Raw genomic sequence first — 51,721 nt, 5'->3', positions numbered from 1 at the left:
TCTCAGTTTCAACCAAAATATCACAATATGCTTCAACATGAACCATATGGATACGAAAACCAAGCAAACTATATTTATACGCTTCAACAAACAGTTTCAAAACAACAACACTGTCATGTAATCATTGTCAGTAGCAGTGTATGTGTTCCTGAGTAAGGCAAGATGCTGCATGGCTATCTGGATTTCAGGGTACAGTGATCGCTCGCTATTGCGCTACCAATGGGGTCCAAATAATTGGTGGGCGTTATAGACGATGAGCCATTTAACCGAGGCCGAGGCGGGGGAGCGCGCTCGGCAAATCACAAATCATCAATAGGCCTATGTGTTTATCTCACGTCACGTCAAAATAGTATATATTTTTATGGACCTAGATCTACCTGTAATATCATTCATTTATTAAATCTGTCATATTTCACAATGTCTGAAATACGTATTCCATTCTAATTTATCATTTTTTATCAATAAATTAAAAAATTATTCACTATTTCCCGCGATGTTATTGAAAATAAAATTCTCGGACACACATTTCGACAACGGGTCCGCATCGAACATGTCAAAGAGCAAAATAAAGACTATTTTAAGCAAATCTTTAAATATGTTATACAAAGTGATAAATAAAATTAACAAAAATATATCTAAAAGTAATCAAACTTACATCTAAGTTATTATTTCCATCGTTTCGTGCGATCGCGTGTAATGTAAGTCAAATGACATCTCGGCTTTCGTCGCCTTGAATTCTCGGCTCGGACACAACGTTTAATGCAAAAATATATGCATGAAAAATCTTTGTCACAGCTCGTAACCTAGCACGATACATTCGCGAAGTTCCATATTTTTAATATATATCGTGATTTCCTGCTTAAAACGTTCAGAATAACACGATTTAACAAAAAATCTTTCGCTAACTTCTGAAATTTATCAAACACGAGCTTTGTATCACAGCTTGATTGGCTGCCTGAGGTCACGTGCTCAAAATTGACCAATCACGAAACTTGTAGCAGATTTCGGCAAGAAAGCGTCATTAGAAACAAATTTTAATCCAATGAAATCGCTTGTTATAACTACGGGGAAAAAACAGGCGATGTTACGAAAGCGCGATTACGAAATGAATGACCGCCGTGTTGTGACAGCAACTACATGTGTGTGACAGTTTAGCCTTAAATTGGATTGCCCACTAATTAAGAATATAAACTTCACTTGTGGTTCTCTTTTATTGCATGCATGCGCTTCTAAGATCAAAGGATGTATAGTGTGAAAAGTTAACTAGTAGAACAATCGTATTTCCGGGACCTGCCGCGGATGTTTTCAAACAGATTATTAGAACTCCATTCAGCGATAAACCGTTGATTATGCAATGAGAAGCGTTATGTGCAAATAAACAACGAACAACAATACAATCATGTCTGTGTAAAACTCTCAGTATTAAAAGTGTACATAAATTTTGGGGGCCATGCGTTACCGCGCGTAATAACCGAAGTAGCGCTTTATCGAAGAGCGCAATAGCGAGCGATCACTGTATACATATCTGTAAAGGATTACCACATTCTTGCCTTTGTACTTGACCACTTATCCCTGAAATCAAAACATGAATGAGGATTGAGTGTATCCTCACATGACAAGTGGAGCTCTAGTTTCCACTGCCACAAAGTCCACTTACACCGACAAGTCACTCATACCGGGGGCTGTATTATTTGAGCTTCTTGAGGCGACGCAACTGTACATATGACAGGAGTAGAAAAATGAGGGAGAAAGCTCCCAGTGCCACCTGGGGTACCCACAAGTCCCATGTTGTCTCGTAGGCGATACCTTGACTCTGGAGATAGTCGTCCCCTCTTGTGCTAAAAGTAGATACACATTCATTGGTTGACGAATATGATTCATGAATGTTTGGTAGGACTATGTATATGGTGTATTTCATCAAGTAAAGAAAGCCGTGAACACACTACATATAATAATATGACGTGAGACTGGGTGATTCATAGTGAGGTGACTTGGGTGAATGTAATAGTTATATATTACGCATGGCCTTATGCAAAACAACATAAGAGTTAATGTTCATATATCAACCATTGAAAGCGGGTGACAAATCAAGCCTCAATCACTTGGCTACTACACTTGTTACAGGAGCTGGTTTCAAGTGGGGAACCTACAGATGGGAGACTATAAGTACACAATCATGAACAGCATATACAGATTAACAGGAAGTCTGTACCAATAATTGCTGATCAAGAATCAGTACTGTTCATACTAACGGGGTCTTAGCTGTAGGAAAGAGTTGACATGTAAAGCAATACACTCACCAAGTACCATTTGACCCAGCGTCACAGTAAACCTCACCGGCGAGTTCATTGATGCTGAGAGCCTGGAACACACACGCGCACAAAGTGACAATCAACTAAACATCATTCAGCAGTCTCGCCACAGGTCGGGGGACACACACACACAAAGTGACAATCAGCTAAACATCATACAGCAGTCTCGCCACAGGTCGGGGGACACACACACACAAAGTGACAATCAACTAGACATCATTCAGCAGTCTTGCCACAGGTCGGGGGACACACACACACAAAGTGACAATCAACTAAACATCATTCAGCAGTCTTGCCACAGGTCGGGGGACACACACACACAAAGTGACAATCAACTAAACATCATTAAGCAGTCTCGCCACAGGTCGGGGAACACACACACACAAAGTGACAATCAACTAGACATCATTAAGCAGTCTCGCCACAGGTCGGGGGACACACACACACAAAGTGACAATCATCTAAACATCATTAAGCAGTCTCGCCACAGGTCGGGGGACACACACACACAAATTGACAATCAACTAAACATCATTAAGCAGTCTTGCCACAGGTCGGGGAACACACACACACAAAGTGACAATCAACTAGACATCATTAAGCAGTCTTGCCACAGGTCGGGGGACACACACACACAGTGACAATCAACTAAACATCATTCAGCAGTCTCGCCACAGGTCGGGGGACACACACACAAAGTGACAATCAACTAAACATCATTCAGCAGTCTCGCCACAGGTCGGGGGACACACACACACAACGTGACAATCAGCTAAACATCATTAAGCAGTCTCGCCACAGGTCGGGGGACACACACTCACAAAGTGACAATCAGCTGAACATCATTCAGCAGTCTCGCCACAGGTCGGGGGACACACACCCACAAAGTGACAATCAACTAGACATCATTAAGCAGTCTCGCCACAGGTCGGGGGACACACATACACAAAGTGACAATCAACTAAACATCATTCAGCAGTCTTGCCACAGGTCGGGGGACACACACACACACAAAGTGACAATCAACTAAACATCATTCAGCAGTCTTGCCACAGGTCGGGGGACACACACACACAAAGTGACAATCAACTAAACATCATTCAGCAGTCTTGCCACAGGTCGGGGGACACACACACACAAAGTGACAATCAACTAAACATCATTCAGCAGTCTCGCCACAGGTCGGGGGACACACACACACAAAGTGACAATCAACTAAACATCATTCAGCAGTCTCGCCACAGGTCGGGGGACACACACACACAAAGTGACAATCAACTTAACATCATTCAGCAGTCTCGCCACAGGTCAGGGGACACACACCAAAAAAAAGTGACAATCAACTTAACATCATTCAGCAGTCTCACCACAGGTCGGGGGACACACACACACAAAGTGACAATCAACTTAACATCATTCAGCAGTCTCGCCACAGGTCGGGGGACACACACACACAAAGTGACAATCAACTAAACATCATTCAGCAGTCTTGCCACAGGTCGGGGGACACACTCACACAAAGTGACAATCAACTAAACATCATTCAGCAGTCTTGCCACAGGTCGGGGGACACACACACACAAAGTGACAATCAACTAAACATCATTCAGCAGTCTTGCCACAGGTCGGGGGACACACACACATAAAGTGACAATCAACTAAACATCATTCAGCAGTCTTGCCACAGGTCGGGGGACACACACACACAAAGTGACAATCAACTAAACATCATTCAGCAGTCTTGCCACAGGTCGGGGGACACACACACACAAAGTGACAATCAACTAAACATCATTCAGCAGTCTTGCCACAGGTCGGGGGACACACACACACACAGTGACAATCAACTAAACATCATTCAGCAGTCTCGCCACAGGTCGGGGGACACACACACACAAAGTGACAATCAACTTAACATCATTCAGCAGTCTCGCCACAGGTCGGGGGACACACACCAAAAAAAAGTGACAATCAACTAAACATCATTCAGCAGTCTTGCCACAGGTCGGGGGACACACACACACAAAGTGACAATCAACTAAACATCATTCAGCAGTCTCGCCACAGGTCGGGGGACACACACACACAAAGTGACAATCAACTAAACATCATTAAGCAGTCTCGCCACAGGTCGGGGAACACACACACACAAAGTGACAATCAACTAGACATCATTCAGCAGTCTCGCCACAGGTCGGGGAACACACACACACAAAGTGACAATCAACTAAACATCATTCAGCAGTCTCGCCACAGGTCGGGGAACACACACACACAAAGTGACAATCAACTAGACATCATTTTTATCATTGCCTTTCAATACAACATATACTAGATAAGACTTACATCCAGACTGTATCTGAAGATACTGAACCACTTCAGCCATTGAAGCCACTCAACGATGGAGGTAATTTTCACCAACAGTCCGCTGAACAACTGAAACAAAACAGGCAGTTTCAAGAGTTGCTGGATAACTGAAACAAAACACAGGCAGTTTCAAGAGTTGCTGGACAACTGAAACAAAACACAGGCAGTTTCAAGAGTTGCTGGACAACTGAAACAAAACACAGGCAGTTTCAAGAGTTGCTGGACAATTGAAACACTGTCAGTTAGTTACTGGCATACTTAATTAGGAGATAAACATACTGTGTTTTCAATGTAGAGCTAGGTTACCTGTAGATTTAACCCCGCTAAATTGAATTTGGAACCGAACACGCAGCGTTAGGTTTCAAATGTTAAATTTAGCGCGGTTTAATCTACAGGTAACCTAGCTCTACATTGAAAACACAGTATGTTTATCTCCATTCTACCATGACTAAATAAAACGTGAACTCTTTGGTGTTAGCAAATATACTGAGTGAAGCGGCATGGGTTGAGTTCAGTGTTTTGAGTAGGTTATCGAATTAATCTGAATAACGGAATCACCGAACAAATTATGGTGCTGTATATAATCAAGCAGTTTGTTTACACCGTAATACTTCACTCTAACATATGACAGGCATTGAAAGCATATAAGCACGGCAACTTGGTAAGCTAACATGAGGTGGGCATCCGTAAAGAAAACAAAGCAAGCTTTGCAAGGCTTTCGCTCTACATCGCAAGTCACCATTTCGCTCATTGTGACGCAAAAGATATGACGTTGTATATAGAAAAGCGCCAAAATTCCAAGCTCTCTGTTGTCTCCAAAACATAAATACATTCCTTTTGTTGATTTCTGTCGTGTTTTTCTGCACGAAATGTATTGCCACACATCCTTTGAATATTGTAGTAACCGCATCTGTGCATTTTGTAACCTGTAATTGTAGATATAATTATCTAAATATGCCTACCGATAATGACTGAAAATGGTACTATTCTATGAATATTAGCTTCCGTGATGATGCGGCTGTCAAATCAGCTGTTTCAATCAGAGGGGGTTTATTATGATTTGTGATTGACCAATCAGAATCGAGTAAATTCCAAATTCATGGTAGAATAAGTCACAATTGGCTCCAACAGCAGAACTGCAGGAAGACATTCTAACCTGTGCAGTGTCCCAATACATTGTACATAGCAGTCAACAGTAGCCAGGGAGGGTTACATGTCCCCAGTTGTCGTCAAGTCTTGGAAACAATGGGAACTCACCATCATGAACACGTAGCACAGAGCAATGAGGAGGTTGGCGATGGCGAAGATGCGAACGCTGGCACTGATAGCAAATGCTAATCCTGAGGCTGCCAGTGATGTCAAAAATAGGTCCAGCAAAAAGTAGAAGAAATAGCCAGCTGCATTTCTTAGGCCTGCAAAGTATGGAGAGGACTTTCATTATACCTGTGTAGTGGGTGTCTGGTGAGTGACAAAGTATGAAGTGGACCTGTGACAACACCTGTGTGGTGGGTGTCCTGTCATAACACCTGTGTACTGGGTGTCCTGTCATACCACCTGTGTAGTGGGTGTCCTGTCACACCTGTGTACTGGGTGTCCTGTCATAACACCTGTGTACTTGGTGTTCTGTCACACCTGTGAGGTGGGTGTCCTTTCACAACACCTGTGTACTGGGTGTCCTGTCAAACCACCTGTGTACTGGGTGTCCTGTCACACCTGTGTACTGGGTGTCCTGTCATACCACCTGTGTACTGGGTGTCCTGTCACACCACCTGTGTACTGGGTGTCCTGTCATACCTGTGTACTGGGTGTCCTGTCACACCACCTGTGTACTGGGTGTCCTGTCATACCACCTGTGTACTGGGTGTCCTGTCACACCACCTGTGTAGTGGGTGTCCTGTCACACCTGTGTACTGGGTGTCCTGTCACACCTGTGTACTGGGTGTCCTGTCACACCACCTGTGTAGTGGGTGTCCTGTCATACCTGTGTACTGGGTGTCCTGTCACACCACCTGTGTACTGGGTGTCCTGTCACACCACCTGTGTACTGGGTGTCCTGTCATAACACCTGTGTACATGGGTGTCCTGTCATGACACCTGTTCAGTGGGTGTCCTGTCACAACACCCGTGTACTGGGTGTTCTGTCATAACACCTGTTCAGTGGGTGTCCTGTCATAACAGCTGTGTACTGGGTGTCCTGTCATAACAACTGTGTACTGGGTGTTCTGTCACACCTGTGTAGTAGGTGTCCTGTCACAATACCTGCGTACTGGGTGTCCTGTCACACCTGAGTGGTAGGTGTCCTGTCATAACACCTGTGTACTGGGTGTCCTGTCATAACAGCTGTGTAGTGGGTGTCCTGTCATACCACCTGTGCAGTGGGTGTCCTGTCACACCTGTGTACTGGGTGTCCTGTCACACCACCTGTGTAGTGGGTGTCCTGTCACACCTGTGTACTGGGTGTCCTGTCACACCACCTGTGTACTGGGTGTCCTGTCACACCACCTGTGTAGTGGGTGTCCTGTCACACCTGTGTACTGGGTGTCCTGTCATACCACCTGTGTACTGGGTGTCCTGTCATACCACCTGTGTACTGGGTGTCCTGTCACACCACCTGTGTACTGGGTGTCCTGTCACACCACCTGTGTACTGAGTGTCCTGTCACACCACCTGTGCAGTGGGTGTCCTGTCACACCTGTGTACTGGGTGTCCTTTCACACCACCTGTGTACTGGGTGTCCTGTCACACCTGTGTACTGGTTGTCCTGTCACACCACCTGTGTACTGGGTGTCCTGTCACACCACCTGTGAGGTGGGTGTCCTGTCATAACACCTGTGTACTGGGTGTCCTGTCATACCACCTGTGTACTGGGTGTCCTGTCATAACACCTGTGTACTGGGTGTCCTGTCACACCACCTGTGTACTGGGTGTCCTGTCACACCACCTGTGCAGTGGGTGTCCTGTCACACCTGTGTAGTGGGTGTCCTGTCACACCTGTGTATTGGGTGTCCTGTCACACCACCTGTGTACTGGGTGTCCTGTCACACCACCTGTGTACTGGGTGTCCTGTCACACCACCTGTGTACTGGGTGTCCTGTCACACCACCTGTGTACTGGGTGTCCTGTCATAATACCTGTGTACTGGGTGTCCTGTCACACCACCTGTGTACTGGGTGTCCTGTCATAATACCTGTGTAGTGGATGTTCTGTCATGACACCTGTGTACTGGGTGTCTTGTCATACCACCTGTGTAGTGGGTGTCCTGTCATAACACCTGTGTAGTGGTCGTCCTGTCATAACACCTGTGTAGTGGTCGTCCTGTCATAACACCTGTGTAGTGGTCGTCCTGTCATAACACCTGTGTAGTAGGTGTCCTGTCATAACACCTGTGTAGTGGTCGTCCTGTCATAACACCTGTGTAGTGGTCGTCCTGTCACACCTGTGTGGTGGGTGTTCTGTCACACCTGTGTAGTAGGTGTCCTGTCATAACACCTGTGTAGTGGTCGTCCTGTCATAACACCTGTGTAGTGGTCGTCCTGTCATAACAACTGGGTAGCGGTCGTCCTGTCACACCTGTGTGGTGGGTGTTCTGTCACACCTGTGTACTGGGTGTCCTGTCACACCACCTGTGTACTGGGTGTCCTGTCACACCACCTGTGTAGTGGGTGTCCTGTCACACCTGTGTACTGGGTGTCCTGTCATACCACCTGTGTACTGGGTGTCCTGTCATACCACCTGTGTACTGGGTGTCCTGTCACACCACCTGTGTACTGGGTGTCCTGTCACACCACCTGTGTACTGGGTGTCCTGTCACACCACCTGTGCAGTGGGTGTCCTGTCACACCTGTGTAGTGGGTGTCCTGTCACACCACCTGTGTACTGGGTGTCCTGTCACACCACCTGTGAGGTGGGTGTCCTGTCATAACACCTGTGTACTGGGTGTCCTGTCATACCACCTGTGTACTGGGTGTCCTGTCATAACACCTGTGTACTGGGTGTCCTGTCACACCACCTGTGTACTGGGTGTCCTGTCACACCACCTGTGCAGTGGGTGTCCTGTCACACCTGTGTAGTGGGTGTCCTGTCACACCTGTGTATTGGGTGTCCTGTCACACCACCTGTGTACTGGGTGTCCTGTCACACCACCTGTGTAGTGGGTGTCCTGTCACACCTGTGTACTGGGTGTCCTGTCATAATACCTGTGTACTGGGTGTCCTGTCACACCACCTGTGTACTGGGTGTCCTGTCACACCACCTGTGTACTGGGTGTCCTGTCACACCACCTGTGTACTGGGTGTCCTGTCATAATACCTGTGTACTGGGTGTCCTGTCACACCACCTGTGTACTGGGTGTCCTGTCATAATACCTGTGTAGTGGATGTTCTGTCATGACACCTGTGTAGTGGATGTTCTGTCATGACACCTGTGTACTGGGTGTCTTGTCATACCACCTGTGTAGTGGGTGTCCTGTCATAACACCTGTGTAGTGGTCGTCCTGTCATAACACCTGTGTAGTGGTCGTCCTGTCATAACACCTGTGTAGTAGGTGTCCTGTCATAACACCTGTGTAGTGGTCGTCCTGTCATAACACCTGTGTAGTGGTCGTCCTGTCACACCTGTGTGGTGGGTGTTCTGTCACACCTGTGTAGTAGGTGTCCTGTCATAACACCTGTGTAGTGGTCGTCCTGTCATAACACCTGTGTAGTGGTCGTCCTGTCATAACACCTGTGTAGTGGTCGTCCTGTCATAACAACTGTGTAGCGGTCGTCCTGTCACACCTGTGTGGTGGGTGTTCTGTCACACCTGTGTACTGGGTGTCCTGTCAAGTAGAGACCTTAAGGAATATTTTCACATGAAACATCAAAAGTAACTCGTTTACTTAATCCTGCAGCTCAATACTTTTTTGAGGTATTGTCTAAGGTCTAAAACAGTACCTGTGTTACCATGTTTTTGTCATTCAATTTCAATCACAACTCACCAATATCTTCTTTATTTGTTGTCAAATGTTTGTTCTATCCGATGACATTGATATCTCCCAGCTCCTGTGGTCAGTCATGCCATGATTTTTGCCATTTGTCATGGTTCAGAAAAAGGGGTGTGCTTAACTTTTTTCTTTGTGTATATATATAGTTTGTTTCCTACATTAGAATAAACAAAGCAGAAACAGACAGGGGTCCATGTGAGAAGATGTATGTACATACCTATCATCCAGTACACAATGGCGGAGAAAGCAGCCACTGGCACCAGCCTCATGGGAATGACATCACAGAAGACTTTAGCCAGGAAGTAGGAGGACACCCGGTAGAAGCCACTTACGTTCTCATGCCTGCAGGGGCAGTGTTAGACTCACATTTAGACCCAGAAGTAACTTATCTTATTTAAAAGTATATATATCTGTAACAACATTATAATCCAAATGAAGCCCAAAACAATCCTTAATTTCTGAGGCATCTAGACTTGAGTTGGACTACTTTTTGATTCTTCTCTCTAGGGTCTGGGAGACAGCATAAGTAGTGCCAAACTATCAAACCTTTGATCTCTCCTTTACAGGAAAATTAAGTAATAGGGGGTTTAGTCTTTGTTTTTGAAACAGAAATGAACATGTAACCATGAACTTACTTACTTAAGGTGGGTGTCATCGGAACTGTCCTCGATGAACAACTTGTATAGTACAACCAGTATAATTATCAAGATTACTATTATAATTAGCATCATGGCAACAAAATATCTTTCAAGCTTACATGAAAATTGCTCTCTCTTTGATAAAAAGTTCTACTGCAGACAAGTTGCCAAACACTTGATTCATGATGATGAAGAAGAAGGCACCAACTCTGGAAGCAAAACAAATTGACCTGGTACAGACTAGCTCAATACACAAAATAGAAAACATACCCATTATTAAAACAGATGTATGAACTGTTTCTGATACTTCCTATCTTTTGAATGTCTAAAATATTTACAACTAAATTATCTGTTTTCACTTGCAGCCCATGTCATTTACTAGCAACCCATGTTATTCACTAGCAACCCATGTCATTCACTAGCAACCGATGTCATTTACTAGCAACCCATGTTATTCACTAGCAACCCATGTCATTCACTAGCAACCCATGTCATTTACTAGTATCCTATGTTATTCACTAGTAACCCATGTCATTTACTTGTGACCTATGTTATTCAATAGCAATCCATGTTATTTACTAGCAACCCATGTTATTCACTAGCAACCCATGTCATTTACTTGCGACCTATGTTATTCACTAGCAACCAATGTCATTTACTATTAACCCATGTTATTCAATAGCAATCCATGTTATTTACTAGCAACCCATGTTATTCACTAGCAACCCATGTTATTCACTAGCAACCAATGTTAATTACTAGCAACCCATGTTATTCACTAGCAACCCATGTTATTCACTAGCAACCCATGTTAATTACTAGCAACCCATGTTATTCACTAGCAACCCATGTTATTCACTAGCAACCCATGTTATTTCTGTATGACAAAACACAACTTCATGTGTTTATTTATGAATGAAATGTAATATAATTGTGCATGGAATAAGAACTTTGTCCCAGCACACTTCTATAATTTGAAATAATAAAAAAGTTTTAAAAAAGACATTTGTAATATCTAAGATGCAATTAATGTCATGCAACCTTGAACTCAAATGCACCCTAAATTTGTATATTATCATCTACTATTGATGTTCATGCATGTTCTTAAAAATAAACAAATTTGTAGAATTTTCCTGTTCGGAATATTCTATAAGCAATACGTTACCACTGTTATACCGAGGCTGTTGTCTCTCACAACTGCTGCTATAGCGAAATCTACCACAGAGATCTCAATTACCTCATGCAGCACGTGCGTAGCCACCTAGCTGCCATGTGACACCCTTCACTCTTGTCTCCTGCAAGAGCAAGTGCTCGGGGGACGGACGGGCGGGCAGCAGCCCAGTGGTAACGTATTACTTATAGAATATTCCGAACAGGAAAATTCTACAAATTACATTAAGTAATACGTTACCACTGTTATACTGAGGCTGACTACCACAGTAGGCGGTGGGGAGCACCTACAACCCGAATCCTGACTGCTAGCGTTCCTTCCGACCAGCCGAAGTAAACACCAAGGCGGAAGCACTCGATGCGCATGCACCTAGCTAGGCGTTACCCTATAGGAATACCAAAGCACTGTCAAGCGCATACCGTAAGGCTCAATCGTCATTGCCAAAATGATTGGTGACTCCAAACGGCCCCACTGGATAGGTATTTCATCGCCGCAGCGGATGAGAACACTGTATCCGCGTGAGCTAAATCTTAGATCAGGTTAAACAGTCGAAAAGAGGGAAATTAATTTCCTTCAGACCGTATATCCCAGAGCAAGCCTACTTAAAGTATGCATTAGGCGCGTGACCTAATTCCAGTATTCGTAAGCATGTATCGCAAGGTTTGAATACACGACAGACAATTAAATGCATAATTGTCAAAATACAAATAAGGACAAAACACAAAAAGCCGCCTCACCTGTGGTGTGAGTGCGCTGGTTTGCAGGACCCCCACTCCTGTACCCACGGCGTGGGAACATTGGAGACGACCCAGATTGACCACCGTGCAAGGACTGACGACTGCGGAGTTTGGAATTGCGCTGGACACACCCCCTAGATGACCGCTTGTGCCGCGATCAGCGGCCCAAGACGGTGCACCCCCTCCACGTCTTCATCAGAAACCTTTCTGAGGTAATGATTGGCAAAAACCGAGTCAGAACGCCAGTAACAACCTCGTAATATTCTGTGAACAGAGATATTCGAGTGTAGGGCAAATGTTGCCGCTAGCGCCCTGATCTCGTGCGGGTTTGACCCCGCTACCGGTAACCCCCGAGACCGGTACACCAGATTGATGACAGAACCAAGCCACAACGCAATCGAGTTGCGAGTTTTGTCAACCGTGCGATTAGGGTTACACGATATTAACAGACGGTCACGCCCTTGTCTACGTTCATTCGAAGCCTTAAGATAATACTTAAGGGCCCTAACCGGACACAGCGCTCTGTCCTCAGTATCAGCAGGATGTAAGATTTCTTTGAGTGATCTTACAGTGAATTCTCTCTCCGTTTGCCCGACTCTCTGATTCTTGGCGACGAAGCCCATGAGCAGGCCCAGGCGGACCGCTCCTTCGTCACCCCTATCGAATCGTACCTTGGCGACATCGAGTGCATGAATTTCGGATACACGTGCCGCCGTGGCAAAGGAGAGGAGAAATGCTGTTTTCCAAGTCACATGCCGGAACGAAGCACTATGCAAGGGTTCATACGGAGCTTCCGTAAGTGATTGCAAAACTAGGGAAAGATCCCAGGCCGGTGCCCGAAGGCGGCCCTTCTTAAGATCGTGCTGTTTGAAACCCTTGATAATACCCCGTATCACCGGCTCTTTGGAGAGACTGGTACCCATAGCAACGTCCCGTACCGTAGCAAAGGACGAGACATAGTTGGCAATGGAACCCCGGAGAGTTTCCGGGTCTCTCGCATTTGAGACATGAAACGAGCAATATCCTGCACAGATACCTTATCTGGCGAATGAATGTGATGTTTACAACACCACTTCGTGAAAATAACCCAACGTGCATTATACACCTTCTGAGTAGAATCACGATGCATACTAACGTATGCCCCAGACGCCCGGCGAGAAAAACCTTTACTCCTCAGACGCTCGGTGACAACAGCCATGCATGCAGATTGAACTGCCCTGTGTTTGGATGAAGCTGATGGGTGTGAGGGTGGATCAAGAGATCCGGTCTCACAGGCAGTGGAAGTGGGTACCACGATCTGTTCGGCCACATGGGCGCGATCAGTAACATTCGACAGCGAACTCCTCGGAGCCGGCTTAGAATGTGTGGTATCAACGCTGTCAGCGGGTAAACATAAGCGTCCAAGCCCGTCCAGTCTAACGCGAGAGCATCGTGATCGATGGCCCTCGGGTCCGGGACTGGTGATACAAACAACGGGAGTTGATTGTTGAACCGCGTTGCGAACAGGTCGACCATCGGACGACCCAAACGTTCGCACAGCCACTGAAACACTACAGGGTTCAGCATCCACTCTGTGGGGCTCGGATCCTGAGGCCTCGATAGAGCATCGGCCAGTACGTTCCGCACACCTGGGATGTGACGGGCGCGTATCTTGCACGGGACACTGTCCACCAGAGCGTAAAACTCGAACGTGAGATCGAGTAGCGAGTGACTGTGGGTTCCCCCCAGTTTGTTCACATAGGACACTACCGTCGTGTTGTCGGTCGCCAGCATGAGCCGGGCGTCGACGAGATGATGCTTCCAGTGATTGACTGCGTTGATCATTGCCTTGAACTCGAGACAATTGATGTGAAGACCTAGTTCGTCTACGCACCACAGCCCCGAGCTCACCTCCCCCTCTAGATGGGCGTCCCAGCCCACTAGAGAGGCGTCTGTATACAGGTTCAACGTGGCCCGGTAGGGCCGCATAGAGACTCCTGATAAGACATTGTAAGGGACCGTCCACCACTCCAGATGCGGTCGGAGCCGAACCGGGAGGGCGACGGTTGCACTGTTCACCTCCGTTGCTAACAACTGGATTAAAAACCGTTGCAGTGGGCGGAGTTGGAGAAGACCCCGTTCGGTGCAGTCCTGGGCTGATACAAGTAGCCCTAACAGCTGTTCCCAAAAGTGAACAGTCTGTTGCACCGCTAAGACTTTGGCAATCATCGCCTGAATCTTGTGCCACCGGTCTGGGGGGACAAATAGGCGATGAGACACCGTGTTGAACCGACCTCCGATGAACTGCAAGTTCCGAGAAGGGGTTAACTCGCTCTTAGGGAGATTGACAATCCACCCCAATTGCTCCAAGAGCCGACGTGCGAAAACGAGATGGCGTGACAGGGTGTCCGTCATTCGATTTGCTACTAGCGAGTCGCGAAGTACCGGACACCCCTCCGGTGGAGGAACCCCACTATGGGGGTGGTTAACTGGGTGAACAGCCAGGGAGCGGATGAAAGACCGAATGGGAGTACAACCCACTCGTAGTGCCTGCCTTGAAAGACAAACCTGAGATACTTGTGATGATCCGGGTGAATCGGAACATGCAGATAAGTTTCCTTCAGGTCGATCGAAGCTAGCCAGTCGGCCGGCATGATCAGTGCTTTCAGGTCCGTCAAGCTCAACATTCTGAACTTGGGCGGCTTGCGCAGGTAGAACTCGTTGAACGATTTCAAGTTGTGAATCATTCTGAGTTCGGCACTGTCCTTCTTGGGAACGAGAAATATCCTGGAGTAAAACCCCAGTGTTATTTCTGGTAGAGCTAACTCCCGAACTTCCCCTTCTCCACCAACCTGTCGATGGCATCGGCGAGGAAGGGAAGATCGGTTTCCAAATAGAAACCTGCCGACGGGGCAACGGTGAGCGGCGGAGCGGCACCCAGGCGCCTATGCAAGGACCCCACAAGATCCAGTGTGTGCCGAGAGGCCTCGGCAGACACAGCGGCCTGTTGTTCCTTCAGAACCCCAGGGATCTTGCTATTAAACAGGGTCCGAGCAGACCAAGGCTGCGAAAGGAGCACCTCCTGATTGGCAGCGTCCAACCCTGAAGCAACCAGATACGACTGGCGCCGAAGAAAATGGCACGTGCGGGAAACAAAGGCCGAAGCCCCGGCAACGTACTCCAGGGAAGCATTTAAACCGAGCAAGCAGTTGTAAATGCGCTGGTCTCGGTCCGTAGGAGAACCTTCGACCAGACTGGCCGCTGCAGCCAGGTATGTGTCTCCGTGAGACATTGCCAGCATGGAGTGTCGAGCGAGGGTGTCCAGCTGTTGCAAGGTACCTTGTGGTACCGTGGCAACCGGTGGGGCACGGACCCCCCAAACGCTCCACATGGGCTTCCGTGGAAGGACCAGCCTCGGGAAAGGCAAGGTCATGTACCGGGAAAAACCCTTTTCTCCACGACGGGGGAGGTAACGGGAGACCCCGACCGGAGGCAGCCGTGAAGGCCTTCTCCAAAGAAGGCTTAATCCCGCGCAGCAAGGTTGATGCCGGGAAAGCCTTGTCGGACGTCTCGTCGTACACCTCGGAGGAACCCACGGAACCGTGGATTCCCCGCGGTATCGGCAGGGGCTTTGGCATGTCCTCGAAGAGGTCATAAACCATGGCCACGCGGTCCTTAACCGATAGCTAAAGGAACGGTTCGGGGGAAGGACCGGTAACCACGGCAGCCGCCGCCGTACCGGCGGACCCCGCGGCCACCAAAGAGGCCGGGGACGAAACAGCCAGCAGCCGTATTGACAACAATGCGGCGACGGAATCCCCAGGGGTGGAGACGGACTGTACGTACAGCCGGTACCGCTCAAACTCCGCAGGCCCCAGACCTTCGCACAGGGTGCACCGGGTGTCCCCTCAAGGAACCCTGCACCGCGGGCAATGATCGTGGGGATCCCAGGACGACAAAAACTTTCTGCACACCCTGCAACTCCGAGGAGCAGGGTCAGAGGGGGTGGAGACTGGGGACATATCCATGTCAGACATTGTTTGTTTGCTATAAACAAAGAACAAAACATGGTTACAACGCACGCACCACAATGATTCACAAACGAGCATTTTCACAAGAAAATAAACGAGCAATGTGAACATATAACATACACATATAACTTTTATTAAAGAAATAAGTTATGTTAACCCCCAAAACATACAAGAACAGGGGAAACGTAAAACACAACGTGCATACGCGAACCCCGCAAGTATATAGAAAAAAGGCGGGAAAATTATAACCAAGCGTAGCTACCGCAACGCCCCATAATGGCACAGTTTATTAGAGAATAAACTATAATAAATATCACCAAATCTTCAAGGAACGCTTCAGCAGGAGGAATACACGTCTTGCTACGCAGGCGAAGGAGACAAGAGTGAAGGGTGTCACATGGCAGCTAGGTGGCTACGCACGTGCTGCATGAGGTAATTGAGATCTCTGTGGTAGATTTCGCTATAGCAGCAGTTGTGGGAGACAACAGCCTCGGTATAACAGTGGTAAGGTATTACTTAATGTAATATAGCATATCACATTTTGTTCATATTCGTACACTGCTTTATACTTAAATCAGCAATATTTCAGTCATATCACATCAGTGTGTGTGTGTGTGTGTGTTTGTGCGTGCGTGCGCTAATGCCAACTGCTCGTGCCCGCCCACTGACATACCATGCTACAGTTTATCACGAATACACAACTCTGACACAGTATACTGACTCAGAACCGACCAGTTCTTGTCTTAGCCCCTTTATGCTGAGCGCCAGGTAATGTAACAATAAGTACCATCTTTTCACGCCTTTTCGTATGACATGGCCGGGAATCAAACACCCGAACGTTTTGTTCTCTGGGAAGACGCTCTACCACTAGACCATGGAGGTGGTCTGTATGAAGAAGGCACTACGTAATACGACGTCAAGTCAATATGGGACACTTCACAAATAATAGCAAAATATTGTTATCAACCAGGCAATCAGCATGAAGCAATAACCATAATGATGAGTGAGAATTACTTAAAAATTCACCATTATTCGTGCCTCTATGGGCAATATTTAATATTTGTTTCCGACTATCAAAAAATCATTCTGCACCAGTCCTTTTTCTTTTTAAGAAAAATTCTGCTTCCTGGTGTGAAAACAAATCAACTTATTTTAATTAATCATTTATTAATTATGATATGTAAAGAATATAATTACATAGCCAATGTTTTTAACATTGATCTTCAGGGTCCACTGATGATCTTGTTGATTGAGCATGCAGTGAAGAAGCTAGATATGATTGGATGATACTGTGTAAGATTTCGATGTTATATAAATCTATGTCAGTAGTAAAAACTGAAATATATTTCACAATTTAGTTGTGTTTTTTTTAACATCATTACTTATGCTGACTGTGTCCACAGATATTTTCAAGCATGTGCGATTTGGAAGCTACTGCAGCTTAAATCCCAATGATTGTTTCGGCCCACTGAACTCAAGACTAGTTTAGCGTCTAGCTTTACACAAACAAAGGGGACATAGTTCTGTTATTCACAATCAAATCAATCCAATGCTTGAATCAAAGTCCACCTGTATTTACCATTAAACTGACAGGAAAGATTGATGGACAGCACACATTCCTATATCACCACTACTGTCTACTATCTCACCTGTTCTGAATCCCTCCTGTTGCGGTGTCTTCCACGTCATAGTAAATAGCACCAACAATGACAGCAAAGATTATCATTACGAACACCTGAAAACACAACAAGAATCATCAAGAGATGCCAAATAATTACCAAGAACTGCTGAGAAAAAACCCAAGCAGTTCCAAACTCTGCTTGACATCATGGGGATTGAAACATTTCAACATTCCTTAAGCTGGCACACTCCACCACTTAATTGACATTATGATAATATGCTTTCTTTACATGCAGGGGAATTATAAACATATATATATATCATTTAAACATAGGTGCCAGCTTGACGCGGAAGGAAAGCCGGAAGTGATACAGGGTCCTATTCCACAAAGGGATCTTAGTGCCAAGATGTCCGCAACTCCCATACTTTGACATAGGCTTATTGTGGTCATAGAGATAAGAACGCTTTGAGGACCGGCGCTGTTCTTGGATGGTTAACCTTTTGGGGAATTATGCTGACAACTTCAGGAACAGAATTAGGGTGAATCAGGATTTGAACCCATCACAGAATTGTGGCATGCCTACGGGACATAACTTGGGCAACTGGGCCACCTGTAGACACTATTTCATTTATGAAACAAGTTCAAGTTCTTAATGCACAAAAAATAAACTAAACTAACTAATATTGCTACCACTCATTCACCTGCAATATGGAGGTCTGGGGATTTCGAAGGATGTTTCTTATTGTCCTCCCTGAGACAACCCTCAGCTGAAATAGAAGGATGAATTTCTATTACTATTTCTTACTTCATCAGTTATTTGCAACGTCATATTCAGAAAATAAATTCCACAGGAATCCAAGCATTAGTGAAGTTAACCTGTACAGGGTTAATAGGCTTTGTACTATCTACCTGAGTGAGGAAGGAAGTGGTGTAGGGCACTCGTGGCATCCGAACAACTGTACCATTCTCCTCATCCTTCCTGTACTTGTCATAGATCACCATCACTTCATTCATCAGTCTGCAATGAAGGATGTTCCAAGTAGTTCCTTTGAACCTTACTTGTACATGCAAGTCGCTGAACCATGTTTGTGTACATAAGATGGAGAAAGTGTGTCCCCCTGGAGTGTCTGCTCTACAATCACTATCAGTGAGCAAGTGACTTGTGCAGGGTCGATTAACTGGTCAGCACTATTTGTGCAACACGAAGACTGCAGGGTGGCACGACACACCAACAGCTTACTACTGAGTGGCCATTGTGTCCAGCTGATCTCCAGCTGTGTTACGGCATACTTGAGACCAACATCCATCGCCACTGCATGATGACAACCAAACCTGGGTACTTCATCCAGTTTTCTTGCCTCATACTATCTCAATAGTTAACTCGGGACAGGTTCTATTTCTGAATCCTGATTGAGTCTTGCATGCTGCTGACACAGACTGACACCTGTGTGGACAATGATCAATGGGTTACACTCAGTGACTTTCAGTGGGGTGATATTTCATGCTTTCTGATACTTTGTGCAACCCATGCTTGCCGTAAAAGGCGACTGTGCTTGTCGTAACAGGCGACTAACAGGATCGGGTGGTTATGCTCCTGACTTGGATGATGCATGTCATCGTATCCCAACTGCATGGATCTATGCTCATGATATCAATCACAGGACACTCAGAAAGCAGCTTTCTTAAGCTTTGCGGACCCAGTTTCAAACTTGTGATTTCCATTCCACACTTTGCTCTTTAAAAATATTTTGTATAAGTCATACAGTCCATAAACAGTTGTTTTGTGTTAAACTTTAGAGTTTACATGATTAGAAAACATATTCCCCCAACCATGTAACATCACAATATGAATATTTATTTGCTTATTTTTTTTATTACGTGTTTGAATCGTTATTTATTGTGTAGTTGTCCGATTTTCGATCACGAATGTTGATACTACTTAATTTCGTTTATCCGACATACTCGTTAATCTGACATAATCATATGTAACCATCAATTTGGGATTAACGGGACTTGACTGTACTTACTTTTGATGCCACCGTGACTCTTTGAATCTCTGTACAAGATTTTCTTGGAGATTCTTGCTTACATCTGAAAACATAACATTCAAGAATACAAAAAGTCTTCCTAGAAAAGTGATTTAAATCATTGTAAGCAATACTGAATGATATGCAACAAAGTGACAGTGACTTGAATGTGCAATTGTACAGGAACTGTCAAATGAAACAGAAAGGGGAGATAACTCTGTATTGACAGATTCACAATTGTGTATGAAAAAAAGTTCCTTTTCAGCTTCGAAAAACTGCTACAGAACAAAATCACTTTTTATTACAATGAAACATGTATTTCACAAGGGTCAATACTTGTTTGATATGAGTCTAAATATGTCTAGCCTACTAAAATACTAAACATATTGAATATATTTTCCATGTACATGTATATCTAGGCTGCCATCCTGTTCTTTTTCACAAACTGCACATACTGAACTCTTTATCAGATAAGTAAACTTTAACAAAGATGTTTTAATACTCTGGCTTTAAGTTAGCTTCAACTATCATTATCAAGTACCATGATCAGTTTCTTGGGATCTAGACAAGCTCAGGCTCTTGGTATTAGAAAGGATTTCGATCATATACCGGGGTATTTTATTACTACGACCTGTGTCAATATTTGGTGTCAGCACACAACACCACTGCATATGATTGTGTAATGGTGGACACTTGGGTATGTATTGGCTGACTGGCAGTAACTGATCTCAGTGGTAGATAAATGGTTACCCTTGCCATATTTGTCCACAGAGCCAATGCTTGGCATTTCTATTGGGATTTACAGAATCTTACTGAAAATGGACACAAAATAAAGTACAGAGTGCATTCACTGGGTCGTAGAAAACTACAATAATAACAAGAGTCATCAGAAGATGACAAATCCCCCTGGCCCCGACAAATTTGAAAGAACAAATCATCTGATTCTTACTTCAAGTCCAACTTGATGAGTGTACATTTTTCAAGATTTGCTGTGGAATTGAGCAGTGCCAACATTTCCAACCATAGTTAAAGTTATTGACAATGGAAACTCAAACAAAACCGTTCTTCTAAACTCAAAAACTATCAAAAGGCAGTTCACCATTGGACCTATCTATGTGTCAAGTTTGGTGATGAAATATTGTATGGTTTTCAAGATCTGCTCCGAAAACGACATCTTGCATGGATGGCTGGGCGCACGCACAGACTGAGTGTGTCAATCTTAATAGCCCCAGCAAAACGTGTTGCGCTGGATGATAAAACCACCAAGGCAGTCAGCTGTTTTTTTTTAATTAACATAGTTATATTCAATTGTTGTTACATTTCTTTGGGACCCCGATTTCAAACCCTTTGACCCAGACAGTTTAAGGCTTTCTTCCCCTGGATCCCTTCGCAGTCATGTTTCAACCTTAACATGTCTGATGCTTAAAGAAAACATCTGGTATAAACCTGATTTATTATCCAAAACTGGCTTTCACAGGAGATATCGCTTTGGTGAGATCAAGCGATATCTACACTGTAGATATCACTGCAATGAAATTGCATCACAATGCTTTGCAGACCATTGTGGCCTCATTGGTTACCATGACATCACAATCAAATGACATCACTAATGGCTCTGCTACTGAAGCTGTTAGCAGAACTTTTTACACTTAAGACACTGCTTATTACTGTCTACAGACTGAAAAAGTTGGAAGAATGATGTTGGATGATAAATAGCCTCAGAGTTTTCCCACTTTTATCAACTCGTGTTGATATATTTGATATCAAAAGACACTCGGGTGAGATTCTCTATATGTATGTAACCTGGCAACACAAGATACAGACTCAACTCTACCATCTGCCATGTAAGGTATGCAGCATGGTTGGCCAAGTAGCTTTGCAGAGTTGCATCCATTAACCATGCCAGGATCCGATAGTTTTGGGTTCCAAGCCAAGATTCTAAGCTTGCTAGTACCATGCTTGAACTAATGGGTTTCACTAGCGTTAAATATCTACAACCTGGGCTTTGTGAAATTTCCCCCTCTTTAAGTTGTCAAGGTATGAGTATAATGACATAACTCAAAAACAAAACATAGCAGATTCAAGTCTACACTTATATTCACTCTTATAAGGTACATGATTTACGTATTTCAATGATGATCAAACTCTATGGTTATAAATGACTCAACAAACCATTTCCATTAGCTGTCTTGTCTTGTTGGGCCTCAAAATTGGTGACAGTGTTGTAGTCGCCATTGATGACATCCAGGAAGAAGTCGGGAGGGTTGTTGTGTTCCTCACAGATGTAACCTGGAAGACAAAAGTCTCATTTATATTTGCATTCTGCTTTATAACATTTCTGAAACGGAAAAAGACTTTCTCCATGATCTGTGGGACTGAAGTATCTCAGGCATAAGCTTGTTTCAAAAAGCCAACCATGTCAAAATCTACTCATAAAAAACAACAACAACTGTAAGTATAATGCTTGATCTGAATCACAGTCACTCCACAGGTGGTGTGAAGCTGGGACATACCGGCAGACTTGAAGTAGTCAAGAGCATCAGGTGCTGCACCATGGTAGACGACCTCACCCCCGGACAGCAACATGAGGTTGTCAAACACTTTGTATATAGAGAAGCGCGGCTGGTGGATCGAGAACACAATGGTACGACCCTTCAAGGCCAGTCTGAAGCAAATACAAGTAAGGTCTAAGGAAATGATGACCATTCTGTCTCGGCTATTGTTATTGAGATACACTTTCTGTAGATCTATTATACAAAGAGTATTTGTAATACCAAAACTGCTGGGTCAAACATTTAGCCATTATGTGATTATTGTGGGAAATTCCAGTCTAGTCAAATTCTAATCCAATCAAAAATAGCCACCTGACAGACTATGCATGCATCATCTCATTTGAGATATCAAATTACTCACTGTTCTATAACGTCATGTTTGCAAGGATTACTGCTAGACAAAGCAATCAGTTAAAAACAACTGAGCCAGACACACAAAAAAATGAAGGTTTTCTTATAGGGATTCACGTCGGCATAGAGAGATAACAGTATCGAAAAGACCCTAATGCCCCAATAATTTTGAAATGATTTTTTAAACTCCTCCTGTAAAGAGGATGGTGTGGAAGGTCTTAGAAAATTATTTCTATGGTGAAACTGATACTGATATGCAATACCTGCACCGATGATAAAACTGCCCTATTTGTGGAATCTGCCATAGATCTGAGAATCCACCATGGATATAAAGTGTGGGTCATGTCAGTTCCTTCTCACCTTCTGAGCAAGTACATGACCGCGTTAGCCGTGCTGGCATCCAGGCCTGTGGTTGGCTCATCCAGGAACAGCACGGGAGGGGAGATGATCAGCTCCATACCGATGTTTGTTCGCTTTCTCTCGCCACCGGACACACCACGAATAAACTCATTACCAACCTAGGTAAATAATCACAAACTCATCCTCAACCTTGGCAATGTAGGCCTCACAGCAGACCTCCAGGAACAAGTAAACTTGAATTGTTTTGCATATACTATATATACACTGTAATAGCACCCTAATGCTTAGACAATTGACAATACGAGCCACTTTTTAAAACCATACACCAGTTAAATTTGATGTCAGAGCAAGGGTCCTCCCTATCCTCATCCTCTGTATCTCCAGGGCTAGTATTTCAGAAAACCTACTCCCACCCCTGGATCCATTCCTGTGGATCCCGTAACCCCAAGTTACCCACCCTTGGTTAGTTTAAGTTTACAAAAATGCGAGCCCTGTAGACATAGAGGGTTCCAATAATATTCTCAAGGTTTATTATTAAGTTTTCATATCTGCAATATACGAGGGGCGTTCAATAAGTTTTGCAACTTGGGCATTTGTGTTTACACAAACAATGTCAATTTGTGGCAGGTGTGACACTAGTCATAACATCAGGTTACATGTGTCATAACAAGTTCCAGACACAACAATAAGTTAGATGTGATGGCTTCATTCACCTAAGGGTGGTCACAATCTCGATAAACATGAACAACGCGCAAAGCAAAAGAAATCCATATGTGAATTTTGTGAATGTGGATACGAACAGTTAAATCACCCACCCTACAGCCCAAACTTAGTCGCCAGTGACTACTTCCTGTTTCGGCAAATGAAATCTGCCAAACGTGGAAGACGCTTCCAGGATGACAAGGACATAAAGGCTGCCACAGAGGCGTGGTTAGAGGGCCAATCTGCGGATTTCTATAAATGTGGTATTAAAAGCTTGAAGGACAAATGGAATAAGTGTATTGAGGTGAATGGAGATTATAACGAAAAATAAAAGTGCAAAAGATATTCTGCGACTAGGTCTCATATTGAAGTTGCAAAACTTATTGAACGCCCCTCGTATGTATGTTGAGTCAGCTGAATAAATTACCCTGAACCTATTGATACAATATGAACTAATGATTATGTCAACAGAAGGGACTGTGGTCTCAGCAATGTTTCAATGCCCAGATTCAGCAAGACATGTAAACTGAAGTGATCCAAGGATGTAAATCTCACCCTGGTATCAGCACACTGGTTCAACCCTAGTTCATCAATCACAGCATCCACACGACTGTCTCTCTCCATCTGTGAGGTATTCGAGGGGAGACGTAAAGCTGCAGAGAACTGGAAATTCTCTCTCACTGTAAGAGTTCCCATGACGACATCATCCTAAATTTGAATGGTAATCCTTGTCAATAAGAAAAGAGCACGATTTGCATACACAGCAATAGTTGTTTATAGTTGATTGAAAGATAGCTAGGCGATATTTCAGATGAACGACGGCGGTCTGTAAATAATCGAGTCTGGACCAAACAATCCTGTGATTCATATCATGAGCATCGATCTAGGCAATTGGAATATGATGACATGCATCAACTAACCTGTTAGTCGCCTGTTACGGCTGAAGTTACTGAAGATCTATTCTAACCTGGATCTTCTTAGGTGGGAAAAGCAATGCAAACACATGGCCAATTTAGCCTATCAGAGTGCAAAACACAACAAAAATTAATTTTACTGATTTGAACTGGATAACATGTCTTCATTAGAAGGAACCCTAATTTCAACTTAATCAGTCCAGCAATATCAGAGGTGAAGATATTAAAGAGCATGGTCAAAGTGTCAAGGTCTTTCCGCTACAAAGGTCAATGTCAGGGTTACTGGAGTCACAGATTGATGTATCTTTTAAATCGTTCATCACAAAAAGTAAACCCCACTTCAGGGTGCTGTAGCTCACTAGCCCTTGCTTTAAGGGCCAAAACAGCAGCTGTTTTGTCTTTCACCAGACACTGGGTAACAAACACACAAGTCACATTGCCCTTAAACGCTAGCTTGCCATCCTGGCAAAATTTGGGCCTGCTTTGTTACTTTCTCCTACATCCAAACGTGTAGGATGGTGAAAATGTAGATGAAATTTTATATTTTTCCCAATATTGCTTGAACCATTATTATTCAATGTCAAGTTTGGTTGGCTTCCATGGCAACCATATGCGAAGACCTACAATTTTCCAGTGTATGCAGACAATTTGATGAAACATAGTGGCAGGCTAGTGTACATTTGGGTCTAACATGTTTTTCAAATTCTGTACCAAACTGAAATTAATATCGCAGCATTTACAATTTGACTTAACACCTACTACAAACTACACCTATGACAAATGTCAATACATTTTCAAAAAAAAGATGGCCATTAATAATTAGATGTGGAAAATGCAGTAACATCAGAAAAACGAGGGTATGTGAAAGCAAAAGGTTGTAGCTTGAAAAGATATCCAAATATTCCCCAAAAAGGCATTATATTTCATTCCATATCAAATTTCACAATGATACACATAGAAAGGCTTAGTTATGGCCAAAAATGATTTAAAATCAAATCAAAATGTAGAGACAACATAGCTGGGATTATTGATACAAAATTTCAGCACCATAGGCCTTGAAAGACAGGGGGTCGTGTAAACTAAAGGTTGCAACCATATACTTTTGCTACATATGAAATTTAACAAGAATTATAATGCAAGATTTGACCAAAAATGAAGTTTTCAACAGACACCATGCCACAACATTCCTCTCAGAGAGCACATTCCAAGCTCAGGTGTAGTCATGTGCACCACCGCCTGTGAATTAGCTTAGATAGGGAGGTATATCCTGACCTATGTACTCACATGTGTCACTAGCCGTTGCAGTAGGCTAGATAGGGTGGTATCCTAGTGACAGCCTGACACATGCTGCCTATAAGCTTTATCAGTGCTGGTTTCCTGTAAAGCCTGGGCGTAAAAAAATATGTTTACCTACAGCATTTAGCGTTTAAAGGAAGATAAGAACATTTTCTTGTTGACAAAGTGGCAAGACATATTAATAGTTGATATGTCTTTATCAACAGGCAGAACAAATAGCAGTACGTCAGTCCTTTCTATCACATAGCTGCCCCATAGTGTACGCACCTGCACAACATACCCAACCATGCATTTGAAGTTGTCAGGGGGCGGGGCACCATCCAACAGCAAGCTCCCCTTCAGGCCAACTGGGTCCTTCCGGCCGGCCAACACATCCAGCAGTCTGAAACAAACACATCTAGCTGTGGTCCAAGTGTCATCAACCAAGTAATGCCTCATCAACTCTTTTATCTGTCACTTCGGCCATGGCATACACACACTATCCAAAATAATAATCTTGCATAGACTACACAAAATAGGGATTTAGTTACTTCAGAACAGCCATGATCTAGATATCACCAGCCTCCATTCACAGACGTTTCGGCAAGATATAATGTATACACGGAACATACCTAGAGAGAAATGAAGCACACCTTAAATTATTTTATAATTTAATTTGATAAAAGGGACTGCTTCCAGTCTATGCTACATACAGAATAAATGAATATGTTACAAAGTTGGCCATTGTTTGTTTGTTGTTTAACACCGCACTCAGCAATATTCCAGCTATATGACGGCGGTCTGTAAATAATCCAGTCTGGACCAGACAATCCAGAGATTGACATCATCAGCATCGATCCACGCAATTGGGATACAATGACATCCATCAAGCAAGCCAGCGAGCTTGACCCCCCGATCCCGTAATTCACCTCTTACGACAAGCATAGTCGCCTTTTTATGGCAAGCATGGGTTGCTGAAGACCTATTCTACCCCGGATCTTCACTTGTAAATTTGAGGTCTCTAATAATATCAATTCTTCAACGTAACAGGGCTGAAACGACACACCAAAGTGTTTGTCTGTATTCAATCAAACATATACTTATCAATATCGACACTTATGAAACACCCGATGAATGAACACACTAATGAAACACCTGATGAATACTGGGCTCAACATTAATTAAGACATGACACTAGCACTCACGATGACTTCCCACTTCCAGTTGGTCCAAGGATAGCATTCATGCCTGGCTTGAAGATACCACTGCAAGACAACATTGGATCATATTACCCATCAGGGTTGCAGGCAGTGTTTGAATAATAACAGGTATTGAGTGTGTTCAAAGATCGATGTTGTGTGGGTAACTCTTGGTTAGTCAAGACACAAATTTGAAATTGTTTTATATTTCCGTGCCTGTAGACATAAATATTAGGTTGCATGTTGACATAAAAGGTTGCAGTGGTGCATGTTTCATATAGCTAGGCCTAACTCAAGCCCTGGGTTGAATGATCAAGAGTAATTAACTTCCTGATATTTGCAGATGTATATTTTAGAGATTATCTCAAAGCTGATTTGTCAGCTGAAGCAATGTAATGTCACACTGCTCAATTGTTGAGAACAAATTGTTAGAAAAAAATTAAATCGCCAACTGATGATCACAAAATGATAGCTTAAAAAGGCATCTGAATAACAGATGGATATTAGTGAATTTCTTTTGTAATTTTTCTTTGTTTTCATTCTTAAAATGATGATTGGCAAATTCCAGGAAAATATAAAATTTGTGCCATGGCACGCACTGTAGCTCATAGCGAGATCAAATTCCACACAATTTTCCATAACATCCCTCCAGAAAACCCAGTAAAATGCCAATGATGTGAACAAAATATGATGTCTTAATAAGAGAATAAAACATGTTCAAGTCCAGCTTCTTCAGTTTGTCAATGTCGGAAAAGATAATGTTTGCAATAAAAAAGAAAAAACGATAAACAAACTTGAAATAAGAATAACATGTAGCACGATTCAGTCATCAGTGACCATTGCTATCGTATTTTAATTTCCACTTACGTTCCAAGTGATATGACAGTAATGATCGAATCGTTCTAGTTTCAACTACATTATGTTATATTTGACAGTTAAAATAGATCTAGTCTACGGACCGTCAAAAATATCATAAATATACATGTCAACATATTTATGACACAAAAATGATAAATTCACGATATAATATAGATTCTAGACTTTTCTTGCTCGAATCAAGAAATATATATAGATTAGATATAGAATTAAAAGAAACGAACAAGTCCCTGCTGTGCTTATTAGCATGCAACTACGGGTGATGTTCTTATGTCAATAACAAAACTTACTTTAAATCTTTTAAAATGGTCTTCGTTTCCGTTGTGCCGCAACATGCTTTAGTTTTTACTGCCACGGAATAGAAACAGTTGTGGATTGAGAGGACAGATGACAGGTAGTCTCGAGAACCGCTCAGGTGGAAGCCTGCCTCAGGGTCAACAGTTGCGCTGCCGTTGTCCGTGGTTCCATAGCGCACAGACTCATTTCCGCCCTCCGTTGTGGATATGAGCGCCTCCTGCGAAACAACAGGACTCACTTTTATCAGTGTCCTTCCAGAATTCCCTTTCGTATCATCCATTGTAAGGACTCCCCTGATACTACGGGTTTGGTGTGAAAGGCCAAAGTGTGTACCAACTAGCCACGGGTAAGCTGATTTAGTTTGTAGGGGTGTCGACACATGACATAAACCTTCAAATATGGTCGGAATACAACTTGCCAGGATTCAGTGCGAGGACAATAAAGGTTATATATGATACATGTGTACGCTACTGGCCTGAGTACGTATTAAGATGCTGCAGTATTTACCCACCCGAAAATTTTTAACATAATGGATTCGTCGAAAAAGGCTATTTTGGCATGGGCGGGTATCACTGGGTAAACACGTTCGATTTCGAACGTGGTTTAGAGGATTTGTAAAATGTACATTGCCCGAATTCCTGCTTACTGTTGAATACATGTAGTTGGGTGTGTCATAATTGCCTTATTTTTTAAATAGTGTTAATGATTGTAGGGTAGTCGTTTGAGATATATCATTAATCTGTTGCACGAGCGTACGTGTGTGTATGTGTTTTACACTACTAATTAAGTAGACGTACATAACGCGTCCCTTTTCGCATGTTGAGCTACAATGCAAGTAAATATCTTCCTCATGTATATATTCTCATTTCATATTTGTAACTGTCAAGTATATTAGAAAATGTTTCAAAACAAATAAAAGCATTAATTTCATACAGCAACATATATATTGTTCTTACATTAAACGAATCAAATGAAACACGAGCATTTGTTGCAGACAAAAGTAAGCTTTTTCTATTGTGGACGCGTCCACCCTGTTGCTTCTCCCCGTGATATGTATTGATACCACAACGCTAATATCTCCCCTATCGCTATTTGCACAGAGATAAGTATCGAACTCGGCGTAGTGGGATAATTTATTATTCGCGTGTAACATATAACAATGAAGCTCTTGACTTGGGTGTGCCCTTTTAAGTGCCTCTATTACATACGTGAATGTTATTGGTAATAAACTTCAAATATACAGTTCCAGTAAGTAAAATGTATACACGAATGCTTCAACTACAACTGTGTCCCTATCTTCCTTCATTGTATACATGTAATTCTGGAAAATCAATATTTATTTCAGTAGTTTCTTGATATTGTATTTAGTGCAACGTATCACTCATTATGTAATTAACGATGTCCCAATAATATAACTCACACAAAACACTGCTTCAGGTGTCCCAGTTGACTAACGTACGTTCCCAACTCGGGATTTAGATAGGGGCCGTGCCAGCCGGAACCTATGCCCTGAAACATTGTCTTTTGAGCCATACGATATCAGTTGGTTATTGCCTTAGCTTCAGAGCTATGTCTCGCGCCCCTTCCATGGTTGTCCATTGGCGTGACCTCAATCTGTTATCAAGCAAGACTGCATTGAAAACATTCTGGCTTTTTGTTGCTTTTGTCTGTTTTTGTTGCTTTTGTCTGAACTCTACTTTTTTGTTTGAGGTTGCCTTTGAACCAGTAGCATCGACCCTTGAAGATCCAGGAGAGAATAGTAAGGGTGAAACGATACACCGACATTCCGAGCATCGCGATATTTGACTCACGATACACGTGGGCCTATTTATCGACACGCCACGATACGGAACGAAAATCTACAGCTAGTGTTTCTCGCTATTGTGCCCTTCAATATAGCGCTAACTTGCCTACAGCGCGGTAACGCATGCCTCACAAAATTTACTTACATTTTTATGAAACTCAAGTTTTACACTGACACGATATTTTTCCCCATCTAAAAAAACTATTATTGGTTGATCACGAAACACCGCAAATACCAGTCAGCAAATCCTAACTGAAGTACGCAATTTAATCCTGTTATTATACTATCTGGTTATAAAAACGTGATCATTCTATATCTGGACTAATGTTTGCAATATATTTTATTAAGTTTATTCAAAATTTCATTCAATATTGCTTATTATTTCAGCGAAATCGTGTGTGAAGTGATCGGGAGATCGCACAATTCCAGCAACCATGGTCAGATTACCGCTACTCACGCCTTGAAACGAACTTTAGTTCCCAGAGAATGGATACATATATCATAAATGCCACACTTTGACTCGTTAAAAGTTGTGGCAAATTGACTATTATATTACATAATATGTTTTCGCAATCGAAATACATGTAGCGCGGGAAGTACCTACGTAGAGGTCAAATTGTTCCGTACGTAAAAATAGGGGGCATCACTGTCCCCTGACAATGTTGACATTTAAACACCCCCCCCCCCCCCCCCCGAAGTTAAACTATTCAGATGTGAAGGAAGTACATCGATTATTTTCTGGTGTTAGAACTTTGAAGTTTTCTGGTTTTGAAATTTGGAGTGTTTTGAAGGAAAGTTAGAGAAAGGTTCACTTTGAAGCTTAACAACTACTCCAGCAGTCTAGCTGTTATTCTAAAATAATTTTGACTGTTCCAAAATCATGAAAGGTCCAATCTTGACGTGTCCTGAAACTTAATAAAAGTGGAGTACTGTGATTTTCTGTTTTTTTCTCTCCGTATCTTTGCCTATCGAGATACGTATCGTACATGACCAGCATATCGAGATATGTATCGTATAGTGACCAGCATATCGAGATATGTATCGTATTATGACCTTCCTGTATCGTTGCAGCCCTACAGAATAGGTCTTCAGCAATCCATTCTTGCTGTAAGGGGCGACTAACGGGATCGGGTGGTCAGGTTCGCTGACTTGGTTGATGCATGTCATCTTATCCCAATTGCGTGGATCTATGCTCATGAGGGGCGGTCGGGTAGCCTAGTGGTAATAGCGTTCGCTCGTCACGCCGAAGACCCGGGTTCGATTCCCGACATGGGTACAATGTGTGAAGCCCATTTCTGGTGTCCCCCGCCGTGATATTGCTGGAATATTGCTAAAAGCGGGGTAAAATCAAACTCACTCACTCACTCACTATGCTCATGATGTAAATCACTGGATTATCTGGTCCTGACGCGATTAATTACACACAGCCGTCATATAGCTAGAATATTGCTGCGTGTAGTGTTAACCACCAAACCAACCAAAGGAACATCAACTGAGGACAGACTCGTTGTTTCCAAAAGCGACACGTTAGACTAACATTTAATCTCTGAAATGAAACTAATTATAATCTTTGTTTTCATAATTGTATTTTAATATATAATAGAGAGAAACCTAAAGTATTAAAAGTTATTTGTATTTTTGATAATTTTGTAAAAGAACTCAAGGTTGTTATACATAATGCAACAAAGCAAACGTAAGGATAATTTAGATTTACTTAAAAAAAATGGACTTATTCTTAGAACAAGTTAATTGATATATTAACTCTTATTTTGGTACATATTATTTTAAGTAATGTTATTATCACACCAAGGCCTATACATCTTGCCACGTGAGTCTGTAATGATTAATTCTAAAACCGTGGCAACTATCTGGAGAATAAAAAAACAACTACAAAAAACAAACACAACTCTTCCCTACCCTAACGCATGACAAAAACAAACCACATACACCTGCACTGGTGTCGAGAATCAAGGCTCACGTTTAGAGTGTGCATCTCGAACTAGGCCAACAGGCTTTAAATACAACACGTGCACGTGTTTGTCTTTCAGTTTATGCTGGTTATTATGAACGCGCGTTGTTAGATATGGCAACTCGCAGTCACATGACAGCCGACCCTTACCCACATTGTGAAACACAATGATGGTGTTTATCGCTAGCCAAATGGATATTTCTCGAAAAGCGCACTTTGTAAGTTTTGTCATTACTGTGAGGAATAATCCAACTCGCCGGAATTGCTTTTTACGCTTTATAACAATTAGAACATTGGTAGCAATCTTCGTTAATTAATAATCGCGTAAATTCGTGATTCTATTTCAAGTGGCGAGGACAAGAGTTCGCGCGCACTGACCCTATTACGGTCAGTTATACAAGGCAATGACTCAGCAGTTTTACTCTCCGCCACTGTTCGTTGTATAAGAATGAACCGATATCAGCCGGAGCTTGTCGCTCTTTTTGCTGACTATAAACCGCGAAGGAACCTCGTGTTACAGGGTGGTACCTCGCTCAACGAAGAGGATTTGAAGCCAACGCGGAAATGGGAGACACTATCTGATGGCAGCCCGGCCTCTCGGGTCACATTTGCTCTACAGGTATTTTAGCATAAGAACATGTTATAATTTTTAAGTGTCACATCCAAAGACAACACACATTAGTATCTGCACGGGGCAGTTTTATCATTTCGCAGTGGTCGATTGGGATGACATCGTCGTGGTTAAAGTATGGACGTTACAGAAGGCTTTGTGCTCAACTCACATCATTTCCTGATGAATTCATCAGGGTCAGGTCTTCCAGTGAATTCCGCACTGCAATTACATCCATGGCGATGTGCACGATTTTACTCTTATTAATTTGCAACACAACACGTGCAATGCAAGTAAGTCCGCACCGCGATGGCTGTAGCCCGGCGCTATGTATACCCCGAGCTCTTAATTTAACCTCAGCGGTTACTATTGATACCACACATCGACAAGACAGGCGCTCTGTAAGATCAATAAACAGACAAAAGCTCCATACGCGTTTCCCATCGAAGGGAGATAACTGTGGTTTTATGAGCGCCCAATTGTTTTGTTATTCGGAATGAAAACTGGATTAGCTGATACTTATGATGTTAAGTCCTTTTCAACAACTGCATTAGAAATACACATAGACCACACAACATTCTTTTCTTAGGTGTTTTCTTTAATTAGCCATGCATAAAATTAATATTTCAGAATTGTATAAACATCAGCATAAATCCGAATTTGACATGATAATAAAAAAAATCATAATTTTACAAATAAAAGATGTAAACTAGAAGTGTTTGCAAATACGGAAGCGGCCTCTCCATCGCCATTTTCTCAAGACCAAAAAGTGCGACATTGATCTTTCGTCACAGAACCGACATTTAATATGGTGGGATTTGTTTAGACGCAGCGTAAAACAACATCCAGCGACGGTATATATAATTTCCTACCCGAGCAATGCAATCTAGACAAATCACAATTACTTAAATAAGTTAAAAACAAATCCGGACTTCACAAGCGTAAGCGTGAATGATTTGTTTTTAAATATACCAGCTTCGTAAAGTACCTACGTTCGAAGTATAGCGATCGAGTTGAGTTTTAACGCCCCTTTGAACTATATTTCAATTATCCATCACGGTGTGTCAGCTTCACGTGGGAGGAACCCGTGAATATCCGGTTAGAATAGTCTGGTCCAGACTCGATTATAAACAGACCACCGTCATATAGCTAGAATATTGCTGGGTGCGACGTCAAACAACAAACAAACAAAACATGACAACAATACACGCATTGTATAAAGCGACCACAGCTGATGATACCACCAAACATTGTTGTTATTTATGTATACAAGCGTTACATTATAAGTTGTAGCAGTATCACTCTGGGTAAGAGAGTTAACTCACTTTAAGAGTCCAGTTTCCACCCTTGCCGAACTAGGCTGGAATTCCTGGGCTCGATCGTAGCACCACCAGTGGTTATTACGAGTTATGCCCCTTCTATGCCTCTCCTATGGACCAATCAGATTCCACCTCTCAGTATCACTTGCATTTGCTTCAAATAAAATTGCGGCGCCCAGTCAAGACGATCTGATCGATAATTAATATCTATATCAAACGGGTCTTTCGCGAAGTGCATCAAATCACGTGAGCACCTTGATTAAAAACATGAAAAGATTAGGAAAATATCTGTTGACAACAAGTTGGCGGTGCACATGTTTTGCAAATCCTGCATTCGACCGAAATCTGCACGACAGTTCACGAACCGGATTTCGATTTCATTGCGCGATTTTGATTGGACTATGCATAGACTCATTAGTCCAGCCAAATTCTAACTCCATAATACCAGCCTTGTTCGGCAAGGGTGGAAACTGGGCTTTTACAGTCAGTTAACTCCCTTGCCTCGGGAAGATGTCTGGGTACAGGTGGGTTTATGCTTCCCTCGTTACGTTTCATACCACTCGCCGTGGCAGTAACACTCGGGGTACATGTGTTTTTATTTACTGACTCGGAAAAATCGTGAGGCCTTTTTGCCTCGAAGCGGGGTATAAGGGATTTATTCTCCCACTCAGAAATCCACGTGCACCTTGTATTGTTCGTGACGGGATATAAGGGATATATTCTGCCGCTGAGAAATTAATTTCCCCCCAAGGCAGGATTCATAGTATTTCATCAAGATCGCTTGAATCAATCAGATCTTATCATTCTGACATGGCGACCCTTGAAGATCCGGGTTAGAATAGGTCTTCGGCAACCCATGCTTGTCTTAAGAGACGGCCCATGCCTGCTGTAAAAGGCGGCTGTGCTTGTCGTCAGAGGCGACTAACGGGATCGGTTGGTCAGGCTCGCTGATTTGGTTGATGCATGTCATCGATCCAAATTGCGTGGATCGATGCTCATGATATCAATCACTGCATGGATTGTCTGGTCCAGACTAGATTATTTACAGCCCGCCGTCATATAGCTGAAATATTGCTGAGTATGGCGTTAAACAACAAACCAACCAACTTAAGAGACGATTAACGGGATCGCTGACTTGGTCCATGCATGTCATCGTATCCCAATTACGCAGATGGATGCTAATGATATCAATCACTGGATTGTGAGGTCTAGACTCGATTACTAGTATTTACAGATCGCCATATATTGTTGGAATATTGCTTGGTGCGGCGTTAAACAACAAACAAATAAATAATGTCGGAAGAAGCCCGAAGTGATGCAGGTCTCGGACGTTTACCACTTCGGTGAAGCCCACGAGTACGGGTATGGTGCTGAAAATCCAGTAACATAATCGGGGCGAAACGGGATTCGAACCCGAATTATACGCAACTCTGCACATCGAATTGCGGCGCCTTATAGACGGCTGCAACCCGTTTGAAGCATAGACTGAGATATGTAGGATATCACATTATGGCATTTTAATAGAGCTATCACATACATTACAATCAACTGTACACTATTCCCCAGACTATATGATTTCAGTGGCTCAGAACATCGTACGCAGGACAATATCAGAATGACTGAAACCCGAGTCCAACAGAGATGCCAGTAGGTCTTATAACGCCCCTTACAACCATACAGAAGATATTAAAACTCCATATTACAAGCGAATCGCTACAACACACGAGAAAATTAAAACAAGCCTTTCAGTGGGCTTTGCATATTGTTTTGCATAATTGTATTTATTATATACTTCAGTGTGAAAGACTGAGTTTTCTGGAGTTGAGAAAAGTGATATTTTTATTGCAGTGAACAAGACACTTGGTATTTCACTGCAGTAAAGATATTACTTTGACGGAACTATTGTCATACAAGTTACCTCCCCTAAATTTCCCTTTATTGTTGTGTCAAGCCCGAACACAAACGGTTGACGTCCCTTTTACGTTAGTTCCACTTTGACAAGGCAAAATAATGACAGGTGGTCATTTATGGAGTTACTATCACTTCTTGTCGTTTTTTAATGTTTTGTTACAAACTGTAAATATCTCATTTAACTCGTCAATCGAGATGGTTCGTTTCGCAAAGTTGTTACTTGACTATAGTGTACTCTTTCGCTTCCAACAGTCCTAGTTTTCAAGAATATTTTTGGTTAAAGTTGCTTTTGCATATAATCATATCTAAATGCATGCTGAAGAATTTTCGTGACCATAAATATTTTTGGATACTTTTATTTATATTGTTATAGATTTTGCAAACACAGAACTACTTTTAAGTCGCAAATATGAGGCGTGGTTAACTGTCCCTGTGTGTCAGGTAGGGAGAATTGACGTTTCAAAGTTTTACATTTGTAATGAAATAACTTAATTTTCCGGTAGACACCTACACAAAAAGTATATAATAAATGGGATATTCCATATGTCTCGTGAAATATCATGTTTCATCTCGTGATGGGGGAAAAGGAGATATTTTCACTCGTGGCGTACGACACATGAAAAATCCTCTTTTTATCATTTAACGCAAGCAGTTATCCATGACATAAGCTTATGACATAAAAACATGTATGTCATACCCAAATGACATCAGTATGCAAATTAGATAACCGGAGGTGGGACTTTTTTCGCCGGTGCATGTAAGCAGGTGTTTACAACATGGATACCTTTGATGTTGGAGACAATGATTTTATGGATCATAGGGGGAGTGCTACAGTGATATCAGTGTTGACAAATGGATATTACTCGTTACAGGTTGATGGTACCGAATTTGAATTTGACTGTGATGAAGGCAGATTATCAAAAATTCCCTGTGACAAACGTTTCGTAATCGAAACGTCGTCGAGCGCGGCAAAGCAGACAACGAACACAGATGCCCAAGGTAGATTTGTGGGTTCTGGGCCGGAAGAGCGAAACCTAGCCATAATCAACTCTAAAATCTCTTCGCTTTCGTGAAGTTACAGTAAGACTGGTCACGCTACAGTAAACACGGGATATTGCTTTACCAGGACTCTCAAATTACAAGAAAAACACAGAAATGCGTATACCGTAATCACAGTAGTAATTTATTAGATGCTGAAGTATAGTATAGTTGCACAAAAGTACTTTACATTAACAAATTTAATAACTCTAATACTTTAATATTTCATAGATGTACATTATAATTTCTACAAAAACAACAATAACTTATATCTTAAAATATAATGGTAAATACATAAATACATTCTATAATATATTTGCGGTTGCGCTGGCATACACGTTGTGTTCAAGTCATTCCCTCCAAGTGGATCAGGTCACCAACGTGATCTTTGTACTTGGTACGCCGATGACGTTGTTGACGAGATTGTCTTTCAGAGCCTGAAGACGGTTGTCAATCAGCCGATATCTTCTCTTTTTTGGGTGGTGCTGACCAGTGGGCTCCAATTCGTTGAATGGCGACTTCTACGTTGGATTGATCTCTTTGACGTAACAACTTCAAAAATGTTCGGATGGCTCTTCCTTGCAAGTTTATTGAGTTTGTGATTCCACCCCTCGACGTTATTGTTAGTGCGATGCCCTTGGTTACCAAAATGGTTCCAGATCTCAGGTCCGAATTGGCGTCCTTCCACCCACGTTGTCAGAGATACCTTTCAGTGCCAGCCCAAAGGTTGTCTGTTTCATTACAGACAGGCAATCTGGAGAAATGCCTAGAAGAATGGACTTCAGACCTTGTATAAGACCGATGACAATGTGAAGCTCCTGGTAAGGAGAGCCCCAGCCCTGCCACTGGTGAGAATGTGTGACATCGACGATGTGTGGATTGCAGCCCTAGTAGAAGCAAACTTTGACGATCCACGGGTGCTGAGGTTTGCAGATTATGTTACTGAACAGTGGGTGGAGAATGATGGTCGCAGCATGTGGAAGCACTTCGAGACAGTGGGTTCCAGAACCACAAACAATTTGGAAGGATGGCATGGTAAGCTAGGCAAACAGGGGCCGAGCCATCCAAATATATTCAAATTCATTGACATTATAAAAAAGAACAGTGTTTTGTAGAGTCACTGCTCCTGCAAATCCAGGCTGGTGGGTGACTTCCTCCAAAGAGGAGGAAGTACCGCAATGCGGATAGCGGTATTGAGAGGGAAAAGCAGGAGTTGTTGGCAGGGCTCAAGTCACCAACAGAATATGCTGATTCTGTGGCAAGAGTTATTGGTTTGTGAGTTAAAATGTATGTAAATTTCTGACTTTAAGTTTATATATTTTGTATGTATGGACACATGTATGATTTATAATGTATGCTGCATGTACATGAGAAATAAAATAACGAAAGTCATGTTGCCCTCTTTTAAATCCCTTTTTAATCCTCATAATCCCTCTATTGTACACTTTTCAGTAATGGTTGGGTAATTTTTAACCCAGAACAATAGGTGCCGGCAAACCGAGGTGTCCCCTCATAACCCACATCAACTAAGAAACTAGTTGTTTGTTCAATGAAGAAACTGATCATCTCTTCTCCTGTGTTTAAACATCCAACTGTATTATTTTTTACGAAACGACTCTCTGGTAAATCTCCTCTGTTTGAACAGCACGGGCGCTAATCTAAACTACGGTTATCCGGTGTTTTTATAGCAATTACTCATTTCTCGCTTTCGTAGGACAAATACCCCAACTTGTGTTATCGCTTTAACTGATACTAGGGAAAATTGGATTTTCGCTAACAAGGCACGACACACCGATTTGTGGCTGTTGAGGACGGCGTGATCGATGGCGTTGTCGATCAAAACAAAAACACAGCCAAGGAAAGGTTGTACGATTTGAAACTGTTTGATAACTTTCTAAAGGTCCAAAATGAAATCCGCCAAATGCACAAAATACCCCCAAACGAACTAGACTCACGTCTATGCAAGTTTTTCATTTGTGTTCGAAAAACAAATGGGGAAAATTAGGAGCCAATCAGTCTTACGGGTTTTCAGAGCAGCATCAAGAGATCACTAAAACGAAGTGGGTATGGCTATTCAATCACGTCTTCTTTTTTCACGATCACGGAAAGTATTAAAGTGGAGGAAAATTGAACTAAAGAAAGAAGGGCGTGGCAACTTACCAAGGAGAGCCGACCCAATTGGCGATGAAGAGATCGAGTCCCTGTGGTAGTCCGGATCCATTGGAATCAGTAATCCATTGAGCATAATAAACTGTCTATGGCTCTACAACACAATCCATTTCGGGTTGTGAATGATCACTACAACATGTGTTGGGGGGACATCACCTTGCATGTTAATGGATACGATCAAGAATATCTTGAACTGTCCATGAGACAAGAAAAGAATACGTCCGGTGAGAATCCTCGTGATTGTCGCGACGTAAGGTCCAAAATGTGGTCTAATTCTGCTGATCCCTGTCGGTGCCCTGTGCAGGTGTATAAGTTGTATGCCTCCACGCGTCCGTTCGACTTTTGTCGAGATGAAGATCCCTTTCACATCGGCATACACACTTTAGGCATGGCTAAACCTGGCGATCAGTGGTCTCCGCTATCGTATTGGGAAAGACAAACTTTCCTCTCGCGTGAAAAAACGTGTGATGCCGCCAGTCGCCAAACATCGAAACGACTTACTAATCACTCTGCGCGTAAACACCTTGTGCAAAAGTTGAATGACAATTATGTTCCGCCAAATCAAATAAAACGATAACTTGTCACAAAAACATCCCTTCTGTGAACAATTACTGCCATATTAATCCTGACCAGCACAAGCAAATATCCAACCTTAATTTGCGAAACACTCCATCCCATACTGTGACATCCCACCTCATGATGATGAAACTCCGATCATGAAGAGCAGCCCGATGGCAAGCCGTTTTCACATTTATTACGGAATTACTGCTATCTTCAATTGTTTTAAAGAAATCTTGAATCGAATTGAAGATATCTTAAATGGTATTGAACATATCTTAAATAATTGTAGATATCTGCAATAAAATTTAAGATATCACGAAATGAATTAAGGATATGGTGAAGCTTATTACTGATATCTTAAATTTGATTAATGATATTAAAATACGATTTAAAGATATCAAAAAGTCCTGTTTTGTTATGATAATCAGTAATTCAATTCCTGATATCTTGAAACTAAACACAGATATCTTCAATTCTTGCCAGTATTAAAGACTTCCGCTTATGTATAGATATCTTCAAATACATCCGTCTGTTAAGTACTGTGGTTAATGTTTCTAACCATGGCGGAAAATTTCTTCCCAGAGATCATGTTTTCAAATTGATCACTGCTGTAGTAGTCAGTCCCCTCAACCCCTCAACTCCTCCGCGAATTGCTTGGCGTGCTGTTGAGACTAGTTCCTGCACAAGTTGGGCATGGTTTGCCGCCATTTTGGAACCGGAAGAATTTACGGATATGTAGCCAGACCGGCCAGAAGATATCTGTAAATCAATTCCTGCGCTTTGGGGGACCGGAATAATTCTTTTGCCGTTCCTTCACGTTATATTACAGATATCAACAATTGATATAAAGATATCTTCAAAATTATTAATGATATCTTTATTTTGAGTTTTGATATCAGTAATGGTCAGAATTAATATCTTGAATTAAATTAAAGTTATCTTAAACGAATTAATGATATCTGTAATGCATTTGTGGATATGTATAACTTACTTCAAGATATCTTGAATTGAATTTAAGATATCTTGAATCTATTTCTAATATGATTGTGTATAGTAGGATGGTAATTATTTAATGATAACTTAAATACATCTAGAGATATCGCGAAATATTGTGTTGATATCATAGTATTATTTTAAGATATGAGTAATGGTATTTTGGATATCAGAAATGAATTCAAGATATCAATAATTATTTTTTGACATCTTAAGAACATGATTGATATCTTTAAATAGAATACCGATATCTTTAAAACAATTGAAGATATCAGTAATTTCGTAATAAATGAGAAAACGGCTTGCCATCGCCAGTAGACAACACAGTCAGCGGTATCTAATTATAAATGTGTCTGGTGGTGTCAACACTATGTTTGCTGGCAACATTACTGGTGGAAACATAACGATTAATCTCGTTAAACCTCCAACCTCGGTTCCATTCCTTTTCCTTTGTTGTTTAACGCCGTATGACGGCGGTCTGGACCAGACAATCCAGTGACTGACATAAACATCGATCCACGAAATTGGGATACGATGACACGCATCAAGCAAATCAGTGAGCCTGACCACCCGATCCCGCGGTTTAAGTCAAAAGACGCCGGATTGTCATTGAAAGTGACAGTGACACCAACTATAGCACACTCTGACCTCTCCTCCCGCGAGACATTCTTGAAGTGAGATAGCGGTTTGATTCGCAAGCTATATATCAGTGAAATTATACCAGAGATAAATCAAAGGACACAGAACCGTTGTTGTTACAAGTTTCAATTATTCTGCCAAACTCTTAGTCTGTCTTACAGACCCTGATACAAATATATATCAAATACAGCCCATGCAAGTCTATAATGTTTGGCAAGTCTAGATTACTGCAGTATCAAATGAAGAGAGTCACTGGGCTCCTTTTTATTATATCTTATTAAGATAACTGAACAACTGTTTTTTTTATGTACGATATGTTCATTTCAGAGACTAGATGTTAGTCTACCAAACTCTGTTTAAGTATTTTGTTTAAAATAATACGAGGAACCTTTTCTTCTCAGCGAAGGAATATGCAATGAAGGAGTTGAGAGGGTTTTTATTTATTTTGGTCCACAGTATTTTTACACGGCAATGGAAAACATGTATCACTACGTAAGATCTATATATTTCGACAAGTAACTGATGTTTATGTTAATGCATTTATTTCTTTAAAGGGAAACAATAATGTGAAAATGATAAATAGAATGTATCACTCGTGTTATTGAATATGGGAAATATCAACCTCGTCCCGTTAATCGGTATTTGCCTCGCCAAAGACTCGGTTGATATTTCCCATATTAAAAACCCCCTCTTGTGATGAATCCTCTATTTATTACTAAAACCCCGTTCACATGCCAGCTGATACTCATGTGAGTATCTATACATATGTGAGTAAATTTACTCCTGGGGTGCAAATGGGTCATGTGAACGCTTTTTTACTTACATGGTATGTATTTTTTGCCATGTGAACGCAAAATACTTTTGCTTAGGTGAGCAAAACTGTTTCATCATGCCTAAAAATAGCAACATGTGACAGGATCTCTATTAATAGATCAGATTAGGCGATGATTCAAAACATATACACAAGCCAAGTAGCTCACAAGCTGAACAGAGGTAAAATGACAACCAGAAAATATAAAAAAACGAGGTTCTTCTTGGACTGGTGAAGAAACCGAGGCTCTTCTCAGCGTTTGGAGTGATGAAAACATAGAAGACCAGTTTGACGATCCAAAACGGAACAAAGTTGCAATTTGTCACCTGAATTGCAGAATCGGGGCTTTGAGAAATCAAGCGCACAATGCAAGACCCGCATGCATACTTTAAAGAGATCCTTTAGAGAGTGCAATAAGCAGCTCAAAACCAGTGGCAAAGGCTGAAAACTCTGCAAGTTTTACAATAGACTGAATGAAATCCTTGGAAGTCGGCCAGCCACCTCACCTGTGAAGGTTGTTGAAACAAAACATGACAAGAAAGCGGAGATTGATCGAATCGGATGATACAGATAACTCTGATATTGGTAATGATGATGACTTTGAGACGGAGACAGAACTAGTAGATACTGAAGGAGGAGAGACCGGTACAGATTTAGTAATTGAATCCAGAGAAGACGAACAGAATGAAAATACTACAGAGGGTGGAGAAATAAAGGCAAAGGAAACCGAAAGGGGATTCCTTCTACATATTCTATACTGTTCGGAAATCCCAAAATCGATTCAAAGCCATCCAGCAGTGCTTTTAGATCCTCCTTTTGAAATTTGACATATTTCAACATCATTGTGTCAACAGACATCACTCAGGCACTTCCAAACAGTTGATTTCCCAACTCCAAAGAGATTTGCAACTGTCCTGAACTCTGCAGAGGATGCAAGCCAGTAGACCTCTACATCTACTTTATGGTCAATGTCCAAACGTTCCCTAACTGGCACAGACTCATTGGACAGGGATTCCTGCAGTTCCTGACAAAGGAGGTAAAATGTTTTTCTTTGTCATCCGAAAAATTTCCTCCCAATCGACACTTGTGTCGTAAACAAAGTATGACATTAACACTCATGTTACATCCTCTATGACAGTCCATGCAGGCACTGGCAGGCAGACGTATCATAGACTAGAGTAGCTTCCCTTTGATAAAGGGAAATAACTCTTGCGGGCTGACCGATGAAGTAGAAACAATACGTCATTGTCTAAGAACAGGTTTTAGTTGGAACTTTATTGACTGTTGTCACTGTCCAACTGACACATCACTGACCTTCTGATTTAATAGATAATAATATTAATGCGCATATTCCAGGAAAACTTAAAATGTTTTAGTACCGCTTGTGACAGAACGGGATTGTCGACGACAGAACTAAATTTTGTGTTTATGCGTTTCCTGATTGGCTGATAATAGTGTGGGCGGGGCTTGGGTTGCATTATATATGAACGATGTCACCGATTTTGTATTAATTATTGTGTTGCGTACATTTTTTTGTCTTTGATTAAATAAGCAGTCTGTGAAATTATTATTATTGACCTATTTATAAGAATTAACTTTACGGATGATGATGATGATGATGATGATGATGATGACTTTACGGATGATGATGATGATGATGATGATGATGATTATTATTATTAGTAGTAGTAGTATTGAATCAAATGCAATTTGCATATTTATTAATTGAAGGGGAATTATTGGTGCGATCCCAGAATCTGTTAGTCACGCAATAGTGTCATAAAACCAAACCTGGATATATCTCAAGAAAAGTTATTAAGTATCGGAGAACATATAATTACACGAGCCTCCTCGATCATTAGGGTTAGTTGTGTTGGGGTAGGTTACCCAAGCTCCACCCTAAGCCCTTGGCTCCTTGAATGAAAATAGTGGCGAACACATTGTAGATGCAAGAACACAAAAACTCTGAAACGCTCGCATCACAGGGAATTTATTGTCAGTGTCATATCTTTCAACGTCTCACACTGAAAGTTTCGTTTGCATCACGAACTGTTAACGTTGAAATGATGCTTCCAGTGACGAAGTGACGAGGTGACGAGGTTTAGAAAAATACAATACAAAGTAAAAGAAATTTAGTTTGTGACATTTAGTCCTTAATTTTCTATATAAACATATTTTTGACATTTCTTAAAATGTATGCATTAATTTCACTTTTTCAACACAAGAGGTACAATAGCATATAAATGCATTTACCTATCATCACAAAATGTCAGAAATACAAAAAGAACACTTACTTAAATACTTTCATACAAACTGACAATCGGCAGGCAACTTGGAGGATCACACAGCACATGTACATCAAATGCATGGTGAGTGAGTGAGTTGGATTTAGCGCCGCTTTTAAAAGTATTTCAGTTATATCACGGCGTGTCAGCTTAATGTGGGAGGAAAGCCCGAAGTGATGCAGGTCTCAGACGGTTACCACTTCGGTGAAACCCACGAGCACGGGTATGGTGCTGACAAACCTAGAAACATAATCGGGGCGAACAGGGATTCGAACCCACAATCATAGGTTTCTGGCGTGCCCAAGGGACGCAACTCTGCACAGCGAATCGCGGCGCCTTAGACGACTGGGCCACCCGTGCCCCCTCTAATGCATGGAGATTGTGTGCTCACACCTGATCACATGACAGGAAGAAGTGAAACTGAGGCTTCAATATACATTTCAGATTTTACAAAATACTCATTGCTGAATTTTGGGTTAGAATTCACAACCAGCAACCTTTATGGAATTCAAGTCTACATCTATATCCACTGGACCACAGAGAAGCATGAGAGCTCTTGAACAAATTAACATCATAAACCTAATGAACAGAAAAAAAACTTTCATCTTGGCATAATCACATATTTTATAGCGGCTCCAAACCATGCAGTGTCACTTGGTTCAAAGTGGAGGATATGCTATTTTCATCAAATATGTTTTTAAGACGCCTTTGAATTCTAGCATTACTTTGAGATATTAAGCTCCAATGAACGCTTCCTTGCTGGAATATTCCTGAAGATATTGTACGTACGCTTCAGTGGCTATTGCCTGAAACGATGACACCCCTTCAACCAAGTCACCGAGCCAGGCCACTTGACCCATTACGACCACCATAGGGTGGGTGCAATTCTAAGCAGAGATACATGTATATTTATCAGACCTCCAGAAAGGTTGTTTGTTTGTTGTTTGTTTACCGCCGCACTCAGCAATATTCTAGCTATATTACGGCGGCATATAAATAATCGAGTCTGGACCAGACAATCCAGTGATTGACACCATGGGATAGAATGACATGCACCAGCCAAGTTCCCGCGCCTGATCACTCGATCCCGTTAGTCGCCTCTTTAGACGAGCATAGTCGCCTCTTTCGACAAGCATGGGTTGCCGAAGACCTATTCTTACCCGGAACTTAACGGCTCTCTATGTCTGGATGGTGAGATCTGATTGGTTCACGCGATCTTGATAAAATACTATGAATCGCGCCTTAGAGGTAAAATAAATTTCCCAGCGGCAGAATATATCCCCGCCACGAACAATACAACCTGCACGTGGATTTCTGAGCGAAGAATATATCCCTCATACGTCGTTTCGAAGCAAAAAACCTCACGCTTTTTCCGAGTCAGTGAAAGTCACGTGTTGCACAAGTTAACCATTCGTTGTAGCAGAAACACTCGGGATACATCGATCAACAATATGATGGCGGTCTGTAAATACTAGTAATCGAGTCTAGACCTCACAATCCAGTGATTGATATCATGAGCATCGATCTACGCAATTGGGACATCATGACATGCATGAACCAAGTCAGCGAGCCTGACCACCCGATCACGTTATACGCCTCTTAAGACAACCTATTTTAACCCGGATCTTCACGAGTTTCCACTCCTTTCATATATGACGAAGCAGATACCTGCCCTTACGAGATAAGGACACTCAAAAATAACATTTTAAATTACAGGGCGACTCCATGCGCATCGTCTGTTCTCCATGCTTGCGTAGGAGTTGACTGGGATTCTGTCTACCTAAACAAGTAAAAGCTTAGCTTGCGGCGTGGACCACCATTGGAACCTGTTTCGAGTATGAGGAAGTGGGCATAGGCGAGGTTACGCTCGGTTAAAACCCGGTTTCAAAAGTCAAACAAGATATATATTGCAACACACAGGGAGTTAACTGACTGTAAAAGTCCAGTTTCCACCCTTGCCGAACTAGGCTTGGATTATGGAGTTACATTTTGGCTGGACTAACGAGTCTATGCATAGTCTAATCAAAATGCCGCAACAAAATCGAAATCCGGTTTGTGCAGATTATCGATCAGATAGTCTTGACTGGGCGCTGCCATTTTGAAACAAATGCAACTGATGGAATCGGATTGGTCCATAGGAGATGCTCAGAAGGGACATAACTCATAATAACCACTGGTGGCGCTACGATCGCGCCCAGGAATTCCAGCCAAGTTCGGCAAGGGTGGAAACTGGACTTTTAGAGACAGTTAACTCTCTTGCCTCTTGAAGATGATCATTAATAAACAAAATTAATGTCGAAGCATCATCCTAACATTCATCGCAGCAGTAAAGTTACCAAGCATACAAATGTTTTGCTCACATTGTCGACCTTTGCAACCTCGTGAATCTTTGGTTTTCCGTAATTGGCGAAAATGTGCGTCAGGAAAATACTTGGCATCCAGAGGGTTAAAGGCGGTAATTGCAACATACAAATCATCTGTTTAATCGTGTATTTCGAAACATATTTTAATTGCAATTAAATATGTTTACAATGTATGTAGTGATTATCTCAATTTAATTAAGTGAAATAGCACTTTATAACGGAACTGTTTAATTGGTATCCAGTCAGCTTGTTACGAATAAAATAGAAAACGGTATAAGAATCTCCATCGAAACGTCGGAATAAACCGAAAAGACTTCAGACGTTCTTATCCAAAGTTGTTAATAGTTTTCAGAGTAAGAACAGCTCGTGTATGTACTCCCACCTTAGTTACACAATACCTGTATATAATTCTTATATTGTGTTTATCATCAGTTGAAAGTCATTTATTTAGATACAAACTTTTAAAGGATGTCAAAATGTCCATTTTGATGGAATTTGACCTAATCATTCAGCGACTAGACCATACACAACTCACGTGTAATGACATCCTGTCAGTTTAGGTATTCACAAACCATCTGACCCCCAGTCCACCCCTAACCACATGCCAGCTAGGGAACTAGGCCAGGACAATAACATCCCCGCTACTCTGCGCGTCGGTTTGTAAGAGTTAAATCAAAATGCATGGTATTTATCACGATCATGCTGTTAGTTGGTTAGATCAACCTTTTCAATACCATCATACGTATATTTACGTAACCCCGATATGTGTAATCCATATGCTTATTAGGTATTGAAATGTAAATAAATGTGTTTCCAGTTTAATTTCGCGGGTGTTTCTAGGTCACGATGACATTTGTTGTTGAGCATTACACCTCCAGAGTAAACTTACATTCAGTACTTTGACATATCATGCAATAAAACGTAAAGGTTATATTAATACTTATTTTCATTCCCTGCATGACGATACACAGCTATGTTACAGAGGCTCCCTGGATCAGTTCGATTGATGTGTGAGAATAATGCACACACGATCCTATATACTGGCAACTATGTGGTTTTCAAACAGTGGAAGTGTTATTCACGTTCGAATCCGTGTTAGTGTCGTGGCGGGGTGTGTAGTGCTAATACTGATAGTTATATATGACAGTGAGGGTATTGTAGGACTAATATAGTCTATGAAATAGCGTATTGTCTTCAGTTATACATATCATACAAAACCACTGACGCTGTGATCGACGCAACCCCACAACGCTATGTCACGCTAAATCGCATGGAGTGTATACTCCTACAATGAGCGAGTGCCCTCGAGCGGTGAAAGTAGCATGAACTCACCCGTGATGTCGACCGCTTCATGCTGAAGGCCCAGCAATCGTAACGATGAACTTTCACACATCAGCAGTCCAGAGAGTTATCATGCTATGCCCTATCAGGTCCGCAGTCGCTAGGTCACCTGCACTAAAAACTGCCCAATCGCCGAACAACCATCGCACTGAGCACGTGACCGGCGCTACTTGTCTGAGGCGGCCACATGCGGGACGTGCTTATATGACAAGTGTACTTGAGTGGGGTATCTAGTGTTGGATCCACCGTGCAGTTAAATATAACTGTCAAACATAAAGAAGTAGGTGAATATGAATAACAACTACATATATTAAATATACCCAGAGACCATATAATAGATCTATTATATGGTCTCTGATATACCCCATGATAACAAACGTGAACCAACCAACCTGCCTTCACTGTAGTTATAGGGACATTACAGAAACATATATAGATGTCTTTCAAGGTAGAGTCGTAAGAGCTAACGGGATCGGGTGGTCAGGCTCGCTGACTTGTTGATGCATGTCATCGATCCCAATTGCATGGCTCGAGTTCATGATATTAATCACTGGATTGTCTGGTCCAGGCTCGATTATTTACAGACCGCCTCATATAGCTGGAATATTGCTGAGTGTAGACTAACATTTAGTCTCTAAAATCTTATATTAAACAATATCCTTCTTGACTCTAAAAATAAAAATAAATTCCCTATACTGATTTCAGAAATGTGAAATGTGAAATAGAGCTAGCTTGAGCTGGCTAGACTTGCTTTTGTATGAATTTCTAGATTTATTTACAATAAATTGTCTCACAAAATGCTTGAAAAAATGATTATACTTCACTAGTGAAAACAAAGTATTTGTATGCCACAAAAAAATTCATTTTTGCGAGTTTGTTTTATATAATTAAAACAAATATTTATAGACTCATGGTTTTTACTAAAAATTGATATCTGGTATTACAACTGTAGCTGTTTTGTTTATATCTAGATTACATGCAAAATCCCAGATCTCCCACAGAGTATCAAAAGGTCGGTCTCTTACGGATATAGGTTGAAACAGAAACAACAGAATCGAGTCCACATATTATCTCTGATCACAGTGGTCTAAAGCCTTGGTTCGACACACTGAAAACCTGGGTTCAGGTAAGCACATGGGGGCACTGCCATGAAGCCCAACCTTGACACTGTCGTCGCCCTGAAATAACTGGAATATGGTAAAAGGTAGCAAATAACCCGACGACGAAAAAACATTGTATAGAGACATCAAAAAGGCGCCCAAACTGTTCCATATTGTTTTTGGACGCCTCGATAAGCTGTTGCAACCAAGTGCACGCACATATACGCCACATATATAATGGGGAGGGGTGTCATGAAATTGGATGTTATAATTGGTCGTCGTCAGGAGAAAGAGATATAACGGTTTCGGAACCAAAACCAGCCCATTCTTGATCTTGACACTTCAGTGAAAGGTCGTCAAATACCTGTGAGCCATGAGTAACTGGACGGCAAAAGAAAGTATAGGTCGAGTTCCATGATCGATAAAAAAATAACAAGAAGAAGTTTTGTTGTGAATTATTATATAATCTAGGGAGGGGTAACAAATGATTGATCAACCACAGTTTGAATGAAATTGTGCAATCACAGGTAATGTTAGCTCAAGGTAAACAATGGTGGGGTAAGAAATTTCATTTTCAAAAGTTGTCTGAAATGTCACCAAAAAATTGTCAGACACACTACAAGTTCATTGTCGACACAGTTGCCTTCAATAGCGTGTATGACCTCCAGCTGCCTCAATGCATGCTGTGATACGCCGTCTTCTCATGACGTGGACTGGAATCCGTTGCCACTCGTCTCTCAGGGCCTGCTGCAATTCTTGTCTGTTGACGGGAGGCTGATGGCGTGCTCTAATCTGTCTGTTAAGATGGTCCCACAGATGTTTAATAGGATTCATATCGGGTGAGTGGGCAGGCCAGGGCAAAACGTCAACGTTTCAACGCCGTTTAGAAAGTTCCGAGTCAGTCTTGCAGTATTGTGCCTGGCATTGTCGTGTTGAAACAATGACCCCTGCTGTTGGTTTTGTAAGAACGGAAGCACAACTGGCTGCAACACTTGGTCTCTGTACTGCACAGCGTTCAGGTTCCCTGTATAATCACCAAATCAGTCTTCTGATCTCCACAAATACCGCCCAACACCATGACACCTCCGCCGCCGAATGGATGGACCTCTCGTATACACGCCGGAGCCAAACGTTCCGCTCTGCGTCGATAAACTCGTTCTCTGCCGTCATTTCGAAACAAGTTAAACCGTCTTTTATCAGTAAACAGCACTCGACGCCAATTTCTCACTTGCCAGCGTCTAACCTGCCTCGCCCATCGCAGTCTCAGGCGTCGATGTTGAGCAGTCAGTACCATTACTCGGAAAGGACGACACGCTCGGATTCCAGCAGCACGAAGTCGTCGTAGTACTGTACGTTGGCTGATGGGATGTCCCAACGCTGTTGCTACCGTCGCCGTTACGAATCTGTTTCGCAGGTGAATGAGTCGTATCTGACCGTCTTCCAGTGGTGTTGTCACTCGGGGTCGTACGGTTCTAGGCCTGTCTTGTGTCCTCCCTGTCTGCCTGTACCGTTGAATCAGCCTGGCTACTGTCAATGGTGTATAACCAAACCTTCTGGCAATTTGGACCTGTGTTGCCCCCATTTCGGCCATACCGATGGCTCTCTTGTGTGTTTTCATCACGTGTGGTTATATCCTGCAGACACGCATTTATACAGCTAACATGCACGTGCAGTTTATGCCATAGGCGGGAAACCTGTTTCACCATTTTTTGCCCCCGCCCGAGCGCCGTCAAAAGTGGCGCGTTCGGGTGAGGTGTTTTTTGGTACCTGTTCCTGGGCAGTCATATTCCCAATACCCACTTTCCACTAGTTATCGCTGTTTTTAGGAAAGTTACAAATTGCCAACCTATATTTTCTTTTGCCGCTTAGTTTATTTCAGAATCGACAGTAATACGTAAGTTCTCCACTATCGCTTTAATGCAGTATGTGTGATCAGATTGGAAATGCGTCGTCTACGTCTCAGTCTGTGATTTGCAGAATTTAGAACAGGTTTCTGCAGCAAATAATGCTTGGCCCTGCACATGGCACTCTAGTTCACAACACAAGTTCACGCAGGATCAGAAACCAGGCTTCAGGAAATCGAGCGCAAACACCCAACAACTCGCTGTTCACTTGCGCCAGGCCACTGGAGTTCAAGTCACTGACCAGACGATTAAACATCGTCTGCATGCTCGGTACCACGTGCTGTACCAATCTTAACAAATCGACACATTCTAGGCAGACTCCTGTGGTGTTCAGAGCGTAGACACTTGGCGGGAAAGCCGATGGTCACGTGTGATGTTTCAGATGAATACAGATTCACCCTGGACGTGTCTGGATAGGTGTGGGCGTGTCTGGAGACGTTCTAACGAACCTCCACGTAAGGTAACAGGATAAATTTGGGTTTGGGTCTGTATTGATAGAGGGCGGGATCACTAT

General features: G+C 42.3%; 1 protein-coding gene across 2 annotated transcripts; it reads right to left on the bottom strand.

Annotated features, from left to right (window-relative positions):
- Positions 1–1,397: 1,397 nt before the first annotated feature.
- Positions 1,398–48,348, bottom strand: LOC124126298 (broad substrate specificity ATP-binding cassette transporter ABCG2-like). 2 transcript variants are annotated; one of them, XM_046489691.2, is made up of 18 exons: positions 48,195–48,348; positions 28,384–28,607; positions 27,224–27,283; positions 26,307–26,421; positions 24,385–24,537; positions 23,128–23,285; positions 22,378–22,529; positions 22,037–22,153; positions 19,865–19,928; positions 18,747–18,855; positions 18,539–18,604; positions 17,866–17,951; positions 10,418–10,507; positions 9,878–10,002; positions 5,937–6,091; positions 4,659–4,748; positions 2,301–2,362; positions 1,398–1,838 (listed from the first exon to the last, which is right to left on the bottom strand). In XM_046489691.2, exons 1-18 carry the CDS (start codon positions 48,213–48,215, stop codon positions 1,688–1,690), a joined length of 1,998 nt encoding a protein of 665 aa, XP_046345647.1. In that variant the 5' UTR covers positions 48,216–48,348; the 3' UTR covers positions 1,398–1,687. The 2 variants fall into 2 exon arrangements, with proteins under 2 accessions (XP_046345647.1, XP_046345646.1); XM_046489690.2 differs by lacking the exon at positions 48,195–48,348 and adding an exon at positions 32,946–33,125.
- Positions 48,349–51,721: the final 3,373 nt, after the last annotated feature.

This window comes from Haliotis rufescens, unplaced genomic scaffold (genome assembly GCF_023055435.1).
Source record: "Haliotis rufescens isolate VD_foot unplaced genomic scaffold, xgHalRufe1.0.p SCAF_11, whole genome shotgun sequence".
NCBI classification, from domain to species: domain Eukaryota; kingdom Metazoa; phylum Mollusca; class Gastropoda; order Lepetellida; family Haliotidae; genus Haliotis; species Haliotis rufescens.
The sequence above is the reverse complement of the archived record's forward strand: the minus strand, read 5'-3'. Positions and strand labels throughout refer to the sequence as shown.

Coding starts and splice junctions, on each gene's coding strand:
- LOC124126298 (XM_046489690.2), bottom strand. CDS start 33,011: ATGGATGTAATTGCAGTGCGGAATTCACTGGAAGACCTGACCCTGATG. Junction 18,605..18,746: donor CCACTTCCTTCCTCACTCAG/GTAGATAGTACA, acceptor CTTCTATTTCAG/CTGAGGGTTGTCTCAGGGAG. Junction 6,092..9,877: donor CATTGTGTACTGGATGATAG/GTATGTACATAC, acceptor CATACTTTGCAG/GCCTAAGAAATGCAGCTGGC.